This window comes from Leiobunum rupestre, chromosome 8 (assembly GCF_980474605.1).
Source record: "Leiobunum rupestre chromosome 8, qqLeiRupe1.1.hap1, whole genome shotgun sequence".
Classification (NCBI taxonomy): domain Eukaryota; kingdom Metazoa; phylum Arthropoda; class Arachnida; order Opiliones; family Sclerosomatidae; genus Leiobunum; species Leiobunum rupestre.
Window position 1 is genome coordinate 14,221,219 of NC_143391.1, and position 72,089 is coordinate 14,293,307.

Genomic DNA, 72,089 nt, shown 5'->3' on the forward strand with positions numbered 1-72,089 from the left:
GTGTTGTCGAAAACAATTGTTACTTCGGGTGCCCGAGTGTACCGAAAATGTATCTCTTTGTATACTCGTACTTTTTTAGCCAAATTCGTCCTAATTGTACAAGACCTAAGCGTATTTCAATATAAACAAATATTTACGCTTTTAAACAATTATGCCGCTAGTTAAATAATAAGTTGTGATAACACTGTCTCAATTTGTTGAGTTGGAAAATTATAATTATCAATATTTTTATTTAAACACTATGAATATATTACGACGTGTCACGTAAGCTCAACAGAAATATCTTGAAGTTGTTAAATATTCAAATCCGAAGTACAAACGAGAAAGTAAAACGTGTAAAATGTTCACGTGACTCCCGACGTAGTTCTTCAAACTTCTAGAGTGCTCTGCTTAACCAGCTCTAGTGTCATTATTTGTCTATTGTATAAAATATTTACTTAGCTTCAGCAAAAAAATGTTTTCGACTAAAAATTAACATTTCAACAAAAAACGTAAAAATTGGAAATTTGAACGAGAACGTAATACTAGATAAAAACAGAAATTCCAGAAATTTTAAAAAGAATTTCGGAGACTTTGTTCTCGAGACCTTTTACGTTTTATATTAAAAAAAAAATGACTTAATTATGTTAGAGAAAAAAAAAACAAGTGAAAAAGCGCGATAATAAAATTTTCAAACGCAGCAAACACTTAAAGCATTTATCATCCTTAGGAGGATGCCGCTACGCAGAGCGTTGGTGCGAGGTGGTTGGAACACTTCTACAGGCGTTTTGGTCTATTTAGGCGAAATAAAACGACCGGAGGCTTAATATACGGCTTTAAAATATAAAAATCTGAAAGGTAGTAAATTCGGCGATAACTAGCGAACATTGGCGCCGGACTAAAAGAAAGATCCAGTGGAGGGGAAGGCAGCGAAACAACCATTATTTTAACTCTCATTAGACATTTCCCACGTATGAAAGCTATCAAATGAGTAACATTTGTTTCCAGTTATATTCCCGAGTCATTGTTTAAACACAACGAACGTATATAAAAAAGGTATACTATTAAAAGCGCATTACCGGCGTTATTTAAGGAACGCGACTCGAATAAATACCCCTCGTGGAAATAAGCTCCCGTTTTATTATTTGGAGTGGCGACCATTTTTGGGGGGAGAAAAATTCCCAGCAACACGCGAACCAGGAGAAGGCTAATTGTAAAACTTTAACAATATTAATAGTAGCATTTATATTCCGACGCTGAAGCGGAGGCTTAGAGCCTAAAGCGCGTTTTGCCAAACCGCTGAACGCGTCTAGAAAGCGAAGATTTACATGTTGAGAACCAACAGCTTTCTCCGCAGCCTCGACCCGAGGCTTATTTTCCGCTATTGGCCGCCTTCGAGCGAGAGGCTTAACCACACACGTATTAAGTATATAAAACGAAAGCGCGTTACAATTTCGGTAGAGGAAAAAGAATGCCAATGGGGACGTCGGTGGTAATGGAAATGAGGCACGTACGGCATAATGGCTATCGATTAATTTCGCGCGAACCAAGCGGGCCATCGAGCTAATATCTCGAGCGAAGTGTGTCGTTCGTGGCCTTCGATTGATACTACCGCGAGCCGTACGTCATTTCGTTAAAATTTCGAAGAAATTGTAAAACTATAATGGCGGATTCGAAATGGAGATCGCTACGTAAAGTCTTCCTTTCGGAAACGTACGCGACATTGCGTCAGTTAAATAACTAATTAGGTTGGCCAGCTCGTTCTATCGCGCGCTCGGAATTTCACTCTCGGGTCGGATAAGGGGCTGGCCGCCGAGAAGAAGACTTTCAAAGTCGGGTATAATTTAACGGCGCCTTTAATTAAGTATATATGGCCCGGATCCTACGAGTGCCAATTAAATTTGCCAGCCTGCTTCAAACGAATTAATGGAAGGCGGTGAAAGAGGGGGAAACAAAGTATGAATTTTACAATCGGATTTATCTGGCCCGCCGGCTTTCGCTTTAGTTTCGATTCGCCGGGGAGACGCTGTTGGCTTTATCAGATGAAATTATATCATTCCAGTATCCCGCGGACTTGAAATTGCTTCAAAGTAGACTTTGTATCTGAAAATCTCTTTATGGTTTGGCCAATGAAATTTCAAATATGTACATTTTTAATTTAAACCCCGTCAAGTTTCGATTGCGCCTAACAAAGAGGGGCTTAGTAATATCAAGTTTCAAATGATCTTGTACGTCAAAATAATACATTAACGGTTAATTAAAAGCGAACGAATTACCAAATATAATATTTTGAAAGCGAATCTGGGACTTTAAAACAAAATTGAAAATAAATAGTTTTTAAAAGATTCTATCATTTAGTCGCTAAAAATTATCTCGTTTCTTTAGCTTTAGCTTAATAGTAAAGCAGTTTGGCCAAATGAATGTAAAACGGAAGACAAATGGATGTCCATTGAAGCGCGACGTTGGACAGCCGCGGATGCCAGTTGGCAATTAGGTTCGTCCGAGGTAGGGGTTTAGGCGGCGAAGGAGGCTTAAGAATAGGAGAAATCCGTTTCCGCAATGAAGCGCGAGCTCTCTTTTTCACCTCCTGAGGTTTGCCTTACTTTGCCGCAAATTCGTCTGCCATATAAGGACGGTATATACGACTATAACCTAAATGCCTTCTAAGTAGGCGAGCTTCGGTTAGGTAAAGGAGAGAAGGAAGACCAAGAGCGAAAAAGGGGGGAAGTAGGAGGAGTAAGGTGAGAGCGAAGAAAAAAAGGTCATCTTCGACGCTCTGTGGATACCTTTGGCCCGTGGAGCCGCGGCTTCTTCGCGTTTCTCCGTCCAGAACGGTGGAGAGGGGAGACGGGCAAGGCCGAGAGAAAGAGTGGGGAGCGAAGAGCTATAGCTTTCGAGGCGCTGTCGGAAATACAACCGTTGTAGAGAAAAGGCGGGGGATGATATACGGGTAAGCCTCGGCCTTCGGAGCTGGCAGCCCTTTACCCCGAGAGCGAGAGTGGAACGAGCCATCAGACGCCGACCAATCGAGCATTGCCCTGCGAAGGAGAAGGCACTCGCGACGCGCGGATGCGGAGCTCTCCCGATCCGAGCAGGCAAGCAGCGACAACCTCTCTTTTCTTAACTCGATCCTTTCCTAAAGTTGAGCCGAGAGAGAAGCCCGCTTCTTTCGCGAACGAATTATCCTAAGAAGACGGAAGCGCGACGCGGAACGCTTCGGCGATTACGATTCTTCTACCCTTAATCTTTTCCCTTTTCAAGTGGAAGAATATAATGGAAATAAATACGCGCAACGTACCGATTTGAAACAGCCGGAAGAAAAGTCCGAGAAACTCGCCGGCATTGAGGCCCGTCGCCTGTACCAGGCTTAGTGCGCGGCTACTGTGTTTTCCTCGTCCTCTAAAATATAAAGCATTCACGCCTGCGAAATACGTTGTTCTGTGCGCGAGGAACCGGGCAGGGATGAAGTATAACTAGGATAATTATTATAAACGCGGAGTATAACTAGGAAAAGTATTATAAACGATTTACCCAGTCCGGGTTGTTTCGCGACAATGAGGCTGTGCGAAACGAAACTCCGAAGCTAGTACTTTCTCTTCTTCAATATAACTGGCCCGCGAAAATTTCTATATTTAGATTTAAAATGAGTGTTATGGTGCTTTCAACCATTAAACTTTTCTGGGTATGGATACAGTTCGAAATCGCGCTGCTTGTGTATCAAAGGAATATATTAGGTGAGTTCAATTTAATCACATTTTATCATTGGAAATTGGCCGTTAACCGAGTTAAGCTATACTCCAAGAAGAATATTTGACGAGGGTAATATTTTAGGCATAAATACCAGAGGACGTTGGTAAATAAGAAATGATCGTAGGACGGCGTACGAATATGAATTAACGATTTAACGAAATTGACTACTTATTTCACCCTTTAAACGAGGCGCAATTACGAAAATTATTTTTAAAAAGACTCGTTGATTCCGAAAATCCCGTTTTAGCCCCGAAAGCGATATAGAATTATAGTAATATTAATCAGTAAAGCCTCGCGAAAATTATTTATGGATATTCTGTCAGTACGTTAACAAATGATACTCATAGGCGGAATTACGAACCTAACACGTATACCCCCTATTGTCCGAGGGTCTGGGAATACGACGCTAATATTGAAACTATTATTCATCACGAAAATAGCGATGGTAACTTATTAAGTGGCGCGGTTGTTTGTTCGATGGATATTTCAATATTTTGGGTTCGCGCGAAGGAATGGGTTTATATAGATTTGCAGCCAGGGATCGAGATATCCATTTTTAATGGAATCTTGAATAGGAGTCGCGGGGAAAAGAGGTTTAAAGGGCAATAAGAGTCGTTTTAAATTCCAATTAATGACGTATGTTATACTGCTAAAAGCAATTAAGTAAAGGCGAGCGCCACTCTATAATTTAAATCAGATGCCGTTAAATAACATTAATTAGTCATTGCGAATTTCCAAAATTAAGCCTTCCGATTAACGCGCCCGAAATCATTTGCAAACTTCTGGGACCCGAGAGATAGTGTAAAATGAGCGGTTCCGTTTTCGGTAATTATCTTACGAGGCCTATACGATAGACGTCCGCGACGTTGTAAGGCTAATGGTATTTCTTTTCTTGGTCTGGTTTTATCGCCGTTGTTGTCCATTGGTGGCGTAGGTGTTCCGGTGAGCTACTCGGGCTCGGCAGTGAAGACCGCCGTGGTGGGTCACCTCGTCCATCTTCCGTGTGACATGGGTAAACCCGATACGGATATCTCGCTGGTGTTGTGGTACAAGGAGCTGTCGCCCTTCGCCATCTACACGGTGGACGCTCGGTCGACGACTCTGCAGAACGCCCCGCACAAAGTACACCCGGAATATTCGAAACGGGCTTTTTACAACGTCTCATCTTCGGCCGCCTCGTCGACTGAAAGTTTCCTCTCCATCAACCCCGTGTTAGAATCCGACGCGGGAGACTACAAGTGCGTGATCGAGTATCGACGCTCTCGAACGAAGGAGCAAGAAATCACCTTGAAAGTCATAGGTAAGAAGACCATCTTTGATCGACCATTACTTCTTTCTCGCAGACGGCGCGAGGAATCGTTAATCGACTTTCTACGAGGCGAGACCCGTTCCCTTCCTAATCCGATTTTGACGTTTCAATAAGCGAAATTGATAACCCGTTGCCGATAAATGTTACGCTTTGATCAAAACGCGTTTTATTTCGTTACCTAATAAGGATTAATCGGCGGGCTTTCTCTCGATTGAAGACGTTCATTGATATAAATTACCTCCTTATCGATTACGCAAAAGGGGATAAACTAATAAATAATAAGAGGGAGTTGACGGAGGGTACCTCAACACCCCCAAAACTCGTATCGATCGTCAGCCGGCTTTTAGGCGTTAGAAGAGAAGTCGTTTACACTTTACCAAATCCGAACGGGGATTTCCCTAGAAGCGGCCGACTTCGAAACGAAACAAATTTTTCCGCGGGGAGTGCTAGCACCCCCATCCGCCAACGCAACCGTTTTGACGGTCGTTATCATCAGGCGAATTTCTATAGGAAAGCGAGCCGCGGATCCGTAACACCCTAACTAGGTTTACTGGCAACAACTTCTAAAAGTTTGGCCATTTAAGGGAACAAAACTCGACGGCTAGAGAGAAATGTTTGGACAGTTGTAAAATATGATTTAATCGGCGCGCCTCCTAGTGGGCTCTTCGCGCGGGGCTGGCCACCGTTATTTATGGAAAAGTAAGGGGCAACTGCAACCCGCTTTAGAACATCTCGTCACACGAAATTAAAAACTAATATTTAATTCCATGAAAATGCGTCCAAGTAGGCTGCCTTGACAAATGCGCGCGAAGAGAGAAAGTGAGAGCGAAACGACGGAAAGGCGGCTTGTTGACTTAGCACCGGAACGATAGCCGTGGCGCCACGAATATATTTAATAACTTTAAAAAACAAGAAAAGGGCTAACCGGGTCGCGTACCGCTCAAAAGTTGAAGGAGTCAACAGATTGTCGCGCGGCTGGATATAACTCACGTTGAAATGAAAACAGATTGCTATCCGGGAAAAACCGTTTGGCGGGAAAATTTATTTTTAGCAATTGAGCCGGGACTCGGAATAGCCGCTACTATATTTAGTAAAATTGAGCGCGCATTCATTTGCGAATTAAAACGACAACGCCACTTAAAGGGTGTGACCCGAGTCTCTCAATTAATCATCGGTCGAAACGTCAAAACCACACCCCGAACAAACGAGCCATTTTGGCCACCGTTCTTACCCCGCGGCCAGCCTCCCGAATGCACTATTTCATAGAATTGCGCCGAGTGAGAGTATAGACCCGCAAACTGCGGATCCGAGTCACGGGACAATTAACGAATTGCGGCGCCGACTTTGATTATCGGGGGCTCGAACGGATTGATTCCCCATTTTGGGCCCTTTCCGGCTGCGGCAAAAAAATAAGGAAAGTCGAGCTGGGACTGGCGGCGAACGGTTACCAGCCATTACTCGGGATTAAACGAGTCACTTCGACTCGAAATGAACTCCCATTTTTCACGAGCGTTTAAATCAATTTGAGAAGTATTAGACGTACAATTGATTTTTTCCGGTACGGGTCAATTGGCGACGAGGTAAATAATTTCGTTCTCTAAGATATAAAATGGTCGCTGGCCACTGCCTCTTTAGACACGGACGCGGTCCGGTCAAAACGAAAGTCCGATTCGCTGAGCAAAAAACCCATTAGAAGCCTAATTTTGCTGATTAGGATTTTGAGTCTCGTAATGGCGCGCGATTTAGTGGAGAGTTCCAGAGTCGAATGGCGTTATTAACAACGAGGATTTACGTTTAAAATGGCTCGTAAGTGAGTGGCTTTTAGGAATCTTAAATTGGACCGCTCTCTGTTCCCGTATAAGAGGTGGGACGAACGCGTCAAGCGTTTAAAATGAAATTAATAAACAGAGTGAAGGCGTATTACGAGGAAAATATCATCAAGCGGGAGGAGGCGCGGATAAAGGAAAATGAGAAAATCTTGGTTGCGCCATTAACAAATTACAATCCTAAACTGAGGAATAAATCCGAGTGAGGTGGGACAACTGGCAACCTCTAACACCGCGGAACGAACGGGAGAAGGGCGAAAAGCTATTACGTGCAAGCGCGGGTAATACGTATTCGGGGAGCAAATTTTAAAGCGCGGGTGAAATGAAGTTACACCGGAATGACTAGGTTCTAACACTACGAGGTATTTCGCCGCGAATGTTCGTAGCATTGTGGAGCGAAGAAGGGGTGGAGGGTGACGAAAGAGGATGCCTCGACGCGGATACGCCACGAGTGAGATACCGAAAGAGAGGAACGCCAACAATATTGATCTTTTCCCGGCCCACCGGGCTATACGCGGGAGAGTGTAAACGCGTCAAAACCTAGAGGATAATATTCTAAAACGATGAAACCCCGAGCGGTTATCATCCAGCGGGAAAGCGCCGATGGAGAGAAAAGGAGGCGACGCTCTCTTTTCGCCAAACGATTGAGAATTCTATCGGAATCTCTCGGTTTATATGGCTCTTTACCAACGTACGCGCGCTCAATTTTTTCGATTTCTTATTCCTTTTACTAACCCTTTTCCGGGGCCACATTTCAATAGTTTTTGCGTGAGCACGCGAAAAGAGGCCGGGCCAGGGCGACTGCGAAGGTCCCTTTTCGCGGGCAGCCACTCTGTTCGCGCCGAGAGAGGAACCGTGGCAGCCCGTTCTCTGCCATGAATAAAACATCAGCCTCCTTCCCTTCGCGCCTATATGGGTCGACCGTTACCTTTTATAAAGGCAAATTCGTTCCGCGGAATAATTTCTCGTTTATTCTTCACGCACCCCTTCACTTCTTCGGCTCATCCGAAGCCGAATACAGTCACTCTTCTCCCTCAGGGCCACACCAATTTTTTTCTACTCAATATTTTTCCTACAAACTTTTCCCGCCTCAGTTTTTTCGCCCGCTATATCCGTTTCTAGGGATAATTCCAAATTCAAACTAGCCCTTTCATCTGATTCCGCGACTTAAATTTCGGAACGGGAAAAAATAGATGCCTAGCAAATAGGAGGTCCGCGGAATTTCTGGGGAGTAACGAGACGCGCCGTATATAAGATTTAAAGATTTTTCCCAGAAACATCGGAAAGACGAGGCTTAAGGCGACCCAGACAAAAGTGTGCTCCGAGGGCCTCACTTGAATTGCGGGATAAGTATCCCGCTTGTATAATAGGATGGTTAGCCTCTTCGAATTATTATCTTGGCATTTCTGCTCATTGTACTCTCGAGTACAACTACTTTTTACCTTTATTTCAAAGGGCGTTAAAATTTCAAAAATGAGATTTTGTTATAACTTTGGTTGAGGGATGTTTATTTTCTTAGAGCAAAAGTTAAGCGAGTGGAGTTACGTGACTTTTTAAAGAAATTTTATGTAAGAGTCGAGTATTTTTACATTTCGCTGCACTGAAAGTATGGTGTGCTAATTACTAGCCTCTAGCGAGGGGCTAACCACTCTTAGAAAGTCTGTACACCGGATTACGCTTAGATTACCACTGCCAAAGGCCGGGACTTCAAAGATTACGCGTAATCCCATTAGTACAGTCAAAGGTACCGCTCTGTACACCGATTACGCGGAGTGATCAAGTACCCTCTTAGCAGTTCCACCGTAAAATAATGTATAAATTTAAAAATTATTTAAGGAAACAATGTTTTCGAATATAACCTATTTCGTATTTTACGTTTCTTTTGGTAGAAAGATTCGAGTTAAAAGAAACTCTTTTCGAATCCTAAATTAAAAAAACTATCAGAAAATAGTGGTTCTAAATTTTAAATCGACTTTAAAAAATATGTGAAATATATCAAAAATAGAAAGCTTTGAGCCTTAAATTTTAGGAGTATTTACTAAACGATGCTGTTTATTTTTTACTTTTTTATATTCGTCGAAATTCTTAACCAATTTCGCACTTTTCTATAACAAATACGACACACGGAAGGCAACTAAAGTTTAATTCTAATCGAACTAAAATCGTTTTATCTTAGCGCTACGATTTATAAACTAAACACTTTAAAACAAATGGCAGCTCTTCAAAGAAAACCATTTGAATACTTTCACTTATTACACCAAAAAGAACCTATAAAGAATTGCCCCCCACGTACGCGATTTCTCTGTTTATCCGGCGAAGAAAATTACTCGTTACATTTAAATAAATAATCTACTATTATCTACAATAATCTGTTGTAAAAAATAATTTAGGTGTTAATTTTTCGTATTTTATTTTATTTTTGTTCAATCTAAAATATATTAATTATAATTTACGAAATGAAATTCAATGCTTAGCCTCGGTCATAAGATGGTGAACGTTTTAAAATGAGATACGACTTTGAAGCGACGCCGCAGGCTCCGTTGCAAATATACGACAATTATTTAGTCCCCTATCGTGAGCTTTTGAAATCTCAAACAATCGGACCTAATACACTAGTTTATAAGCATTACCGAAAATACCATCAATCGTACCATCTAGGCATTACAATAGAGTCGCTTTTATCTAAAACAAACGTAACAATTCAAAATTTTCGTAAAATAAAACTCGAAGCCCGAAAAGCCAAACACTTGTTTGATAAAAGGCCAAAAACGGAGAACAAAGGTACGTTTCGCAATTGCGTAGTGGAGAAGAGAGTATTTTTGGTAGAGATATTTACATAAAAGAAACGAATGATAATGACTTGGATGAAGGAAAAACAAGAAGTCAATTAAATGTGGCTTTTTAACTAAGCTAAAGATCAACAAAGAATATTCATAGGGAAATTCCTCGTATCAGAAAAACGTGTTAATTACAAAAGAAGGGGGGGTTGACGGAAATTAGGTGGGGATGTCGAGCTGCCCGCCGTTTCTCATAATTAAACGCGCTCTTTTCGACAAAACGCCGCATTCCCACTGTTATATACATAAAGTCTTTGGATACGCGTAGGAAGCGAGTGGTGGAGTAAGCGAGAGAGGCAAAACAAAACCTTCCGGTGCAGATTCTTAACTTTCACGGCGTATAGAACCCGAATAAATAATGTCACCGCGCGGGGTTTCAAAAGTTTAGCAATTACCAGTACATTCTTTCCATTTCGGAGAAGAGAGCTACTGTTGGCGATACACGTCGGCAAGTCGCGGAAACAAGGGCAAACGAAAACGGCTCTCTTTCTTGAAATTTAGTGGATGAGTGTCCTCAAAGGTAGATTATCCTATAAACACGATGCTTTCGGGTGGTGAAGGCGACGACTCGGTCTGCGGGCTCCGGGGGCGTCAAACCGAATAAGTAGAAAGAGAAGAATCGCTCTCCTTGTCAGAGCTAATTATGAAATCCTTCCCAGCGGTCTCCGGCGCTCCGAAAATTTGCATTGCAAATCGGCGAGCGCGGTTACAATATCTCGTCAGGAAAAGAACAGGCGGAGAGAAAGAGATAGCTTTGTCTTCGGGCCGGGGATAGAAATCATCGAATGAGTCCTGGAAGCTGCGGGCGGATCAGTCTGTCGTTGGCAACACTCCCCCAGCGGCGGCGGCTTCACCCGGAAAGAGTAGGAAAAGTTACGCCGCAAAAGGCATTCGTCACAATTACTGAAAAAAAAACCCGCAAGAAAATCTCCACCACCAAAAATAAGGTTATCGACAGATAGTAATAGCCAAAAAAGAAATCCGAGAAAAAAAGAGTGGAAAAGGATGAACCGAAAAAGCTAAATCCTTCGATATGTTACTGCAGGGGCGGACTCAAATCATTATTCCGATCTTAGTCGCGCTTGAGAAACTCGGGCCTGCACTTTCGGGCGAAAAGAAAGTTGTTTTTTTTTCTACGCGTCTCTCTCTCTCTAGCTCCATCTCTAGGCTGCTCCCTCAACGCGCAATGGATATAAAAGAGGATCTAAATTGGAATAAGAAAATATTAGAAAGGATTTTAGTTTCGAAAAGATCCCTGTTTTCATCTCCGGGGCTACAACGGGGTTATATTCATTGTTTTTTTAAGAGAAATTGAAAGTGAAAATTTTCCACTTTTCACGAGTTTTTTCTTTCTCGGGTTGGAAAAGCTATTTTTTCTCTTGAATTAAAGTTTTTCCTATTATTTTTCTGGTCGAAATAGATATCCGTTCTAGGGTAAAATATATATGAAGTTTCCTATCTAGCGAAAAAAGGGAATAGCATCCCCTCGCATTAAAGAAACAGTGATAAAAAAACAAGCAAATCACCATCGAGACACGTCAGATAGAGAAATACTACAAGGCCTCAGGGACCTTGGTTGCAACGAGAGAAAAAAATCGGGTTTCTTTCTCGGTTTTCAACGTTGCTATTTTGGCGCGAAGAGATCTCGGAATACGCCGCCAGTAAGAAATCCTCAGGATGGAATATATATACACTCTTGGGTTTAAGGTATATGGCATCGCCATATAAGCGATGACACGCCGCTGCCGCAAAATGCCTCCAAATAGGACCAGGGGCAATATCGGTCTCCGAGAAAGATGTGACGGGAAGAAACTTCTCCCCATGTCTCACTTCTCCCCATGTCTCACTTCCACCCCCGCCCCGAGAGGAGTTACGACGGGCACCATCCTATAATCTAGGAAGACATTCTCCCGCGAGACTCATCATCATCAAAAGTTCTTTTCTTCGGGGAAAACACTCCCGCGTAAGCGCAGCCTGACTTAGAGTAACATCCCATCCTCCATTCCTATCGTAGGCCCGCTAGCAAATTGCCTAGATCTATTATAGGCGTTTGTACAAGCTTGTCTACTTCTTTATTTCTTCCAAGAAAGGACCGATGGAAGCGAGAGAGACGCCACGCGCATACGTAAAAAATATCTCTTCCCAGCGTGAATATTACTTTTGAGGCTCGTCGTTCTTTGAATTTTCGCCCTTCTCGTTCTTTTCACTTCATATAGTGGTTTTTTCCCGCTTATTGAAGCTCACCCCCTCCCCCCCCGCTTCAGTCATTTTCACCCGGAAGGAATGTAGCAATTTTTGTATAAAGACATTTCAACGCGTGATCTAAGGAATAGACCGCGCTTTTTATTTATTGTAAAAAAAATCTTCTTCTCGGAAAAGGCCATATTCAATAATAAGCTGGGGTGGGTAATTCAACAGGGGCGTAGTTTTTACGCTTTTGCAACGTTTTTAAAGTTATCTAACTGGTTTTTCAATTTGTAAATAAATAAATTATCTTCCAAAACCTAACAATTGGAATATCGGAATAGTTTTAGTAGGATATTTAAAGGAATACTCTAAATATGGTAACGTGGAAAACCGCCTTGACCACCGGGATTTAAAAGGATCACGCTTTGTAAACTTTGATTTCGATTTTCCAACCTTGATTAGCGATCCGTGTTTGAGGTTGGCAAGATTTCCATCGCGTTAAGGGACTCTTCCTAAACTGAATGCCACGTTATATAAGGGTTTCAAAGGACCTACGAGCCGTTTCCATTTAGCTCGACTGATTTTGGTACAATTGACTAACTATAAAGCGTCTACTCCCAGCCAGAGTAGGCGGCATCGCCGAGACAAGGTTGCCAGTGAAATCCATTATATCGCGCGTAACGGCAAAGTCATTCGTAAAGGGATTCGCGAACCGGCTTTTGGGAGTTGGGTCCATAATGGCTTGTATTTGGGACGGGATCTTGTCACTCAATTCGGTGGAACGCAAATCCCCATCTATCTTTCAGGGCTTCATTCGGCGACTATTTAGTGCAAAGATAAAGTTAGAGACTCGGAACCCAAACAGATTGAGTTATTACGCGTAAGCCATTAAGAAATTCGATAAAGCCAAGCTCGAATCGAGCGAATATCCAAAGTGCTCCAAGACTAGAAACTAACCTCTTTAAGCGGATTACACCGTTATAGAGAGCGGAACAATTACACCTGAAAATTTATAATCCGCAAAATGATATGATCTGCTTAAAGATAACAGCGTTAGTCTATCAAAACCGTATCTAGCAGGGTTTGCCGCTACCTTTCAATGGGAACAAAAGCGGTAATTTTTATTGTTTAAAACATTAATTGTCTCAAACTAAAAAACATGAAAGGAAAACGTTACATTTTTTTATTTATTGGCTTCCCCTACGTCATCTGTACCCCAAAAAGACACAATGTTCCTATGAGCGAACAGCTGAAAAAACAGTCAAAATTTTATGGCAAAAGAAAACACTTAAGGTACATATTCCCCATACGCATTTTCTAGCGTGGGTTTGACGTGTCTAAAAGCTTTCATATTTTATTTTGGATCCAGCTAATTAAACGTCTTTAATATAATACTAAATAGGTTTAATTAAGTGGATCCAAAATTAAATTTAATACGAAAGCTCCTATTGTACGCTTTACAAAAGCTTGTCAAAGACAGGAAGAAAATATTTTAATGTGCCAGCTTTCTTGTCTACCCGACATAAAATGAATTTGTGCTTATCGGTAAAGCGCTTGGAACCTTTTTCGGGTATTAGCCTAGCTGATAAATCCTAGTCGCAATGGCCACTGAGTGGAACTTGCTTTAATTTAATTCATTTAAAGAGTAAGTTTCACCACCTTAATTTTGTTATAAAACGAAGTGCTTGCGTTTAAAGTACCGAAACATAAAGTTTCGTTGCTTTCCTCTTCAAAACAATTTGAATTTTAGCGTGATGATTGACGTCATTGACTACACGTTATTACTTATTGACCGCTATCCCCAACATGGAGTTTAGGCTTGGATGCAAAATGTAGATGCTACTAATTCCATGGTCAAATCTGAAAAATCTCCTATAGAATTATGGAATTCTACTACAAAATTTTGTACGTGGGTGCTTACATGGTTTTACAAACACGTGCTCACGCTTATCCTTTAGAGCGCGCACTAAATTGGCATCGCCATATTATCTAGCATGGATATTACAAAAATCATCTGGTAGGATAGTGCGGACTGTAGAAGCTACCAAAAACAGTGGGAAAAATTCTGAAAAAACCATAGACCATGACGTGCAAATCTAGGCGCCATAAAATTATCGTTCAGATTAAAAGCCGCCGTTGGGAGCTGCACGTAAATTTCATTTTTATATTAAATAAACGGTATTTCATAAAGTGAGTTACATTTTCGGAAAACCCATTATCAAATGAACGAGAAACATGTTAAGTAGTTTAATTTATATTCCGAAAATCAATTTGTAACTTACTCTTAAGGATTTATATTTCATTTATGTGTCTTATTGGAGGTAATGGAAAGCTATGGACAAAGTACAATCATGTTTTAGGCCGGGACACTACCAGTAACAATAAATACAATTATTTTGAGAAATTAGTCAGTAAAATATTGGAAACGAGCAATCCCGAGAAATGTAAGCAGTTTTATTGAAGGACAGTGAGGTGATGGTCAAATTAGTCAATACAACGTAGACTTTTTGAATGATAGTGACACAGACCAGGTAAACATATTAATTTTTTTCTTCGACTTCAAGCTGAGACATAAAAAAAAATATAATGACAGTATTCAACTTCTCCTACAATATGCATTCACCCCTTTCCTAACCGGTCCTAGTGACCGCAACCTGAACTCGATCCCGACCGGTGGGCAGGCTAACAATTAGCCGAGCCCATACTGACATACGTGTATTGATATAATAATCAGCTAGGCTAATACCCAAGGCACCAACTTAGACCTAAGTCATCAAGCGACTCTTAAAGCCATTAATCCATGTGGCCGGGTTACAATGCTCGCTATTACCGTTAACCCCAACAAGTTTTTAAGCAAGTGGCGGGTTCAAAGAAAAACCTTAGGATGATTTTCCGTATTATATCAAAACTACGCCGTAAAGTATCTCCCCTTATCGTAGGCGCAGCGCAAACTATTTTAATTTTATCACCCGACGAAAAGTTCCGGATATTTCTCAGTTTAACCTTGGAGCAACAAACACAAGGAGAACGCAGCTAGCCTTTAAACACGCTAATGCAGTGATGTGTACAAATTTCATTGGACAAGCCTTAACGCAGAGCGTTTTACGGAAAGGGGGAAGACAATTTCCGATTTTCCCCCTTCCGACTGCAGCAGGCGCTAAAGCGTCTAACCAATGAAAAATGTACACAAGAAAATGCACGACTTTTGACGGGTTGCGTTCTCCTTGTGTTTTGTTGCTCCTAGGTTGAACCGACGAAGAAAATGATTCGAAACGACTTTATAAATTACTTAATCTACTAAAATATATGTTGATAAACATATTTTAGGTGCTAGACTTTCCATATTTTAACTTATTTATGTTCAATTGAAAGATATAAATTACGATTAAAATTGGACGCTAAAACTCGGTCATAAGACGCGTTAAATTTGAGAGACTAGAACTTGAATAGCGACGCCGCGCACGCTTCATTGCAAATATACGGTTGCTTTGGCAATCTCAGCCAATCGGACCTAATACACTAGGTAAGAGGAGCTGCCTAAAGTGATATCCATTGTACCATCCATGATACTACAACAGAACAGCTATTTAATTTAAAGGGGAACGGTCAAGCTTAAACCAGTTAGATAGCCCTATAGCTCATTAAAAACTAAAATTTATGGCGGAAACCACTGCATCAAAAAATATTGAGTGGTTAATTTTAAATAAAATAAAGAAATTTCGGGAAATCGAAAAGCCGCGACACCTGGTGAGAAGTCAGTGAGACAGAAAAACAACGTAAAAGCGCGCGCTGCTGAAGGCGCAAAAAATTTGTTTTGCACGCGCGGCGCGTTCCAGTTATAAGAGACCTAAGCCTAAATTGCGCGTTTTTTAAAGTTAGGATAGTTCGCAAATCGCTCATACGGGGTTAGTAGCGCTGGCGGCAGCGCCTAAGATGGCGGCGAAAATTCAATCCCAAACACTTGGCATTATTTTTCGTTTCAACTTTTTGGGCCAAAAGCTATTTTTTCAAGACAAAAAAAGGTACGTGTTAGTATATTGAACGTCTTGTTAATCTTTAGATAATGAAATAAGGCCATATTTGGAAAAGCTTGGCACCTTTAACGTAGATGGAATAACAGATCTACGGAGCTTAAAAAGTTGTTACACAAATCAAAGGTTTTTCGACACCGATCTTTTTATGGAGAGGCCAGCGCATTTTCGTTTTATTTCCGAAACTCATTCGTCAGTTTGAGGCAGACAAAAAATTTTACTGCGCTGTTTTACGGCATCTATAATGGTAACCAAGGAAATTATTATTTCAAACAGAAATCATATAATGTGTATTAATAATTTTAACGATAAAATTGTAGTGCGTCCCAATAAAGATGATGTAGACCTCATACCCTGGATTCGAATTCGCTGTTAAAACTGTTTACCATAAACATATGTTGCTGTCTACAATATTTAACTAATTATATTTCGCACGCTCGAACTTTTCGGTTAGTTCAAATCTTTAAATTGCTTAATAAAGCAAAAATTTACTCTAAACGAGGAAAGTAAACACTTCCTGATTTTAATAAATATTATTTTGTATCGAATGATTCCAAAACGGCTTTCAAGTAACGTTTTCAAAGCGTTATAAGTTTTAACCCGGGGGACGTTAGGGTTTCAATTGCTTTGCCTCCTCCAATTTCTCAATCCTTCCTACGCCTTTATATGGCGCAATAAAATTTCAATACAAGATGCACTGACTTTAATATCATCCATAAGTGGATTAACTTTTAAAATTATTTTTATTTATTTATTTATTTATTTATTATTTTATTATTTTCAAAATAAGCCAAATTAAAACCACAATAAAAGCGGAATTTAAATATAGTGGGAGCTACCACCGATTTAATCTAAAACTTGGAAGCAGAAGCTTTAGATAATTTTTGTAGTTTATGGTCTTTAATTTCCTGATCAAAATATCTGAAATCTAATTTATTTTCAATTTTAAAACGAGCACGAGGAAGGTTAAAATAACACTTGATCTTTTGTTTTGCTTCTAAGGAAGAGAACAGAAAAATTATGGTAATTAAATTAATAAACATTGTTTGAACACTAAGATCGTTTTACTCGCATCTACGTATTACTAAAACTAATTACAACCCAGCTCTTTACAGGATGGAAACTTTAGTCGTGGTACTGCTCCCATCTCCATACTTATACTTGTATAGAGGTGTTAAGCAAGACGGCCTTTAATGTAGCTACTAATTAAGGGATTGGCTGTATCAACACTAATGTTTTGGAAGATGCATTGAAACTAGGTCAAAGTGACGCTTCGTTTCATGTAAGGTCTGTAGTTTTCTGACTCCATTTCGCAACTTTCCATATAGCTTCATTAGTTTCCATCATAATACATGATGATAATTAGTCACATAATCCATATAATATAGCGTCAGATAGATATGAAAATAATTTATTATATCAGAGTTGCCCAATATTTTCCAAAGAAAATTCTAAGTCACTCGATTTTTTGCACTAAAGACATATTTCTTTTAAAAAACCAAGAAAGAAGTGTCTAGTCCCAATCTGATGGTACATTTGGAGGATGGAAGATTACACAGGGTACGGGCCAAATGTAAGCCGCGTTCACAATTTGCATTGATATTGCTTCAAATAGATTTCAATCGTTTCGAATTAGTTGTGTGAACTAGGGTAAATCTTTCTAAGTAAGCTTACGTCATGTAAACGTAGAAGAGTTGTTAGTCAAGACTTTTTTTTCGGAAACTTTTCCGTACTTTTCCGAAAAAAGAGAAAGAAAAAGGTTTTCATTTCATGATTAGCCTAATATTGTTCTCAAATTTAAATTTCGGGGAATTTTCGCCTCATTTTGTCTACTCTAAAAGTAAAATAAAACCTCTAGACTAGTCTAGAATAAAAACCCTTAAAAAAATATATATATTTCAATTTATTTATTTTTCCGGAAAATTACCACTCTAGAACGTAGCTATAGTTTCATCAGTCATAATTTGCCCTATATCTAATCCTTAAAAATGTAAATAGGATTTATCCGACACTCGAAGGCTTCCAATATTTACCTAATTAGGTTATATGGATAAAAACAATGGAATATATTTAACAGCAATCCGATCAAAGACGTGAGGAGATTCGTCGATGAAGCCTGGAAGTTTAAGAGCAAAAGGTCAAAGACATAAACAATGATTTTATGAAGGAAAGGGGGGGGGGGGAACCTGACATGAAAAATCATCGTTATTTTTCACCACGATCTTATTGATGTTGTCCCACTTGCACCCAACGGAAAAGATGCCGACGAAAACTATAAAAAGCCGTAGGAACCCCCGAGGGCTTCTACTGTTTAGTTTTTAACTTCACCCTGGAAAACCCGTTTTCAGGCTCGCCCTTCAAGCTATCAGTAATGTCTGACGCAAGCTGTCGACGGCCAAAAGAAGAAAAAAGACCGGGTTGCCTCCCCCCCCCTTTTCAGCGAGCCTCGATATAGATGATTTTTTTTTATATCGGTGATCAGTCTATGAGTCCCCATTTTATTTGGCGACTCCGTGACACGTTCCTTTAACAAAGAGGGCCAGCAAAAAGAGTGACTTTGGCCGTTACGAGGGCAGGTAGTGTTGGGAGTACTAGGCGCGTACTAGTGGGTGGAAGGAAAGTCCTCGCGGATTTATTTCGCCCTCCGTTTGTTCCAGCTCATTAAGCGCCCTTGGACAGATTGACTGATCCGCGTAAAAGTCTGAAAGGAAAGGACACAAAGAGAGCTGGCCTGAAGCTTTTATCCAATAAGAAATTCGCTTTCGCTCAAATAATCGTCGCCAGAAAATCGAAAGGACAAACGTTGGGAATCGCGCGTAGAATTGAAGGCGATTCGACACGGCCCCGGCGGCCCGCGTTCGAGAGCTTCTTAAATTGAAAACGAATCCTCTCTTAAGCCCTCGTCAACTTTGATGAAAAGCTCGCTTAAAAATTGATTTCACTCTATAAATCACGTTCAGGCTCCCGTGCACGGTTCGATACTTGGGGATTTAGAGTTAAATAATTGATTAGCTAATGCGATCGAAGAAACCCGCGTGAGAGAAATTAAAACTTTCGAAATCAAGTTTAAACTCCGGAAGCATTTGAATTAATAACGAGTGCCGGGTATTGATAATATATCAACGAAGGAACTACAGCTTAGAAACTGCATTTTTTGTAACTTCAAAACAAGTAATAAACTTTAATGAGTTTAGTCACCACCCTTGGTAGGTACGTAGGGAAATATTTTGAAACTAAACGCGTCAATAAGTAAATTTTCTGGTCTTAAGTTAAGATATATAATGAATATCTCTTCAAAGGGGACAAAATTCGTATAACGTAAAAAATCAATTAAATTAAATTATTCGATAAACAAAGATCGGGAGCGGAAGTCGAGAAAATAGTCGATTCAACGTCGCTTATACACGGCCATAAGCGTTTAAGTCGTAAAATTTCCATTTTGTCAGGGTTTTATACGCGAGGCTCATTAAAGTATAAGCTAAAAATGCAAATTTTTATAACGTTTTCTATATTCCGTGGGAATGTAACTCGATTAAGTAAATCTAGCGAAATAAGGAACCAAATGATACTTCCGAAGCCATTCGACCGCTAAAAACCTAAAGAGGGGGGGGGGGGGGCAGGGGGGGGCTTTAAAGTATAATCTCGGACGCCAAAAAAGGAAAAAAGGCGAAATAGGAAAGTGCTCTTTTATTTCCGGAATTAATAAAAAAATGATTGGCTTAACGATACTAGACAGAAATAAACTCAAACAGAAGGGAAAAAAATGTATATACATGTTCATGTACGGTCATAAAGAGGGGAATGTCTATTTCGAATTCGCGTGCCAACCCGATTCTTTTATCATACTTGTTAACGAGCGTTGCCCAAATGTCGTTCTCAGGGGAAATTTCCAAAGAATTAGGCTAAATAGAAACTCGCGACTTTATGTAGGGGTTCCTAGCCTAGACGTTCGATAAAACTACGAAACGTACGACTCGAGGTTTCTAAAAAACCGTAAAAGAACGCGGCGTAGATATAATATAAAATTGCATTAATAGTCTAGGACAGACTGTACTTGGTGGACGATTTAAAAAATAGCGCGGTTAAGTCCTAACAATGGTATCTCAGTTTGTCCGCCCGACGTTAACATCCCCCTCTAAACGACCCATTTAAATCGATTAGACTCGCCTAGTTAATTTTAGATCTTTGAAACACTACGACCCTTCTTAGTCTAGACCGAAATGTCCTCAGTGTGGGATCTCGCTTTTACTTTGAACCGGAACGCGCGACTTCTTTGAAAGATGAAAGGCGTGGCGTTCGAAATTACTTCGGTTCCTTAAAAAAGCGTTTCTCCAACGCGAGTTTTCTTAACAGACCAAACACTCAAATCGCAAACTTTTTTGAGGGTATTCGAAAAAAGAAAATGCGAGCGAAGGCCCTAACATTTGAAAAAGACGTCTGAAAATATTCTTTTTAATACTTCGACATTTAGACCGTCTTACTATTAAGTTAGATTTTTTTGTAGGTAGAGGCGGCGGTCTAGCCTACGAAGAACGCGATGGAACCTTTTTAAACGCGGAGCGGTTTTTCTCAATACGCACCGCGGTCACGCTAGGGTTAGTTTTTTCCCCGTTCCTAGCCCTCTCTTGGTTTTTTTTGCGGCGAAGTCTGTTTTCCGAAGCACTCTGTTGGGGAGGTTGGGGATCCGAAAGAGAAAGAGAGAGATGGAGGGATTGTAGAGCCGCGCGGTTGTCTCTCCCGCGGAGCTCTCCATTGGAACCTGAACAGAAAGCGCGGGTTCCTCGATGTCCGTGGCGCCGATGGAAAACTCTTAGTTTTCCTCTTTTATTTTTTGCCTCCGCAAAAGGAGCAGAAGAGAGAAAAGAGGCGTCCAAAGAAGCGAAACAAGTCGATCTTCTCTCTTCGGAGGAGGCCGAGGCCCGCAGTCAGTAGCACCCTTCCACGCTCGAGCCCTGATATGTACATTACGCGGAAGAGTATAATGTGTTTGACAGAAGATCTTTGGCGGAATGATGGAGTAGGCGAAGTAATAGGAACTTCGCGCCAAACTTACTGCCGCTCCACAGCGAGAACGGCTCTCACGCGACCCCGCTCGCCAGCCCTACCGCCCAACCGGCCGCCCGCCATGGAAGCGCCCCAATAGCTATATTCCGAAGAGAAGAATCTCGTCAAGAAAGAGAAAGAATTCAAAGGGGGTGACTCGAACACCAAAAAATATCCCCTCTTTGCGCCTCCTTTATAGTCGGGTTTGGACCGGTTTATTCCTTCAATGGTTTTTTACGTGTGAGGCCTGCCTAGTATCCACCCACGCCCCCCCCCCCCCCTCCGCAAAAAATGGTTTCCTTTATCTCGGTGATCTAAAAATAAAGAAAGACCTTAACCCTTTGGGTTTCGACTTCATCGGGGGAAACCCGCCGTTACACCCTTTAGCCTCCAACGTTCTCCAGAAATATTATAAAGTTTAATTTTTTCTCTATCGATCAATAGCGAGAACACACCGGAGTTCCGGATTTTCGAGATAAAAAGATATTAGAACGATAGCAGTGGCTGATAGGCTAATAGAAAGCTTTTATAGCTTCGACTCGCCGCTTTTTCTCGCTCTCCCATAAACTCTCGATATTTTCGAATTCCCGGTGGACGCTAGTTTAAAGGACGTCGCCAAAGTAAATGGACTCGCGGCTCCCTAAATCCAAAGAAATGTCCATTCCCTTTTTAGTTCCACATCGAAATATTTTCGAGTGGAGCTTTTGCTAGGACCGAAATGTAGTAGTATAAGAAAAAGTAAGTATGACACTAAATGAGACTGAGAACGCTGTGTTTAACGTACAATCATAAGTAACCATAATTAAGTTTGTCAACTTGAAGGCCTATCGGCCGAAGTACCGCATATTTCCCCCAATAAAGCTTAGTTTTCTCCCCCACTTCTTGGTCTCTTTACTTGTTCGCGTTTTTACTCCTCACTCTCTAGACCATTGGTGGTTCTCGTGTTTTTGCTCTACAAGTAACCATATTTATTAAGTATGACACTAAATGAGACTGAGAACGGTGTGTTTAACGTACAATCATAAGTAACCATATTTTTAAGTATAACACTAAATGAAACTGAGAACGCTGTGATTAACGTACAATCATAAGTTTCCATTTTTATTAAGTATGACACTAAATGAAACTGAGAACGCTGTGTTTAACGTACAATCATAAGTAACCATATTTATTAAGTATGACACTAAATGAGACTGAGAACGCTGTGTTTAACGTACAATCAGAAGTAAACATATTGATTAAGTATGACACTAAATGAGACTGAGAACGCTGTGTTTAACGTACAATATCATAAGTAACCATATTTTTAAGTATAACACTAAATGAAACTGAGAACGCTGTGATTAACGTACAATCATAAGTTTCCATATTTATTAAGTATGACACTAAATGAAACTGAGAACGCTGTGTTTAACGTACAATATCATAAGTAACCATATTTTTAAGTATAACACTAATGAAACTGAGAACGCTGTGATTAGCGTACAATCATAAGTAACCATATTTATTAAGTATGACACTAAATGAAACTGAGAACGCTGTGTTTAACGTACAATCATAAGTAACCATATTTCTAAGTATGACACTAAATTAAATTGAGAACGCTGTGTTTAACGTACAATATCATAAGTAACCATATTTTTAAGTATAACACTAATGAAACTGAGAACGCTGTGATTAACGTACAATCATAAGTTTCCATATTTATTAAGTATGACACTAAATGAGACTGAGAACGCTGTGTTTAACGTACAATATCATAAGTAACCATATTTTTGAGTATAACACTAAATGAAACTGAGAACGCTGTGTTTAACGTACAATCATAAGTAACCATATTTATTAAGTATGACACTAAATGAGACTGAGAACGCTGTGTTTAACGTACAATCAGAAGTAAACATATTGATTAAGTATGACACTAAATGAGACTGAGAACGCTGTGTTTAACGTACAATATCATAAGTAACCATATTTTTAAGTATGACACTAAATGAGACTGAGAACGCTGTGTTTAACGTACAATATCATAAGTAACCATATTTTTAAGTATAACACTAAATGAAACTGAGAACGCTGTGATTAACGTACAATCATAAGTTTCCATATTTATTAAGTATGACACTAAATGAAACTGAGAACGCTGTGTTTAACGTACAATATCATAAGTAACCATATTTTTAAGTATAACACTAATGAAACTGAGAACGCTGTGATTAGCGTACAATCATAAGTAACCATATTTATTAAGTATGACACTAAATGAAACTGAGAACGCTGTGTTTAACGTACAATCATAAGTAACCATATTTCTAAGTATGACACTAAATTAAATTGAGAACGCTGTGTTTAACGTACAATATCATAAGTAACCATATTTTTAAGTATAACACTAATGAAACTGAGAACGCTGTGATTAACGTACAATCATAAGTTTCCATATTTATTAAGTATGACACTAAATGAGACTGAGAACGCTGTGTTTAACGTACAATATCATAAGTAACCATATTTTTGAGTATAACACTAAATGAGACTGAGAACGCTGTGTTTAACGTACAATCATAAGTAACCATATTTATTAAGTATGACACTAAATGAAACTGAGAACGCTGTGTTTAACGTACAATCATAAGTAACCATATTTCTAAGTATGACACTAAATTAAATTGAGAACGCTGTGATTAACGTACAATCATAAGTAACAATATCCATAAGGACGACACCAAGTGAAGCTGTGAACCATGTGATTAAAGTACAATCATAAGTAACAATATCCAAAAGTATGATACTAGTGAAGCTGTGCAATGTACAATCATAAATAACATAAAATATATTAGTATGATACGATTATTGGTTCCCCTTGGAGATATAAAACTTTGAGTATAGTATTTTGGGCATGTCTGAGGAAGTAGCTTAACACATACGATGTGGAACTTATATCATGGCTGGGCTGCCTTGTTTAGGTTCCTTTCAACGACTTTTTCTTCGTTCCACCGCTCATCCAGTATCCGTTACTATTTTTGGAAAATAAGCTCTTTGGTCGATTCAAAATCTCCCCAAATACGTCAAAGATATTTTGTGACGGTGGACTATTTTAACTCTACGATGTGGCCTTTGTAAAGTACCATTCGATTATGGAACCGTTATAAAATATTGTTCTTAAGATGTAGTTTGTTAGCCTGCAATCGTATTAGGGTAAGCGGATCGGTCTCTGGGTAACAGTAAAAGAAATAGCACGGATGAAAAAGCTAATTCTTAAGGGGAATGAATACTGTAGAAATGACTTTTTAAGTTGAAGTAGATTTGATTTAATATTTACAAAGCCAAACCTTTTTCCCGCTTCGAACATTATTTATCTAGCGCTTATAATAAATTTTGGTGATTTCAGTTGATTATTTTATGATATGAGGTTTGCTTTAATACTTTATTACTAATTATTTTTCAATTTAAAATTGTCAAATATATTTTAAGCATTAGAGGAAAGCGTACTATATTCGTTAACATTAGAATCACGAGTGTAAAAAAAGAAAAGCTTCATTAAATTTATACAGGTAATTTTAGAACAACTCATAGCGGGGTATCTACCTGTAGCTTCGATTATTCTAAAGTGATTGCGTAAAGCAGAGTTCCTACTTGACGAATTTTCGAGACTTTCGCAACGAATTTAATTTTCATCGTAGCTTTGAGCTTCACTAAATTTCACTCGCATGTAGAGCTCGGCGAAACGGATAAATTAACCGCTAAAATTTCGATTAACCATAAAAATTACGATTAACTGTTTATTCATGGATATTATCCAGACTAAAATGCAATTTAACATGTAAAAATAATAGATTTTTTCGGATAATTTGTGGATAATTGTGTGTTTTGGATAAAAATAAATAAAGTGATTAATTCTTATCCAAACGCCGAGCTCTACTCGCATGCGTCAATTCGCTTCGCCAAAACTGCTTTTTTTGCTAGCCTTTACTGGTTACAAAATTAGCGGGAGAGACAACCGCGCGGCTCTACAATCCCTCCATCTCTCTCTTTCTCTTTCGGATCCCCAACCTCCCCAACAGAGTGCTTCGGAAATTAGCATTAGGATTATACAGGACTCGAAATGTGAATTTATAAGATAATATAGCACTTAAATTTCTTAGTTAAATAGGTGAATATGGTAAATTTCCGGTTAAGATACGGAATATTTTTAAGTTAAATACTGGACAGTGAATTTTTTGTTTCTTTGTGAATTCTCACTAAAACCTAACCTAAAAATTATATACATTTCACATTACCTCAAAATTTTATTTTCCAAATTAGCTATAGAAAAATAGTTCTTGCATACCTTGCTCTATGGAAGCAGCCAAGAAAATACTTAGCGATAGTTTTCGTTAGAGAATTATGCAACTTAAAAATTATTTTCATTGAAAACACATACTACCTCAAATATATAGGACTTTATAAGACATATCAAGAAATTACAGGATAATATAGGAAAGGTTGAAAAATAATGGATTTATAGGAATTATAGGACCGCTGGGCTGACTGGCATTGGCAACGCAGTTTCAATAACTTGTAATCGGTGTACAGAAATTTATGACTCATTCCACAGGTATATTAAATTAAGTCATAGTACGATTATTATTATTATTAGTAATGTTGGGTGGTTGGGTCAAGCCCAACTAAGCACTTCGACCAGATGTCCATTGTGCAGCCCCAGCCTTTTAGACGTGGAAAAGCCCAGTCTCCGAAACGAAGCGCAAGATTTGCTTCACTGAGGTATTGGAAAGATCGCTCGTTTCCAGCTTGTGCATACCAAGATGCTCAAACCTTTGAGCCGCATAAAAATCACAGACACAAAGGACATGACAGGAAGTTTCCTCCTCTGCAAGGCATGCTTTGCACATAGGATTATCACTGATGCTAATCAGATGCAGATGTCTACTTAGCTGGCAGTGACCTAAAAGTAGTCCCGTTACCACCCTGATACTACTCTTAGAGATATAGCAACTCAATTGCTCTTTTATTAGAAGGCCCAGGGATAAACTCCTTGACCTGCCTTTGACCATCCGTCTCAAGCCAAAGCTGGATATGACAGGACATTGTATATCTGAATGGCAGGTTTAGCACCTGAGAACCTAGCCTCACACACTCCTTGGCCAGAGTGGAATCCTATTATGGGTGCCCAGTTCTGAAAGGAGATCCAAACAGTTAAGAACGAGCTTAGAAGTGATACTAAACTGATTAAGAGCCTTAAGGGCAGGCTGGCTGAACACTCTTGCCCCGATACTTCTTCTTAAGACAGAAGTCTACACAGAAGCAGATGGCCGAAATCTCTGCCTGAAAAAACCGTAGCAAAAACGCCGAGGCTCTCAAAAAAGCCAAACTTCTTAGTCTGACAATAAACTCCAGCTCCCATCCCTGAGTTAGTCTTGAAGCCATAGCACGATAGAGTCTAAAATTTGTTATACACTTAAACTTTTATCGTCTATTAAGCTAGGCGTGCCAGGGTCAAAAGCACTTTGCCTTGAATGTTTCTGATGCGATAACTGTCAATTTCATGTCTAAATACTGCAACATAGGTGTTGTACCAGACACAGTCGAAATGTTGGGGTCAAATACATTGCGCATTTGCCAGAATGTATTTATTTATATTTGGGGAGATTGACTTTGTGGGGACGATATTCAGCGTTGTTCAAATAACCCTTACACTCCGGGTTATTGGAGCCCTGTACCTCATTGATTCCCTAAAACTGACGTCTTCCACCAACGATATATTTCATCCCCCCCATCTCGTCACGAGGTTAAACGCTAGATATTTGGCCAGTACAAAACTTTATAAAATGTAGACGTATTAAAATCTTTCCTCGAACCCTCATTGTGTGAGCTTGCTTTAATTTATTTAAATTTTTAAAGAGAAGCGTATTTTATCTTTCTAAAAAAATGATGATTTCTTTTTTTAATGTAACGTTTACATCACTGTCTCTTACTTTTTCTACTCTATGAGTGAGATTTTTAAACAACTTTAATATTTATCAGTAAAAAAAATTAAAAATCATTCCTTTAAAACATGTTAAAGTATAAAATTAGAAAAATTTTCAATTAAAATTACAATTTGGATTTATGCTATTCACGAAATAACCATAAAAAGACCAATTTAATCATGGAAAAATACCTGTTACGCCAAAAACACGTAAATACGTTCGCGATACACTTTAACGCGGCTTATCACAATACACATCAAATTATTGAAGGTTTACAATGTTGGAATTGTATAAAAATTTTAACATACCTGGGGAAGTAGTTTAAGATATACGACGTGGAACTTATATTACAGCTTGTTTTATATTTCTACTTAATCATTTTTATTTATAGAAACACCTATTGAAATTCATTTATAAATTCCTTTTTCGCATGCTAGTGTTTAAAAATGAACCTATTAGAGGTAGTGCCGTGAAACACGTAATTTTAAGAGAGCTTGTTATTTGGGTGAAGCACCGTTTGATTATTTTATAATACATATCTTCAGTGCAGTAGTTTTGAAGCCATGCTTCGTATAGTAGCGTCGAAAAATACTAAATATGCACTTGCGCTGCAAGAATTTTCATTTACCTCGTCGATTTATTTCAAACAGATATTTTCCTCTCCCATTTTTCAAACCCGCAAAATGTAAGACATAATAATAATCAGCTAGGCTAGCACCCAAGGCACTACCTTAGGCTTAAGTCATCGAGTGACTTTTAAAATCATTAATTCAGGTGGCGGGGTTACAATGCGAAGGAGGGTTGTGGTAAGCCTTTCATGGCACGCGAGCCAACTACTTCCTAGCCTAACTATTACCGTTAACCTTGACAAGCCCCTTTAACCAGGGGAGAAAACTTTTCAGCTCAACGCGGAAGGATATTTTCCCTGATTTTCACCCAGTGCCACATGCTGAGATCGAACCCGGCTTCTCTTGCGGCGAGGCGAAAGTGCTAACCACTCCGCTACCCCACTCAGTGCCGTTATAAGACCATCGTATACCCTGGGCACTAAGACCTTTGTAGGCCCTATTTTTAAGAAGAAAATGTTTTACTTGAATTTTTTCATACTCATTAACTGTCGTAGGCCCCTTCGAACCATCGTAAGCCCTTTGCACATGCCCATTGGATAAAACGGCCCTGACCGCACTAGCGTTACGGTGGCAAGGCCATAGAAGAGATGGCTGAGTCAGTACACAATAGGGTAAGAAAGTGATGGTTTGGTCATTCCCACCTCCTCCTCCATTTCTCGTCGTAGCTCTCCCGAGGAACGATTTTTAGCGACCCATCGCGGTATAAACGGTGTAACTTTTGAAAATAATAATATTCTACAATAAGTTTTTCAAGTTTACTGATTTTAATTCGATAACAATTATAAAAACAGATTGATAAAAAAATTTAAAATTAAAGGTTTTTTTAATTTTTTTCTAGATTAGATAGAACTATTTTTCATCTATATTTAGCTCTAAGCGTTTAGCAATCCGGTAGTAATAGAACTTTCCGATGAAAACAGAAACCATGTCGTTTCTCGTTGGAAGAAGGTCGTTACATAAAGAAACCGCCGCTAGTAGCGTACATTCAGTTTTCTTATTCCAATTCCTGCCACTCTATGGCGCTAAATACAACAGCTTGCGAGTGCCAGAAGCCGAGGTGTGGGTAGGGAAATGAATCTTACGAAGGAAATGTGACTAAACCATAGGCCTTGACGGTGGTAATTAACTGAAGCTGATTTTGAAGAGCACGACAATGTGGCTTTATAGTTGCATTGTGAATACAACTAAACTCTATGGTAATAAACAGGAACTATATGACAAATTGATTTCGAAAAATTCTAAATGCGTCTTTGATTTAATTCAAGGATATAAAGCTGAAAAGTCTAGGGAAAAGTAAACATTTGTTAGACCCTTCTGAAATTTCCCCCACGCACTGCGCAGAATCAATAAAACGTTGATAATATCAACATCGTGTTTAAGTAGCTAATAACGTAGTTAACGTCTCCCTTCAAAATCGGAAATATTGTGTGATAAACATTTACAAGTCTAACTTAAACTGAACGGTTCTACAATACATAATATAAAAAACAGAGAATTTCTGATTTGGGTTCGTTAGTTATAAGACAATCTATGTAAATACGCATAGAATATCGCGTAATCGCGTATTTCCATATTTTTCATATGGAACTCAACCTCAAAGCGGTTAAAATTCCTAACTTTTAAGGCGGAGTGTATTCAACATATTTATGTGTTGGCGAATCCCTCACCCGTATATATATCAGCTATTCTAAATGCGCAACCCTGTAAAATTTTGCTAAATTATTCGAGCGAACAGATCTCGGATATCGCCGCATTAGAGGACTGAGCGAGTTAAAAAGAAAATACAAAAAGAAAAAATGTTAGCGCGTGATTCGTCCATTATTCATGGGCATGTCAATGCAACCGCGTAACGGCCAATGACTTATACGATAGCGAAAAATATATAAAAAAGATTCAACTTCAGCGTGAAAAAAAAGCGGGGAGTCTTAGATTAAGTTTTTTCGAACTATTTCTTTCTTTAAAAGGAACTAGCTGCGCCCTTCGTTTGTCGCGATAGAGAGTGGCGCACCCTAGCGTGAATAGATTTAGCCAGAAAGGAAATCTTCGCCTAAGCGTAATAGAAAATGAACGGTCGACCATGCAAAGAAAAAGGCGATCTCCCCCCCCCCCCTCTTCTCGTCATCTCTGAACCGTCGAATTGCTTTTTGACCGACGAGATGGTCCAACATTCTAACTCAAAAAAATAATACCCTTACCCCATTCTATACCGAGTTTTTTTTCTGGTACAAACGCAAAAAGAAGAGTTAGAAAGACCAAAAGAAAGAGAGGAGATGAAAAAAAGAGCCAGGCTATCCGTGACCCATAATCCTAAAAGGAAAAGATATTCTATTTCTTCTATATAAATTGTATCCGCTACACAGGTATACGAGAGCGCGCGCGCGAGCGGCTGGTATGACGTCTTTCCATCCGCGAAAGCAGCGATGTAAAGAGAAATGTCAAATTCCGATAAAAAATCGAAGCAAAAAAAAATGATAAATGTCAGAAATATACCGAAGGAATCGGTTTTAATATTTGAGAATCGTAGCCCGATAAAGTGTCAAAGCGGCCGCCAGAAAATAGTCCAAAAGAAAGGAATTCTTATCTAAGGAACGAAATTCTAAAGAATATCACGCGCCTGGAAAATATGCCAAAACAGTGGGCTCTCTCATTTCAATCTATCAAGAGGGGCGTGTATCCAAGGTAGCCGTCCTTTCTAATAGTCAACACGCTTTCGCGTCGTAAAATTAACTCAATAGGGACGGGATAAATTTAAATTCAGGCTCGTAACGGCGCTAAATACGCGGTGTACGGGATAAAACGGCGATATTTCTTCGCGGGAAGATGGCGCTATGAACGTATCATTTTGCGAGAGGACTACGAAATACGAGGAGATGGGGTAGAGTAACCGCTGATCCGAGAAATGGCGCATCCGTGTTAGTGGCAGCGGCGGTGCGGCTCACGGAAAATCCCCCTTTAATGAAAATTTAATTGCCACTTTCCAGAGTCTTACTTACGAAGCTACGGCCGACAAGAAATTCTCCTAAACGAATTTTCTTTCGAAATGCGAGGCTGAATATTAAGAGCTTATCAAAAAGATAGAAGAGTGTATTAAATTTTTTTATTCAGCATCGGCGTTTGACGATTTGAGGGAAAGCATTCGCCTGACCCCCCCCCCCCCGGCGAATTCAGTAGGGGTTACGCTAATCCAGTCCTCTTAAATTGTTAAGAGGCTTATTTGGATTTGGGATTATTCCCCATTCGCTCGATAAAGATTAATATTAAAATGATTTCCGCATATACGGCGAAGCGAGAGTCAGTAAAAAATGTAATCTTCTTTCGTTCTAAGAAACGAGCGCGCTCTTTGAAATACGAGCAATATCGGAGAGCTCAAATAGACACGCGCGGTATCGAAGGTAACGGAACCTCTCGCGATACAACTTTTATTTGAAAAGACGATTTGAACGATAAAACGGGGATCCTGTTTTGGCAGCGGAAAAACTAGACAATATAACGGTGATTCGCCTCTATCAATCGTACGTTTAGTGGGTGCATCGGAGCCATGGCTCCTCAATAGCTAGAGCACGCGGTACCCCGTAACTAGGAAGCGTACGAGCAGAACTTATATATGGGAAAGGGCCGCGCTTGAGCCGCGGACGGTAGTTCGATACGACTGACACTAAGTGCTCCCTTTTTCCAAAAGATTCCGGAATCAGCGGCTCCGCTTTTTCTTCTTGTCTGTCTTTCGGGCTGCAGTCTTTTTCTTATTCCGAAGGTTCTTTCCGTGTTTTTCTCAGCGCTCACTCTCTCCTTCTTTTTATTTTTCTTCTCTTTCGCCGGACAGTTCCACCAAAAGAAACGATAATAATGGACGAGCACGGGCAACATCTACAAGGCTTGATAGGACCTTACAGCGAGGGTCAGTCCCTCTCCCTGGTCTGCGAATCGGATGGAGGTAAGACACTCTCGAGGCTCGCAATGGCTGGCACGCGCTTGGCAAGGGCCGCGCAAAACACGTTAAGGAATTAAGAGGAACCCCTCACCGCGGTTAAGTATTTAACAAGGTTAAAGAGGATGTCGTCGAGAGCTCTCCGAGTGCCAGAGACGACGGTTTCTTGTCAAAAGGGCAGTATAGATGTCTCAATGAGATATATAAGACTACGGATGGGTTTTATAGGATATAAAATTATTTTTGAAAGCGAAAACAGGCGGGATGGGAAAACGTTGGAAAACTGGGTTAATGCTTTTAGCGTCGGATTGTGAAAAATCGTTACTGGGCGCAGCTGATTTCACGGGGATTTTCGAAAGAACAAACAGGCCATTAATATCGGGGCTTTTCTTTTGTTTTCTCCGTATTGGGCTATAAGCTATATATCTACTTAAAAAAGCGCTCTATCGGACTAAGTAGACGTTAGTATTCGGCGAACGATGGAAGGTATAGATCTCTAGCGTTTTCCTTTCCGGCAATTTTCTCTTCTTCAAAACTTTTTAAAGTGGGGTTACCAGGGTGGACTCGAAGCGAAGTGGAGGACCTGGATGGCTGAAAAACGGTCCGTAGGGCATCAATGTCCACCTTAAAACGGCAGAAATGGAGGCGTATTTTTAAGGAATAAAGAAATCCAGTGCCCTTTCTAGTATTCGGCGTTAGAAAACGCTCTTCAGCCTCCGGGCCAGGATAAATAGATTTTAGGGGCAGTCTAGAATGGGGGAAAAGATTGAAGAAAGAAGGATGACGAAAGGGGGCGGTAGAAGGTCTACGGCCTTCACGAAGGCTGGAAGTCCAATCTTCCACCACTGGTTCGAGATTTTTTTGGCCTTTACGTACGGTCTTTGTTTGAAGCGGAAATCCCTTTTCCGCGAATTCTTCGTGTTTGGTGAACGAAATTCCCGATCGAATTTCAGTCGCTCTCTTCTCCGCCTTCGTCTCGAAGCGTCCTTTTTTTCTTCGGCAGTCGCGGCTAAGTAGGGATCGACTTCGTTAGAATGCGACTCACGCGTTAGACTGTAAGCGGAAAACCGCAACGGCAGCTGCTAAAAATCATTTTATTTTTTCCTCCGCTTCTCTCTTTTTCTCTATTTCTTAACATTTTCCTCCTACCGGCTCCATCCGCGGTGGATCTCACGCGGCCGAACGTGTTTCAGGTTACCCGCTTCCCGCGCTGACCTGGTGGAAGGACTCGACTCTATTAGACGATAGCTACATCGAAACTCCCCAGGGCTTCTCCAGAAACGAACTTCAACTGCCGGCGCTACAACGCCAAGATCTCTTGGTCAAACTCTCTTGCCAAGCGAGAAACACTTTCATCGAGGCACCAGTGTCCAGCACCATCCAGCTAGACATGAACCGTGAGTGCGCTAGCGTTCTTTCTCCGTACCCGCCACTTCTTCAATAGCTACTCGGGGAAATACCCCCTGGAAACGTTCCTCTTCCGCCGCTTCTTTCTCTACCCCTCGAAGCAGCCCTCATCGACATTCGGCCGCCCACTACAGCGGCCTCTTCTTTCGCTCCATCTCTCTCATCCCCGCGGAACGCGCAACATTTGATCCATTCGTTTTGCTTTTTTCTAGATTCTATATAGCTACATTCTTTATAGAAGCTTTCTTCCAATTTTGTTCTATAGTTATCGGAACTCCTTTTAAGGGCTCAACGGCGAGAAAGTAGCCTAAACTTTCCTTTTTATAGTTTTAAGATAAGAGACTTTACTCGAACGAAACAAATTGGATAGACCTCGAGTCTGGTTCCCACCAGCGACACGTTGGATTACTCCACTTTTTTTTTGTCTTTCAACTAGTTTTTTTACAACGTGAAGTGATTTACAAAACAAACTAACAAAAAAAAAACCGTAAGCTAGCGAACTTTGAATTGGCTTTTAGGTTTTTCCTCCCAAAACGTATTCCCGGAGCCGGAAGAAAATCTCGTTAATGAACATGGGTACTTCGGGAATTAAAGGATGTTTCCACGAGCTTCGGTAGGATTACTCCAAAAATACGCTATTAATTGTTCGTTGGATCTTTAACTAAAAATGTGTCTGGCATAAAATCTTTGTTTGGCTAAGTGTCAAACACGGTTCTATCCGTATACATTTCTAAACTGTCTCGTGTGCAAAAAAACAAAACAAAAAAACCAACGTGTTCCAGAGATAAGGAGAGTTAAAGAAACCGGCTGAATAAAACGGCAGACAACCTTTCTACTCGAAAAAAAAACGTGGTGGAAATATATACCACCACTGCCTAAAGAGAATAGCCGTCTTTTCTTACGGTGATGGAAATTCTATATTTTAAGTGGGTAATTTAGCCAAGGAAGAAAGAAAAAAGGTATTTTAGCTTAAGCGAGCATAAACTAGCAGCGTCATCCTATTTAAACGAGCGCAGGCCGAGAGCTGTCCACGTTTTGCATATTCATAAAACAAATCTCCTCCCACCCGAGCCCCTAAAGCTCGCTTCTCCGGCGGTCTCGTAGAGAGATGAAGAAGAAAGAATACCCAAGAGCGCGGTAGGTGCGGGGGAAGAGAAAGAGAGCATCTTTCCCGGTTTTTCTAATGTTCGTCACGTTAAACTGTTTTAAGAGACGCCTTTTAGGGCAGCTGACCCGTAAAGAGATTCGGGGGTAGATTATTAAGGGAGCAAAAGTTGCTGTTGAATTCGGGTCATGAATTCCGAGCGGAAGCGATATATTTTTCCTCCTTCCCGTTTCCTCTTTTTATTGCATCTAGCCCAGGCTTCTTCAATTTTCAAGCGAAAACGTTTTTTCCTCTCTACCCTCGCTTTCTTTCTTTTCTCGCGTCCAGTGAAACCCCTGGAAGTGAAGATCGTTTCCGAAGACCGACCTTTCTCGGCGGCTCAAGAAACGGCGGTGAAATGCCAGGCTTTCGGGGCGCGCCCGCCAGCCCAGGTCACTTGGTGGATGTCCGGTAGACAGCTGCAGAACGCCAACGAGGCCTACAACGAACGAGATAACGTGACCATAAGTATTCTTCGCTTTGAACCCAGGCAGGAAGATAATGAGAAAGAGCTCAGCTGTCGGGCGGAAAATCCGCAGATTTTTAGGAGCGACATCGAACACACCAGGATCATCAGAGTGCACTGTAAGTCGCTCTTCGGAGCAAACGATTTTACTTCTTCTTTTCGGGCGGTATGTCTGGATACTTTGGCCAAATATATAAAAGAAAACCGCGGGGAACGACCTTACGATATAGCCCGGGGAATATATATCCATAGTGATACGATAGAAAAAGTTATCAGCCAATAACAGAATGGCGACTTCGTGCTCCGAGTTTAGAAGTTTGAAAATGTAGTTTACGTATAGAAAGTCTTTAGAAATTGGAATAAAAGGCTCGCTTGGCCCGGCTGACGTTTGGACAAAGAAAGTGCCTACCGAAAAGGCGTCAAATTTCGGCCAAAATAGGATATCCAGATCTTTATCTAACGTAATTAAATCGCGTAATAAGACTCTCCGGAGTGGAATGAATTAAATGGAAAATATTAGCGAGAAGTGAAAGGAGATAAGAGCAGTCGGCTGTCTCCGCGTTTATAGCCATGGCGCGAGTTGAGATTTAAAAAGGGAAGCTCGTTATTAGCAAAAATAATATCGTCGGCTGTCCATTTACGGCAGACGCATTCATCTCCGAAGCGCGCGCCTGGTTTTTCCAAGATACGGATTAGGGAAAACAGTCTGTTAATATTATCTCACCCAACGCAACGGCTTAAGCACCCCCGAAAAAAGAAAAAAAATTACGAAGAATAACTTTTAGCGTCGGCGATAAGAGCTCTTTTTGCGTCCGGTCTCTCGTCATTTTGCTTCTTGGTGTCTCGTTCTTCTCGTTGCAGATAAGCCGTTGGTTTCAATTTCCATGGACAGTTTTATAGAGGGTAAGCCGACGGACGAGGGCAAGGACGTCGTTCTGCGCTGCGCGGTCAGAGCTAATCCTCCCGCGTCGACGATTCGCTGGAAGTTTAGGGACAAGCTAATTACGTCGCAAAGCGGCAACCTCATCAAGAAAGAGGACATATTGCGGATAAAGAACGTCCAGAAACAAAACCATGGCTTCTATAAATGTACGGCGGCCAATTCCGAAGGCGAAAGCGAGAGTAAAGGACTTTTGGTCGAAGTACAGTGTACGTATATCGCCTCGCTAATGGCCAATTATTTCCTTCGCTATAACGTAATTTATGGATAAGAGCGCGAACATATTCCTCAGAGAAAGGATTCTTAGATCCGCTAATAGACAGTCAACGCCACGTAAAATAGAAGCTGGAGAAAGTGTCTGGTCGAAATTAAAGGCCTATTCGCTGAGCGAATCGCCACGCGTTACGTCTAGACATTGGAAACGACAAGAAATCTAGTTTCTACATTAAGATTTCCTTTGGCGCATAGCTAAATCGCGTAATATATTTAACTCAGAAAGTGTTAGGAAATATACGATTAAGATTTACCCTTTACTGGAGAGAATCAAGCGTATTTGTACGCGAACTCGAGAGATCGCCAGGGCTTTTTATTTTCAAAATATAAAAAAAGTTTTATTTGGTGTACGTGGCAGCGTGGCCTTCACTCGATCGTACATGTATAGTGACCGCGGTAAATGAATGACAATTAGGGCTGGTCCGCTTAAGCGGTCGAGTATAGATTGCGCGCCAAAAAGCACGCTCTAATTGTTTGCCGAGTTGAACTCCTTTCTTTAATTCCGACTCTTCTCGATTCGTTATTTTCGGGTCAATAGATATCCCGGAATGCGTGGAGAAACGCAGAAAGAGCTACGTGGTCTCGAAGCAGGAGACAATAAGAGTGACTTGCGATATCGACGCCTTCCCGTCCGACGTGACGTTCCACTGGACCATGGTGAAAGCTCAAGAGGCCGTGGTCGTCAAGCCCTTGACCGTCAACGGCACCACCAGCGTCGTTTCCATCACTCCGATCAACGACGAAGATTACGGCACGCTGCATTGCGTCACTAGAAACAGCGTCGGCGAGCAGCTCAAGCCTTGCGTCTTCGAAATACTCCCAGCAGGTAACCCCCTCTTCGCCTCCACCCCTTCCCTTTCGCCGTGGCCAGCCATCGAGTTTGATGGCTGTAGCTCTCGCGACAGCTCCCCGTCTCGACCATCCCCGCCAGATAGTCTCGATTATACCGCCCAGTGGATAAAATTAATTGAGAGGCGGCTCGTTTCCTCTCACTCTATGAATTTCAATCAGATTATAATGAGTTTCCAAACAAACTCGATATAATTAAACTCTTCAAACATACGGGACACCGCGCCAAACTTCAGCGTAAATAAATACTCCTCGGAGAAAAACTAGTTTCGCGAGTAGGAAAAACTTCAATGTGGGTCAACTCTATTACCCGGGCGGATGTAGCGACGACGTTTTCGTATTAGAGGGAAGAGATTTTCCCAGAAGGTAACTCGAAACAAAAAACTTATCGATAATAGACGGGTTAAATGAGTACGGTAAACACTCTGCGAGGGATAAAGCTACGTTTGCACTTCTACACGTTCCCACTTTTTTCTAGCTCAGGCTAAATCTATTTAATAATTACGCACTTTGAAAACTTAATTAACAATTTAACCGTATTAACTTTCAAGCTGAATAGGATCGTTACTTAACGCGGACTTAAAGTTTTGGTCATTAACTTTGGCGAATACTAAAGGCGGGATTACTTTCGTTTTTTTTTATCTTCGAACGACGAAGGACCACCGGAATCAGTTCGAAACTGCACCGTATCGAATAGAACCAGCGACTCCTTGATCGTTCAGTGCGAATCGGGGAGCGACGGAGGCTACCAGCAACATTTCTACTTGGAAGCCGTCAACACTCGGCAGGAGAAAGTGCAGGCAAATCTGACATCGACCAAATCTCCCTTTTTCGTGGTTCGAGGCCTCTCTCCAGCTTCTTCTTTCATCCTTTTCATCTACGCACTCAACGCCAACGGGAAAAGCAAATCCGTTACCATTCGAGTAGAGACTCTCGAAGAAGTCGACGAAACCAACGGTAAGCTTTCGCGGCGTTGAAAGACGAGAAGGCGGATTTCTCGAAAAACCTATACTTTGTAGAAAATGTAGATACGCGCGAAGGGTAATCGTATATGTAGTTTTCTCTTTGCTTTTTTCTTCTTCTTTACTTATACGCGGCGGTGACGATGATGGTGGTCGTATATATAGCGGACTATCACGGTATGGCCATGCTGACGCCGGCTCTGATGGGCCTCGTTTCGACGGTGGCGGTGCTGGTGCTATGCGCCGTTCTGATCGTGGCCGTCATGAAGCTCCGTCCGCGCTACGCAGTCAGAGGTGTGTCAGCTAGGGATTGCCCAGTGGATAGATCAGGCTTAGAATTGGATCCAATCCCTATAATCAATGACCACCCCATTTCTTTCGTTTGCAGAAGAATTCCAGATGGAAAAGAAAAAGTGAGTATATAGCGGACTATTTCTTCTTTCACTTCCATTTACGAATTTGGAGAGAGAGAGAGCTTTCGAAAACGACCCTTCGATTCCTCCTCTTTACGAACCAAAAAAATACGAGCGCCATAAATCCTAGTTAAGTTTTACCTTCTTTTTCTTTCGCGTAAAATAAAATAAACGGGGTAGGCAGGGACGCAATTTAGAAATTGAAAGGAAAGGAAAAATCTCTAAAATACACTCTCTTTTTAAGAATTTCTCCTTTAAATATTAGTACTTACGGATTTTAAGCGACGCTCGTTCGACCAAAACAGAGACAAAGATCGAGATTGTAGGACAGTGAGAACGGGCAAAAAATGGATTCGCTGAGCCTTTATTTGTTCCGTAGCAATACGAGACAAACTAAATATTCGTGGAAGGACAGCGTGGTTCCCGTTTCGCCAGGGCCGGGCCCGGACGTCGTTCCCGAAGAGAACTTCTGCAAAGGTATTCCCCTTATCAAACCAAAAACTCTCTCCCCGAAAATAAAAACTAAACCCTTTAGACTTTTCCCGGCTCGACTGGAAATGGGAACATTCTCTCGAGTTTTTGGTTTTTTAATTTTTGGCTATTTTCTCTATCGCTCCGATTTCCCCCGAAACGTCGAGAGTAGGGGCGAAAAGGAGCTTTTTTTCGATCTTAATTTATTTCCCGCGTTTAACGATCGATTTTCAGTCGATAAGAACCGTATTAATTCGTTCCTATTTCCCGCAACCAAAAGGGAGCTCGGCCAAATCCATCGCAAAGTCCGTGTCCTTCGTTCCGGACGGACCCTTTGGCGAATGCCTTTTTCAAGATATTTCATTAGATGCCTTAACTACGAGTCACTTGGTAGTGAAGGGAATGGTGCCAACGGACAGGAGGAAAGTAAGTCGCTCTCTTTCAGCCCTTTTTTATTTTTTAAATCCCCAGTTCCTTAGATTAAAAAACTCCTAATATCCCGTAGACATCGCTTTTGATTAATCTTAAGAATCGCGGGGCTACCTAATACACTTCGCAATGAGGCGGTTAAATTTATTGTCACTTCGATCCAACTACTAGGCTATAAGATATTTATACGTTCAATAAGGGTCGGCTCAAGAACTAAAGAGGTATTTTTTGCGTTATTTCTAAACAAAAGCTATTCTTCCAAATTAATCGCGTATCGGTGCGTGTGAACCAAATAAATTACTTTTAAGAGATTTTGCGAAGATACAAAATAAACACGGACAAGTGGAAAGATGAAAGAGACAGTGAGGCAGAAAAAAGCACAACTGGGGAACAAAATACATTATGTTAGCGCGCGAAATGGTATGATAAAAGGGGAATACTTGTTTCCTAATAAGTGGAGGGAGCATTCCGGTTTCGGGGGGGGGGGGGTGGCAGAGTGGATGGCTTTTTATTCGTAAGCTCTTTACGGCCAGTCGCGATATAATTAGTTCTAGTCGACGAAAGCCGAGAAATCTCCGCTTCGTTTTATTCCCTTTCCGTAGAAATCTACTATGATCGAGGCGGGGAGGAAATACACCCCAAAAAAAAGGGGCTCAATCGAAATGATAGTTAGGCGCAGTGCCTTTTGAGTACAAGATTGCCGTCACAAAAAGGAAAAAAAGTAAAATTAGCCGCACCAAGGAGAGATTACGTTTGGGAATGTATTGGCTAAACCAGAATTCCGTTCAATGAATTCGATTCTTAATAAAAGCGCCCAGTGTTGGGTAAGAGTGTAAGTAACGCAATAAACATAAATATGGCACTTGCTATTCTCCTGACGCTATTTTTAATGGTACTGTTTCGCTAAAGACCATAAAAATCATTACATGTCTCAAGAGTGAGAAGAATTAGCCAAATCTTATTGAAACGCTGTCATTAATAAAGTAACGTGTATTCTAGCAGAATAATAATAATTATTTATTGAATCGGAAGGTAAATATAAAAATTGACGATCTTAAATTAGAGTAAGACGGGTTTTGGAAGCTTCACGCGGAGAGGAATATTGGTTTCCCATAGTGTTGATGCCTTTTGTGGAACTTATGGTAATTAAATAATTTTAATAAATTCAAATTAAAAGCCCTACGGTTTCAAAAATGTTTGCGAAATAAGATATTATTATATTGGACCACGTAAACCACCAATATGTTTCGGAAGAGTCATAGTTTTCAGGTGATTTTCTCCATAAATTAGTAGTTTACGTTGCCCAAAGGGATAATATCTTATTTTCCAAACCTGATTGAAGCCGTAAGGCTATTAAATTGAGTTAACCATATTTAATTATCTTAAGTTATTAACGCTATGGGAAACCAATAACGTCTATGATAAATTCCTCTCTCCTCAAAGTTTTCAAAACCCGCCACAAGAGGTCTCAATCTTAGGTTAGATCGTATATTATAAATACCCCCTTTATTTCTGTAGGAAGGAGAGCTAAGCGCTTTTTCGCTAGTATTTATCACCATTCAACTAACCCTACCGTAATTTTGCCAACGAACTATCATTAGCCGATATAGTTCAATGTAATATATATGTTATTACGTTACTTTTAGTAAGAGTAATGACGCAATAAATGTCCAGGTATAAGAGTGATATTAAGTCTGCTGGTATGGCTTAAGTGTAAACTATACATATGTGTACGTTTCTATTTTTCCCGATTCGTAAAGGAGCACGATGAAACGGAGGATACAGTGACCAATGTTGTTAACGTAGATTCACCACTGATGGAAAAATTACCCGGTCCTTTTTCCATATACGTAAGTTTCCCGGAATTTTCACTTACTAGTACGGTTGTTAAAAAAAACATTTAATGAAAGACACGGAAAGGGTTGAGTTTATTTCTCTTAGCCCTGGCGTAAAATATCTGATACTTTGAGAGCGCGGAATACAAAATAGAATAGTACAAGGGATCGCGATGGCGAGCAACGGAATTTCGAGCAATTTTCCGGCTACTGAATTACAACGATTCAGTTTGGTAGACTTAATTTTTTTTGGTTGATATAACGTTTTCGGGTTGTTTTGGTAGATATTTAGTTACGACACGAACCAGTTCTCTACAATTGTTTCTATAAAACAGTCTAAGTGAATATTTCATTATTTGCCATATACGGGTACACGATAGTAAATTAAGTTAAAAAGTAGCGTTTCATTTATATTTTTCTCTATACTAGCTTTTTTTCCCAATTATTATCCTCGCAGCAAGAGGAGCCGGGTTCGATTCCAACTTGTGGCACTGGGTGAAAACTCGGAATTACTCCTTCTGCGTTGAGTTTGCAAGTTCTCTCCCCACTGGTTTAAGGGGTTTTATCTGGAGTTCTTCGGTTTCCCCTTCCATAAAAACTTGTCGAGGTTAACGGTAATAGTTAGTTTAGGGAGCTGTTGGCTCACGTGGCATGAAGGGCTTGCCACCACCCTCCTACGCATTGTAGCCCGGCCACCTGGATTAATGGCTTTAAAAGTCACATGATGACTTAGGCCTAAGGTGGTACCTTGAGTATTAGCCTAGCTGATTATTATAATAACATCAACCTTTTTTTTCGTTTTGGGATAAACTACATATTTTTTCACACATACTATACACTTTAACTTCCCCGTCTTTACTGTGGGTTCATATTATCATATTTTTAGTTCAAAAATTGAGGTCCCTATTTGGCAATTTTAAGTTGGCTATTTCTAGTGGCGTAGAGAAGGGGGATGTTTCCGTGTCCAATTCCCTTTTTGTCACATATAGTTGTTTCACCTTCTGAACCTTTACATGGTTTACCTCCCCACTGTTGACGAATTTCAAGCTATGCCCCAGATTCTGTAGCAGCTTGGAGTTTTATGTTTTAATTTGTTTTGCCGCGTTTCTTGTTGCCACACGATATTTATTAAATAAATATATTCAGACACAAGACATTAATATTAATAATGCATTTCTGTATATATTGGAATGTTTTATTAAAATATATGTCAGCTGTATTTGGAGAATTTTCAAATACACGACTTAACTTTGAGAATCAGGCATAACATACTAAGATATGTTATTTATTGATGTCAGTACAATTTTAATGGTCAGAATCGAAAATATCTTAAGAAATAATCTTGGCTTTGATGTGATGCGCTTGTTTCTCGGAACTGAACTTTTTTTTACCAAACTTTAAGGAAAAGACCCGTTCAAGCATTTATTTATTTTGAACATTATCCTACTTCGGGTTGTATTCTAAGCGAAAAGATTTAGTTCCCTCGGCCATTTTTGGTTTTAAATAAATTGAAATATACTCATTTTTAATATGCAAATTTTAAAATATTTACTGTGCTCAACTTTTTTCATGTGAAGGCAAAAAACGCTAATGTTATTTATGGGTATAAACATCAGTTTAATAGATAGATTTAAAATTCCGAAAAAATATAGTGGGCTTAAATAAAAAATCTGTCTTCGGTTACCCGATAGAACACGCTGCTCCTTGGAATATAATTCTTTACCAAAGCTAAAGGATAAATATCTTTTGAGACTGTTTTGACCAACGAGTTTTATCATGGAATAATGACGTTGTTGAGACGAATTTTGATCCCAATCCCCTAAAGCTCAAACAGCAAGCTCCTTCCACCTAAGAAATTTATCATTGGTTTATTAAATCTGATGTTTCCACGCGATTGAAGCACACGCTAGAGACGTTTCCCCTTCCTTCTCTGGTGGCGGGGAATGTGTGGCCAATGTTTGAAAGTAGAAATTCCGATTACTGGATAGTAAATTTCCCACGAATTCCCACACTTATATTTAGCCCCGCCCCCAACGAAAAGTCAACGGAAAACATGCCCTTATTTTAAAAAAGTTTGGAAAAGGAACTTTTTAAAATTAAATTTTATTCATTTAACTATTTTTAAACATTTAGGTTGCTAGGACTATGCATTGATTGATTGTAGTATAACGCGCCTCCTTTATTTCCCAAGATTCACGAAAATACACTGCTCTAGATAAGTAACCTACGTTTGAGCTATCTATTGATAGTCAAATTAAAAAAAAACATAAGATAGATACACGCTAAAGTGAAAATTCCCACAAAATCAACGTTTTTGAAAATAAATTACCTTTTTCCGACAGAGCCAAAATGGACCCCAAAAATTCCCATAATATGGGAAATTACCCTCAGTCTGGCAACACTGGCAGAGATTAAATGAGACCATGATGCTCGTGAATCGTCTAAGCACAGTCATTCTCCTTAAGTATAAATTCACACATGGTGCGGTGGCAGAGTGGTCAGCACTTTCGACTCGTAGCGGGTTCAATGCATTCCAAATCACCCTAGGTCCCCACGCCACCCTCTCCGATTTTAGTGAAACTTTCACCAAATTTAATTCCCGCCTATTGCAAGAAATCCGTTTTTTTATATAGCTCTAGAGATACGGGCTTTGAAATTTGACCTCAAATGCCAGGATGGCTGGGCTACAACTGTTATATCAAATTTAAAAATTCATCCTGGAGAGTGAAACCGTTCCATAAATATACTTCGTTAAAAACGGGATTTTTTGGTGGTTTGAAAATATGACCGCGTCCAGGGGAAAATTTCAAAGCTCGTATATCTAGAGCTAAAATTAGGAAGCTAAAAATTTGGATTTCTTACAACATAGGCGGGAATTAGATTTGGTGAAAGTTTCACTAAATTCCGAGAGGGTGGCGTGGGGACCTTGGGTGATTTGGCATGGATTGACCCTGAAGGGCTCGATCCTAGCATGTGACAAAGGGTTGAGACTCGGAACAACCCCTTCCGCGTTTAGTTTGCAAGTTCTCTCTCTATACTGGTTGAAGCAGTTCTCCCCTCTCCACAAAAACTTGATGAGGACCAATAATAGTAAGTGGCATGAAGGGCTTTCCTCCTACGCGTTAATGGCAATAAAAGTCGCTAGCTGACTTCGACCTAAGGTGGTGCCCAGCTGATTACTACATTCGTGAATATAAATAGTATTTTATTTTTAAATGCACATTTTTAAACGATTTTATTCATTTTTATAAGTAGATTGCGTTTATTTAAAATTGTTGGAAACGTTGTTCTAATAACGTTTTATTCTATTTTAATACGAAACTTTACTATATGGTAGTCATTTAGAAAAAAATATCGATTTATCAGTGGACGTTGTCAACGATTCATTCAACGTTTTTCTCTGAATTTTTTAATCAACGGGTTGGAAACGGTTTATCGAAACAATTTTGCTATTTGGGTAACAACTGGTCGGTTGGCCTTAGCCAATTCAGTCACCCTCTTTGAACGCATTCCACGCGCGCACCAATATAGTGGGATTTTGAATTTACTTTTCTTAAAGCACTTTTCCCTCAGAAAAGCGTTTTTCGCGGCAAGCCGAGTGTAAATACACTTCTACCGTAAACAAAATATTACCGAGGGGCCTGTTTAGTCTCGGCTCGAGTTTGTTTTCTCCACTTTTTGTCTCCATTTCTTTCGTCCACTTTAGTTTTGGATATTTTTCGAAAACGCAAAAAAAAGGGAAATAGGAGCGCCAGATAAAGTTGAAAACTTTGATAAAAGGCTTTTCGGCTTTGGGTTCCTATTTGGTATATTTTTGTTTACGCCCTCCCTTTTTCCCTTCCGCTTTACGCTTTATTTCTAGGATACACCGTATACCCCGGAAAAAATATATTCATCCCCTTTCGTATATTCTGTCGAGAAAGTAACGTAAAAAAATATTGCGGGGCCCATAAATAGTTTTCGGCCTCTCAAACATTTGTATTCGTAATAGGTAATCGTTCTTTTACGCGTATATCGGATTATAAAAATTCGGCTACGAAACGGCCGAGGAGAGAAGCGAACGTTTTCCATTTCGTATTAAAACGGAGGAAAGATAAAACGGCCTCTTTTCGTCCAGAGTAATTCTAATGGAATAGACAACGAGGACATACGACTATTGCCTGAGCGACGTATCGTTACCGCGTCTCTAAAACGAATTGGTCTTTCCGTAAACCAATCTGGCCTGAGCTTCGGAAATAAATAGAAAAATAACCCGCTCAAAAACTTCGCGCCGGGACGGTTTAGCCTTTCATTCGTTTCGGGTTACGAGGAGCCCTAAGATCCGGAGTTGCGAAAAACGTTTAGCGTAGAAGCCATCGGGCGGGCATATAGATTCTAAAAGGCTTTTTGGACAGAATCGGCGGTTTTTTAGGGGAAGAGGGGAAATGGGTAAACAAATTTTTCGTTCTTTTCTTTCGATATTTACGATCCGTAAGCAATTTGTTTGGAAGGAACAGCGGTGACACCGCCAAATATCAAACGAAGCGTGTCACGTCTTTAGCGTAAGCGTCCTCTTCGATGTCAGGAATAAAACAAATGTCGTCGTTTGAGGCTCATTAGAATATACGCGCGACGGTTTACTAAACATATAAAAAGTTAAAAATATGAACGCGGAATACGAAATTAAGAGGAACGTAAATGATATTACAAACGATGAATTTTAAAAAGGCCTTTTCTAAATTAAATAAAATAGTATCATCATTTTCAATGGTAGTAAAAAATTCGCCCGATTAGAAGCGATTTAGTACAGTCCCCAGAAATACGAAATTGCGACATTCCCCAACCGTTTGCGGCTTATAAAAATGACTTAAGTCCCTCCCTTATTTTCAGTTCCCTGTTTTCGAAATCTCCCGAAGTGTAACGCGATAGAGATATCTAAAAGTCTAAATCTTGTCACGCTGTAATGGCGCGTTCGATAATATTTCACGAATGTTGGCGATAGTTTTATCATCGGGGGAATAGGCCCCTTATTTTAAGTCCGGATTAAATTGCGACATATTAGACGTTATCGAACGAAATTGAGCGATAGGCTTCTTGTTTTGGAATTCATTATCGACTGGCTTTTGGAATAATTCCAAACAGAAGAGAGGGAAGGACGTGGAAAATCGATTAGGCCTACACACACGCGCCTCAATAAACATGTTATCGCTTTCCTTCCGCAATGTAAGTGATTTACACAACAAAGGAGAGGTTTTCCCTCTCTGGCCAGAAGGAACCGAGTGGAGCCTCCTCCATTAGCAGCGGCCCGAGAGCGGAATGTTTCGGACCAACAACCCCGCGCTCAATCCGATCGATTTTCTCCCGGGAACCCAATTGTTTTTGGATTCTCTTTCTCCCGGAGAACTGGGCCGCGTACCCCGCTCTCTGGACCAAGACGACCGCTACGAACCGCCGAGGCGTAGGCGTTCTTCTATTTCCGACAAATCCAGAACGAAAAGCCGGCCGTACATCACTCAAAACTAGTAAATATAACCGCCCATTTGCCGGCTATATTTACAAACATAAATAGGAATAAACATTAACTGGCGCGGTTATTAGCCACTGGAATGTATAGCGCGTTTGTTTCAGCTACACGCGAGAAAGTCTCATTCGCGATTAAACATTGTTTCTCAATTAACTTTGAAACTTAATTAATTCCAACATATAACGAAGCGTTCTCGCCGCGGTAGCTATCAAATATTAACGTGCGTTCGTAGCTTCCTTGGGCGACCCGAGTTATAGCTAACCGAATACAAACCGCATCTATTTCCAAAACGGCGGTAAGAGGCAATTCCAATTACGAAGGGCCCCGAGGTTCCGTCAGAACTACTTAATCACATACTCCTTGGTAATAGCGTTACGTGCTCAGCCATATTGTTTGAATAATGTAGTAAATGGTAGTAGGTAACGTTCGCTTTTCGCGTGGAGCCGAGGAAATTTTAAAATGTGTGGTTTCCTTAACATTACGGAGAAATTGACGACCCATTTTCTAACCCGTTTTACAGAAAGGACCATCGAAGGAAATTAAGGAAAGCCCGGAAGACTGGAGTGCCCTCTACAGTCAGTGCGAAGAAACCAAGGAACAATATTGACCGGTGACGCAAATTATACAATTCCGGCGCGAGGTCGACTGGCGACTCTATTAATGTACAATACGATAAACTTTTCATAGCGTTAACCAAAATTTTGTACATACGAACTCGATAAACAAAAAAAAAACAAAAATAAACGTGTAAATTTTAAAATAAAAGTTAAATTTATAGAAACTCTTTGTTAAAAACTTTGTTTAAATGGAAAAGCAAATCTTACGTGTAGTTTTATAATCGCGTCAAAAAGAACTAAATTTCAGAACGAGATAGAATTTCAATCCAATTATAGAAAGTAAGTAATTGAGTATACGAACAGAAAATAATCCAAAGATAAATATAAATATTCTGAAATATTGAACAGACATTTGGAATACTTTTTTTTGCCACCCTATTTTTCTCGAAAACAAAAGAGCCTTTTAATCGCGTCCCGGGATTGGTAAAATAAAAAAAGGTAAGACGCATGCGCCCATATTACCCCCCAAAAATGGAAAGAGCCGTATGAAAAAAATGAGTTAAAGACTATGGAGCAACGGCCAGACATTATCTTGTTCAACGCCCCAACATCCTATTAGTCCTCCCCCTCCTTGAAATAGGCTTCCCCATTTGGTCCACAATGGTGTTGGATAAAAGTACGTCGATTATTCTACCCGTACGAGACCACCGAGAACAATGGACATTCTTTCCGCCTGTTTAAAAAAATCGCTTCTTTGGAACAAGGTACGGCGGCACGAAGAGGACCGTCTTTTCGACCATATTCGAGACGTAAGTGCGAGTGGGAGCTTAATAGTTAGTGGCGTCTTCTTCTCCTCCTAGCGCGGGGGGGGGGGGGGTGTTCGCCGGATGAGTTGTCATTATAAAATAGCCCCATTCCATAACCCTCGCTTCTCTGGAAAGGGGAACGAATGAAGAGAACTTTTGGAAACGCTCGCAACGATCCTGGCGGCCAAACGAGCAATCAAGATGCGCCCTCGCTTTTCCAAGTATCGACCCAACGAGGCATCCCGAGAGCGGCGCGCCTACATGCCCCTCAAATTGGTTAAGAGAATATGGCTAACAAAATGAGCCCCAGATCGATTTGGCACCGGCTGTCGACTAGCCCACTGATCTCTTCGACCGCGCCGCGCTGGGTCCGTACCAACGGCCATTCCGCACTCGACTTCGCGACGTATCCCGACACTTCGGATTAGGTCTACTACGAAAGGTGAAGTCTGCGACCAAAGATTCTGGGCCGAACCGTTAGACGATCAACAAATTCTCAATAGCGCGGGATGGCGAGTAAACGCCACTCTGTCGACCGCCGGATCCCGACCCAACACGGACAGCGAACATTCCGACGCCTTTATATTCGGCTCGAGTGCGTAACTAGATTAACGACATTCGTTTCGCGAGCCGTTTTCGAGCGCCTCTCGACCGCTCCTCGTTGCGGTTGATAGTAATAGGTGGCCGCCAGGTCTATCTATACCTACACCACCACTTTGGCGCGCCCCCCCGAAACGACCAACGCGTGCCCCGCTATACGCGCCCTCGCCAACCAAAAATGAGGGTTAAAGTCTCGCTATTATACCTTTAAAACGTGTTCTATTAAAAGCGTAGACGAAGCTTATAGTGGCGGATCCATCTCTGTAGTTTCGGGGAAGGGACCCGCTCCGGCGCGGCTTCATTAAGAAAGGTAAAACGTTATTACTGAGACCGTAAATATCTCTGGCGACGACTATACGCCAGACCCGGGACGCGGTGGCGAAATCAAAAACCCCTCTTCGGGACAGTCTCTCTTATCTATACTCGAATATAAAAGGACTCATTTGAAAGCGAAATGTTTACGGGGGTGGGTCGCCGAGATATATGGAGGCGCCGTCACCTAGAAGAAATAATTACGGATTTTCTCGGGCCAGACTCAATTAAAACTTTCCCAATGGACAGTGGAGAAGCGTAGAAAAGAGATAGGCGAAAGAGAGAGAAAAATTGAGAGAGCACTCGCCGCTCAAAAGGATTTGCGCCTCTCGTGGAATGATTATTCAGCTTTATTTCTGTTAACGAGATACACGGATAATTTCGGGATAAAGCTCCGGGAAAGGCAGGCGGCGCCACCGCCGAGACCATTCCACCTCGCTCCCTTATTTGATTAATCAAAGCCAGAAATATTTCGCTGAGTTGACTTAAGCTATTTAATTAGTTTTCATCATACACCGCGTGATATATTCCCGATAATTAAATACGCCTACCCCGAGGTAAATTTTAAAATATAGACCTACGATAATATCATTTAAAATTTTGTAACTTTGAATCTGCGGAATAACATCTTGGAGAAAATTAAATTCGCTTTTTACAGATTGAAAATTATTCCTACTTCTTTTTCAAAATCTAATTACCCCTATACGAGAAAAATTCCCTTTTCTTTGTATTTCGGATAAAAAGACTTAGAATTAGTTATCCTTTTACTTTTGGCCTAGGAGTCGAGATGGCGGACGCGGCACGAGGCTAGAGCGAAAAGCCGAAGAGGGGGGTGGAAAGGGGCTAAAACGTCATCTTTTCTATGTAAGGAAACACTCGAAACCGCGAAGCACTTCAAACGATTTTGAATGGCGGTCGTAAAAAATCTTAGCTTTGAAGATCCAACTCCGCCGGCCTTCTTCGGTAGATCTCCATACGCAACCTCCCAACGGCTCCAAAGTTTCAGTGGGAAAATATTCCTCGATAGTCGGTCCCTGACGATTCCGCTCCCCCAAACTCCCCAATTATTGAGAGAAGATGAAAAAAATCTTTCAAATTACTACCCAGAGGGTGTATTATATCTTCTTTTCACTACTGTACGATTCTCGGAGGATCTCGGAATAAAAATTTGTTAGAAAAATAAGAATTTTTTTATACCTAGGATATATACGGGATACAATTTCTTAAATCCTTTTACCAGAGTAGACCCGCCTCTTTATACGTTCTAATGTAACTTTATTCGGGTGCCTTTTTTATTTTAAAGTTCGTAAGAACTCGATTTGGGATTTCAGAAGCAAAAAAGCCGTAGAAGGAGTTCATTTCGAAAATAATTGTTCTAGGGAGGGGGGGGGGCGTAAAATAGGGAGAGATTTTAAAAAGAAAGAAAAAGAAACGGATGAGGAAAGTAACTGTAATCGTTAGTTAATGACTAATTGCTCCGTATGGAGGCGCTCTCGTTAAGAAAAGCTCATTAAATAGAAGGAAAAAGATGGTAAAGGGACAAAAAAATCAGAAGCGGGCTTCAATCAACAAACGAGTCCCCGCTGCTGCAGTCCTTATTTGGAGACTAGGCTTGGTTGGGCCTTCCGCCGCCTCCAGAAGACAAACAAGACTCTCCCAGTACGCAAATCGAATAAATTCGACGAATCGAATCTACATTTTCAGCCGCAAGAGTCATTAGCAAGCTGAGCGAAGAATCGGGGTTTGTTGGCTAAGGCGCCTTTTTTTCCACGAACCCAGAAATTAGAGACCGGGGATAACGAATGCGGGCCAAAAAAAAAAGACACGGGCAATGTGGGTCTAGCTCAGCTCCAAATTTATTCCGAACGAGTCATCCTTCGCTTTTAATTAGCGTTTTATAGCTTCGTTATCAATCGATTGGTCAAAATTCAAAGGTTTTGTTGCTAATGAATTTAAAAATTGCGTTAATGAATTCGAGCGGACGTTTTTCTAGGATTCTGCAAAATATAAAATTGTCGACCACTATCGTTCGTTATCTCGTAGTTAATAATTTAGAGTGAAGGCATAGATATCTTAAAATAATTGTCCTCAACTCTTTTAAAATATAAAGCAATGCCAAAAACCGCTTCATTAGTACCAATTTGCTATAAAACACGACAGTTAAAGTGGTTTGCCACGAAGAAAAATTCGGAACCTCTTCATCATAAAATAAGTTCGCGTAACCACCTATTTCGAATAGTATATTTCAAGGAACGAAAGAGTCAATTACTGAAAAGGGGCAGAGCCTCCTTATAATGAGCGTGTATAAAGGGGGCGAAGATGAAACGAGGAACGAGATTCTTAAATACCCGTATAAGAGTAAAATAGGCGAGGCGGTGGGGCGCTTAACTTTCGATGGAAGGTACCAATTTATTACAAAACCATTTAAGCTTTTAAAATTTAATGCATTCCGCGAGTAAGGTAACGATTCTTGGAGGAGGCGGTGACGGTGGCGGAGTGGGGCCACCCTCCAAAGAAGCCTCTAGGATTCCTTTGATCTTTCACCCGGAAACTCTTACGAATAACTCGGGTCCCTCCATCATCAGATGCTCATTTCCAAAGACGACCAAGTTCGTTCTTCCACCAAAGGTGTGACTATAAATAGGTACATATATATTTATACACGCAACAGATACGAAAAAGGGTGGTTGTAAGCGGCGATATTCTTTAAAATATCTATAGCGTGCCTGTCTACTCAATCCAATCCAGCGTATATCCCGACTATCGTTTTCAAGTTGGGGAAAACGAGTCTTCGCGTACCTCTATAGCGTACCGGCAGGGACCAGTCATCGCCGAGAGAACAAAATGCTCTATTGATTAGCTGTCAACGTTTAGTGATTGATGTCAATCGAGGGGAAACCTTGGAGCCAAAATAAGAACTATGGCCGCCGCCGGCGCTGAGTTTTAGGTTGGGGACGTCGCTTATAGGCTTGGCCAAACTTCTCAGTCATCCTTTCGGTCCCATCCTCCGTTTTCGCGCCTTATCTGACACCCGTAGCTATAAACCCCGCGCATTCTGGGTCGTTCCTCACCGACTCGGCGTGACTGCGGTTCTCTTCAAGGCGCCAACTGACACTCAACCTAATCCGACGAAACCCGAGATCCAGGCGCTGCTCGGCTTACGTCTATAACGCGACTGGCATTGCCGCACTGCGCAAGCTCGCTCGGTTTGATTCTATATCATCCCCGCATCCTTTCCTTCAAACATTCTCCGAAAAAAAGACATGGTCAAAAACGTTGAGGAGAAAATTCTTCACTGGAAATAGCGGGCATCTTTCCGCGTATAGACCAACTTTGAGACGAGGGAGAGAGAAAAAAGTTGCGGATGACGAGCTAGAAGGATGAATGAGACAGATATATAGAAGAGAGAGAGAGGATGACGACGTATTAGTATACGTGGATAGCTCTCGAACGCTTCTAGCTTATTACCGGAGAGGAAGTTCAATTTAAGCCGCGCTTTCGAATAGGTTTTAGGTCGAACAGATAAAAAACAAGAAAAGAGAGAAGGGGCATCGACAAGAAAGACCCCGACAATGTTCAATTTAAAAACGACGAGATTTATTCGAGGGGGGAGGAGCAGCCTCAGTCATTCTTACCCCTATACTTAGGGCCACGGATTGGGCCGGAGAGTGAAGACAGAGAAAGCCGGCTCCTTCGTCCGCCGTATTGACTAGAATCTTTCATGTTAACAAGATCGCTTGTACCGAGAGAAAAAAGGTTTTATGCCCTCGCCTTTAGCCTTCTTTTATATCGCGATCGAAAGGCAAAAGGAAGCCCACGGAACGTCGGAGTGGATTCGGCCAATCCCATAGACTTCAATTTCGATTCTTGTAAAGACGATATAAAAGATACGATTTCCGGAATAAACCTAATAACGGGAACCAGATAACTATAATTCCATCTCGTCGTAGCGTACATCTGGGTATTGTAACGGAGCCGCTCCCGAATGTGTGCCTTCCTTAAGACAATAACCGCGGAAAAAGAAAACCTTTTTCCTCATATTGCCCCGAGTCTATCCGCGCCAGTTTCTATTCCAAAAATATATACCGAAGCGGTAAAAATACTCGTAAAAGTATTCGCGTCTTTTATAAGAAATGTAGGGCCCACTTAAGATTTGTTTCCATCCAAACGGATATAAAGCATTTTTAATAACGAATAAAAATCGAAGTATCTGTAACTGAGCAGTTATATAGGCGAGAGCGTAGCACGCGGCGCAGCGAGGCGAGGATAAGTTATAAGGTAAAGAGATAATAGTCCCATAAAGACAGGATACGTATTGATAGAACTTTTCCCTTTCTTTAGGCCCGACATGGATGGGTCATCTAGCCAGCTAGCGAGGGCATCTCTTCCCGGCGAAAGAGAAAGGCGACGCGCGGAATAAACAAAAATATAGAGAGCTATATATGGAAGGAAGCGAGTTAAGGGACGAGTGGGTGGCCCTGCCAGGGGCCCAATGCGCCAAAAAGGGGGAAGAAAAGATTGACGCGAAAAGCTTCCAGATAAGGACGGCCAGAGGGATGCCTATGCCCGGACGGTTCGGGCTTGACGCTCTTCATAGAGACGAGGCGAGGGGGGGGGGCTAAGATAGAGAAGGTTCCGGTGTCGGCGTGAGTCCCGACGAAAAACGGGAAGAAATCTCCCGCGGTCCGAAATGAGTCCTCTGCCAAATAACCGTAACATCAACTTTCTTTTTAGGCGGGTCAACGCGACTTACGTGCCGTCTACACGCGACGTAATATCGATACATATATGAAACACGTTACGGCTGGTGAGAGAGAGAGAAAAAGTCGCGCACGCGGCGTGGATCAATAAACGTCCGCCACATCCACGCCACGACCGGCGTCCGTGAGCTCCCTTTTCTCAAAGAGGATTTTAATTAAAACTTATCGTCTTTGTTAGAGCGAGAGCAAATTACGAGCCGTCTCCGAGTGAGTCTGAGATAGGTTCTAGAAAAATAATTGCTTTCTTCCAAACTTGTTAAGTTTAAATAAAATAGAAAGACTTCCGTTTCTGGGGCGTGATTCTACTCTTATCGTTAGCTACTTAACGAAAATAATTTTTCGTTAGCTAATATAATTTCAATAACTTCTAACGATAAGAGTAGAATCACGCCCCTGATCTTCTTTATATATTTTCTTTATAGCCTAGTTTGCTGGTGCGGTCGGTGCGAGGGAGGGCTTGTCATTCAATCTCTTCTTTCGCGGTCTGTCGTTCAATTCCCCATATTCGGATGTCAAGTCATATCCCGCTTAGTGATTGATTTCGATATCATTCTGGCGGGAGATCGACTCCGCTCTCCAGATTTCCCTCGTTCTCTCGAGCCACTTAGGTCTTAGTTCTCATACATACGGCTAGTCTCGAGGAATTACCTTACTAAGTGGTTTCATAGAGAAATCGTCGGTTTGCCCAAAAACCGGGGGGAAAACTCCGAAAAATATACGCTAGCGTTTCTTATATCTCTCTCAGCTGGAACATTTTCTTTATAAAGGTCTAAAAGGGTAATCACGATCAAGGGTTTTTCAATCGATACTTCGCGAAACATTGTTACACGTACATAAATCGCCACAAAATGGATTTTTATACAGCGAACCTTAGTTTTCTTTCATCATTAATACGTCTGGCCTTGTTTAATGCTCAACCTGAAAAAGGAACGATGTAATGGAAAATCTATGAAAAGAGAAAGCTTGGTATTTTTCATATCAAGAAAACTAACGATAGAATATATAATTAATCACATTTAGTGAGACGTTTTGAAAAAACAATATTTGCATTTGCACTCCATTAGAACAGAATCGTATTTACCGGCTTATATCTTCAGTTTTCTTTCGATTTAAGCCTTTCAAGCAGTTGTCTCTTTACTTGGTAATTTAAATAAATTTCATTTTTAAATCGACTTAATGATAGTTTAAACAGTCTCTGGCGAAAATCAATTACAAATAATCCTTATGTTTGATTCTTAGACAGACGACGAGGAACTGCCTAAATATTGACTTCATCCTGAGGAGTATATGAACACGTTTACAGGCGCTAGTAGGTCAAAAATAGACAATCATTTCGCTTTACGCTATGACGTAGACGATTTAGAACCAATTTTACCGAGTCTGATAAAAATACGTTAGATCTAAGTTACAAAGAACAAATAGTTCTAAATAACTTTACAATCACACTTTATAAATACTAACAATGTTTTAATGTGATAAAATCCTCCAAACGCCCCATAAAGCCCGAAAGAAAGTTGTATAATAAGTAAGGCGTACTAAAACAGCTACATAGTCATTTTCTCGTAATAGTTAAACGGGATGGGGCAAAGGTCATTCACTGTATACGCAGGAGGTGGGTGTCCTTCCTTCGGAGGTCCAAGAATAAGAAGGCGAAGAAGTATAAAGCCATTCGAGGACGAGGTCTTCGCAACCATTTTCATTATTCAAGTGGGAAAAAGTCCATTAAGTTCGGGAGACGTTATACGGGCCTCGGAATTCATGAATACATTTCAATGTTAAATGAACTTTTCGACTCTCGGCAGCAGGCCGCGCGCCCCCTAGGTCCCCTTTTAAAATAAAAAGAACTGGGCTATGGGCCATCGCCTATCCTCAAAACGGAAAGAAAGAAAACAGTCCCAAGAACTCTCGCGTCGTTACCGCCGCCGACTCTAAATTGCAGACAGATCTTCCCTAAAAATCTTACTATCGAAGGGGGTGGAAGAAAAGCTGCTGAGAAAGGGACTCAATTTCGCTTTCTCAACCCCCCTTACCGTTCTTTTTCTCGTCTTTATACGAAGAAAGAAGAGGCTATAGCTACGAAACGCAAAAAGGTTTGTACTTCGGCTCCCTTATTTCCCTTTTTTTATTTTTCTAGTTAAGCCTCGGTTTCTTCTCGCGAAAAAGAGCGAAATTTCAGCCATCCAAAAGAGCTGGCGAATTATAAATTCCGACAAAAGGAGAGAATGAGGGCAAACTGCGAGAACATACCATAAAACGACTGCGTGCCTTCGATTCAACAAGCAAACGACGGAAGTCGTAAAAGCCCCCCTCAGTCGTTACTTTTTGCGATTTATTCGGCGATACTACGCGAAATAGCCGCGAAATACAAAGAGGAGATTCGCTCTTGGACTGGCCTCGTCGCCGCCAAGCGTGTTTTCGGCGAAATGAAATCAATTTGAAGTCCGAAGGGGGATGGACGCCCGCTTCTCTTTCTAATTCCGCGTATAAATATATATTCCTCTCAGGCGCTCCCGCCGTCGTGTCACACCATCGCGTCCATTAATAGAGATTCCCCCCAAGTTTCCAAATAGAAATTAATTAAGGCTCTTAACGAGTTACGGGCAAATTTTAGTAAAGATAAAGCGGGGGGTAAACAACGCCGTGGAGGGGGGGGGGAGAGAGAAAATGCCCGCGTGTGTGTGTGCCCGAGTAAAGAGGATAACAGTGTCTGCAAAACGAGCGAAAGGGCACGAAGAGCCGGGCTAATATTTAAAATTGTCTTTTCGCGGGTCACGCTTTGTTGGTCATTCCGGGAGGGGAGAGAATTCGCGGGATATCCTAACACCCGAAATTCATCTTCCATTCCGCACCTCTCCCTCGCCTCTCCGCGGCCTTAACCCCGGCGCTCATTTTATTTGTGGAAGATTCGCAGAGCGCGTAGTTCGCCTATATGTTTTATTAATGCCGGCGAGAGTGTGGTTGTTTGTTCGAGAACGGGGCAGGAAGAAGCCATTAGCGCGGAGGAGGCGAGCTATACGACGTCATCGCGGAACCCGTCAGAAGAATTGGACACGTTGTTTTGGCAACCATCCGGAAAATCGGACTATACCTAAAGGCTCGCTTGATATGGTACGCTAGCTGCAACGTCGGCTTTTATTCCGGCGCGTCTTAAGAGGGAAATATTTAGAGACATTTCGGGAGAGTCGCTCTACGCGATTCTTCGAATCCGAGCTCCCCAATCGCTGGAGGGTTTGTTTTACGGTCAACGAACAAGAACGCGAAGATCCCTCCGGTGTTTCGACGCGCTTACGTATATTCCGCCTCGGGTTTCCCGCCTACGCCAATCTTTCATAACGACATCGACCGGCCGTGGAAAAATTCAATTTGCTTTCTTCTTTACGCATTGGCCATTATTTAAAACATTAGATTGGCAAAAGCGAGGACGCAATAACGTCGGCTATCGGAAGCGAGGGACGTTATTGAAGAGGGGCTTAGGAAAAGACGAGCCCTCCTCCGCGGCTGGCCTTCTCCCTGACCAATTCTCCTTGTCTTTAAGTCCGCGATAAAAGAGAGTTCTCTCGGACGCGAGGAAACCGGCACACGCCAAATTCCCAGATATTATACGGAAACGCAATAGCGGTTTCCTCCGACGACAATACAATACAGGAGCTCGTCGTCTTCGGATGAAGCGCTGGCCCATAATACGATCCTGGCGAAGGGAGGACGCCGTGCTAAAGAGGTTGCGGGGAGGGGAAAACGGCTGAGGGATAAGAAGGGTTGGCTAGCATTTATTTGATAGAGGCTCTTGGGAGCCAGGGAGTGGTTTCCTTTTACCCAGAACCGGGGTCACTTTCTGTCGCGGATAGACGACGTTAAGAGTTTTGGAAGAAGATCCAGCCTAGAGTCGTAGACGCGCGTTTATGGACCGCGCCGTTCTCAAGAATAGCAAAACGACCTTATCTGGCGTCACCAGCAGATATCCCGACCAACTTACACTTCCTTTCGTAATGGAGCCGGATACGAACGGTAAGGGTGACATTAAAAAGGACCAAATTTACTAAAGGAGACTTTGAAGACTGCGTTTGAATTATTCCGCCTAATAAAACGGAATGAAAGTTATCCGTTAATTCCGCTCCCGTATAGGCTTTTATTAATATCTTTACAAATACTATAAATTTACTTTCATTTAAAGAATCCAAAACGGGCTTATAGAAAGAATTCCAAAATATATACGGATCGAAGAGGCGGTATATACTAACCCCGAGCAATTTGAAATTCACTCCTACTTTCTTGAATAATCCATACAAACCACTCGCGTCCACCTGGGAGTACTATCGAAAGTCCGAACAGATAATAATATAGGACATTGATTTAACACCATTCGCGCCTTTAACCGCACTGTCAAGCTAGTCGTATCGAATAAAATTTGAAGCAAATGGATAGCGAAAAAAATAAACGAGAGGGGGTTAAAAAGGCAGGTTTATATAAACCTAATTTCGTATTACGAAACTGATTTAGAATACAAACAGCTTCGGCGCGACACGTTGGATGCTGATTTTCCGGGATAAGCCAGCTTTTTTTTTTCATTTTCCCGACCCGAGTAAAGACTAACGTTTTAGCGTATTGACGTTTTTCGAGGGGTGAGCGTGATGTTGACAAAACGAATTATTATTCGGGGGGTGCGAAAAGCAAGACGTAAGAGGGGGTGACGACTCTCCCCGCGCCAATGTCATTCCCGCCTACATTCACCGCACGAAATTAGGCTTGCCAAAAAAGTTGCCAGTAAAGAGAAATAACTTAAAAAAACATATCCAATGGGAAAAAACTTTTTGACAAACGCCAGACGAGCTTTCTGTGTCGTTGCATTTCCCCCGCGAGACCATCCCATCCTCCCATTTAAATTCGATGCTGGCGTGGCACTACAACGCATTTTTCCGTTAAAAGAAAAAATAGGGAAAAGAGTCGAAAAGCAACCATCGATTTCTCATTATAAAAGATGCATTCAAAGAAAAGGCGACTTCTTACAGTGAGCTGCAGCGCTGAAGGAAAACCGCTCGACATAAAAATGATGAATTTTTGTTATAAGACTTTGAAAGGATAAGAAAAAAGGCTCCTCTTTTCTTTCCATCTAAGGTTCGCGAAAAAGGACAGTAGAAAAGGGGACTCTACACGCGCGCAAGTTAAATATCTCAGAGGCTATATTTGAAACCGAGCGCATAGAGAAAATATAAAGGGCCTTTATATTTTTCTTGGTACATACATGCATTCTTTTATGTAACGGGAAAAAAGGAAAAGGATTATTCTTCTTTATGAGGGACAATAAATACGAGGAAAAAATCTAGGAAATGCGAATTTGCAAATTATCCGGTTCGACGATAACAACTACTTTTAGGTTCGTACAAGGGTCGAATGCAAAAAGCCAATTCTCCGAAATTACCTCGGCCATCGGGGTTCCTATACACAGTTAGACGCTCGCAGCTTTAAACGTATTTAGTAATATCTTCTTTCTACCGTTAGCGGGCGTATACCGACACTTTTATTGAGCGGTTATCGACTTAAAACAATAGGAGAGCCAAGCGACTTCGCGGCATCAACGCCGGGTCGTCTACGGAATTTTTCCAATAAGGATCAATTTATTTATCGAATGCTATAGCGACCCCTATTATTGAGGAAAATGTTCGCGGCGTCCTTGGCCGGGCGACGGCTGCAATAAGAATCCTGTTTATCACCAAACTTGTCAAAATTGTGCCGGCTGTTCTTATCTCGGAGTTAAAAATATAGTTACGAGGCTCGGGCTCGGCTCCTCTCCGAAACGCGTCAATTTCTCCCTCAGATTTGAGAGGACAGCCACAGACCTTATCGTCCTTCTTGTCACAGACGCGGCCGATTCCATCCCCCTCCACCATCGGCGCAGCCCATGATGGGCGAATACGGACCGGGATCAAAGAGAGTATATTTGGATTACCCCTTCTCCTCTCTATCTCCGTATATTTCTATATCTTTTGTCGAAATGAAAGTTCGCCTCCTCACCAAATGTTTCAAACAAAGACGTTGGAAGGGTGAAGACTGCTCGACTAAGCGTCTACCGCGTCATCGAGTCGATCGTTGGGTGGTAAAATATACGTACGTTGCGGCCTATAGCCAGCGGACGACAGTTCACGTATGTTTCCGTGGTCCTATTTCGCATGGAGGAGCGCAATGTCATTTCATTTATTCCGACTCACCCGAAACTCGAGTCTAGCTTCTGATTTTGGCCTTTCTCTCTCCCCATTCCCTCTCTCTCTCTCGTTCTCTTCGCTAAATGTACACAAAGCCCAGAACCCATCTCTACGTAGCCCACGTATTGATTTTCGGAGATACTCTGTCGGCTTCTAACATTCCATTCCAGCCTTTATATCTCACCAAACCCCTAAGGTTGCCGACAGAACAAAGAGAAACGAATACTCCAATAACATTTCATAAATATGACGCTCTGTCAATAACCTTTAAAATTCGAGATTTTTATTTAACAATTTAATTTTGATTTTTAATAATGAAAATAACACGACCGCGTGCACAACGGTTTTAGAAGACACTTTAATATAAAAGACCATCAACAAAGATATACCTTTGAAAGTTATGTTATTATTTCACTGGGTTGAATTACTAGCGACTTGTTATATCATTACAAATAATTTGTTTTATAATTTAATCGCAAGAAAACTTTCTCATTAAAATTGAAATCAAAAAAGTATTTATTGATAACTGTCGCTATTCGTAAAATATAAAACCAGAAACATTTATGCAAATCTTATAAATAGGAAATTAATCTACTGGTAGTTAATTCGACATTTAGAATTACGCCATTAATTATTTAAATTTATAATACATTTTTTTGACTAGGTTCTTAATAAAAAATATATTTATTTAAAAAAAACCAAGTCAAATCTGACGAGAATCGAGGAAACGTTGTTCCATAATTAAAAAAGAAAAAATATAATTACATATTTACGTTAATTACTAGAACGAGATCTAAGGAAAACAAAATTTCCAAGAAGCTTAATTTTAATATTAAAAGCCTATATATTTATGATAGGGGAAAAAAGGGAAAATATTATTTTCTACTACTATGACTTTTGCTCCGTATGTAAATAAAACGCGTATTGAAGTAAAAATACACAAAACCAAAAATGAATATTTTCCGCATCATCAACTTTTAAGAATGTTTACCGCATCAGATTGAAAAAACAAAGATGAAAATGTTTCGCATTTACGGAAAACGCAACCATATTTAGAATAACCAAATTAGAATAATTCTAAATAGAGGTTCAGCCGATTTCTTAAATTGAAGTTCTTGGGATTCTCCGTTCTCGAGACGGAATTAAGAGAGCGATGGGAAAACGAATTTGATGGTAAATGATAAAGCATTTCTTTAATACCAGCCGTCTTTGATGCATTTTTTTTTAACAAAATCAAAAACAAAGAGAAGCACCGGCTTCTATTATTTAAGTATGATCGATGGGACGCCGACAATTTCTTGTTCTATAAAGCGCGCGTCCGTATTCGTACGAAGGCGCTGCTTGGGGCCGCGATTTTAAAAACCTGGCCCCCGTAAATGATTGATACGATTCGCACTGACGGCCTTTGCATCCGTTCCGGCGGTGGTGGCGCCCTCTCAAATCCTCCTTTTATATATCTTTTTGGCGAAACACTTTCGAGCGTGGCCACCCTGATTTTTATTCCGAAAGAAGCGAAATTTTTCCCACTAGTATTAAAAAAGGGCTATATACCGTTACATCAGCGCGTAGACGGCCTATGCATTTTATAGCGGCTGTACTAAGCTCGCCTTTACGAAATCGTTGAGTCGAGAAATAATTTAACGTTGCGAAACTCGAACCTTTCTCATACGTTGTCTCTCCAGCAAGGCGTTCACGGTTTACCCGTGTTTATTTACTTTGAAGTAAACTCAAATGTAGAGTTTCGAAATTAAGGCTTCCCGAAATCGTTATATCGAAAACTAAACTCAAACGTTTGCTTATAAATTAAACAGTATAATAGATCAAACAAATGCCAACTGCTAAAAGCTAAACGAAATTAAATTTTTAACAAATGAGTATTTAAGTGGATAACCGTTTTAGTACCAATTAAACATTTTTACGACTGAAAAACAATAAGAAACAGATCAAAACAATATATCACGCTTCCACGGGTAAAATCCGTATAGGAAATAACAGAGTGATCGATAAAAAATTCAGTCCCAATAGTAGCGCAACTTATGGGTAATCTTTTCGATTGTAATATTTTCAGACACAGTCAACAGTTAAGACGTCTCAAGCTAAAATCAAATCTCGTTTTGACGCGCAAAGAAACAAATGGTCGATTCTGGCACGAAAAAACCGTCATTTTATCGGCGTTCACATTTATCGAAAAAAAAGTATATGGTAAACCGCGGAGAGCGTCCCTCCAAGCTGCGCGGAATGACACGTCCGCGGAGGGCCAACGGCAAAAAGCGCAAGAGCAGAGCCGTGGAACAAAAACAAGAAATGGAACGTGAGAGAGAAGGGGTTTTCCAGCGAAGAGCGAGAGGGAAGTATATTCCAGGACATAGCCAATAGATTAGGGACCTGCCCCGAAGAATTGATTAGTAAAGACCGTCTCCGCCATAAACTAGGTTTTGCTTTGTGTTGAATGGGTTTTCGGCGGATTGGGAAAACCAAATATCAGCGACTTTTCCTCTTTGTTCCTATCTCGGGCCAGTCTTTTTGCCAAAAAAAATCCTTTGGATCCACGCGGCAATTCCTTAAAGGCAGAGCGCGCTTCAACATTTTCTTCTCTCGTTTAAACTGGAACTCCAGAAGTAAAACAAATTAAGGAAGACGTATAAAAAAGAGAAATGCTCCGGCGAAGGGCGAGAGCTCGGCAACGGCCAAAGACCCTCCGAAAGAGCGAGACTTCGTAAACGATATTATTTTTCGATTTTCAACTAGAGGAACTGAATTTAAAGAGAATATTGGATTTTCCGCTCGAAAGCGAAAAGGGGGAACTGATAAAAAAGAAAAAAACCGAAGAAAACGAAAAAGCGATGGACGAATTGCGTTTTAGCAACTTCCTAATTGCAATCGAAACTATTAGCGGAATTGCACGGTATAGTGAAATATTACTTTTTCGACCCACCATTTAAATTAAAACAAAATCCGAATACGTGTTTGCGAAAACCCTAGCGATAGTTTCAATATTCTGTCGAAATGATTTTGATCTATTTTTGACCTACTAACGCCTGTACAAGTGTTCCACACGCAGTACAACATTGTAAAAAGGGTGAGAAAATGTTTAGGAAACTGTTTGGCCATTTTTCTTAGTCCTTGTTAAGGACATGAAACGTGCGAAGAAGATTTTGTAATCTCCTAAACAAGGAGGAACACTAAATCCGAAACTTTGGATTTCAAATATATAATTTAAACTGTTTTACGTCTCAATATTAATGGTTAACTAAAATGTTTTGAAGAATAAAGTTGTACATAATTTAGAGATAGATGCCCAAAAATAGGCCATTTAAAACTATTCGAATATTTTTAAATTTGAATTTTATATTATCAATATAATTCTTTAATCACTATTCAAAAGACTAGGGTTAAAACCAATTACCTTTTGTACATTTTACATTTTAATTTTTTCATCAATAGGGTAAATCACAAAACCCTTACTTTAGTAATACATAATATGAAAAAACTTACATAATAATCGTAAACAAACACTGAATGAGAAAAGTCCCCAAGGTTGTATATTTACGCAAACTTTAGTTTCATGAAATGCCACCAAGATTTATGATAAGTCTAACCTAGCGGGTGGCATTAAGTTTCGTTGTTGGCTTTGTATAGATCTAGATAGTATATCGATAACACAAACTCTTTCCTTATTCTCCAAGTCTTAACGTAACGTGTGATGTTTACCATCCATTTAAAAGTCGGCGGCCAGTCTTCGACAATATATAAAAAAAGGCCGAGAAGAAGAAAATAGTTCGAGCATCGATATAAATTCAGAGACAGTATTCCCGCGAAAACTATCTCCATCCCCTACAGAGAAAACAGACATCACGCTCCACTTTCGAGTCCTTTCTACGTCTCAGTCTTCTTAGTCGCGAATAAGAGGTCACTTGACAGCTTAGGCAAATGGGCGGAGCGGGTCTGCTTTAATAAAGACCTAGACTATTGCCGAACCGTCTTTGACTCCAACGTCAAGTTATACGGGTCTGGATTCCCGGTATACCCAAGCGGAAGCGTAATGCGTGGCAAAGGAGTAATCTACTTTTCATTGTTCGCGCACATGGAATACTCGCGGCGGTCTAATACGCTGCTGGAGGCTGCGGGAGGATAAGAAATTTATAGGCGAGCCTTCGTTTTATAAGTGTTGTCCGCTCATATCAAAGGAAAATACACCGCCGTTTTCCCCGAGCAACTACGTAAGACTACAGTGCCGTTAAGAAGAAAGGGAACTTCTCCCTCTAAAATATTCTCTCGGGAGAGCTCTTTTAAAACGACCATTCTATTTTGCTCGTCCGATTTTTATACGACTCCATTTTTTGAAGGAAAAATAAGCGACCAACTTTGGATCGCTTCGTTTAACTTAACTCGCGTATTGGTCCTTAAGGATGTATAAGAAAATCGTAGTCCGGATCAACTGGATTCCTTTTCGAATATGCCTAGAAAGAAAGATGGCGCGAATATTTTTTCCCAAGTATGTTTTGAATTTCCAAATATTTTCCCCATACCGAGAAGCGAAAAGTCTAAGCCCGGGCCTACCAGGAGTAATATATTTATAACGGAGATAATCCGACGACTAGATCTCGCTTTTTTTATTTCGTTGTAACCGTAGACGTAGTAGTGGAGGTGAAAATATTCGACCATATATAGGCCTATATATATCGATAGATGGCACCGATATATATAGGAATATATATATCGATAGATGGCACCGCTATGATGTATATAAAGTTGCAAAACGCGCGCCCTGGCGACGGGATTTCGAAATGATCATCACTCACGCCATTTTAAATCGAAGAAAACTTCCGATAAGTCGGCCCATTTTTCAGATAAAATAGAAAGAGTCTCGCCGCCTCTTATTCTTCTTCGCGGGACTGCCTTCGGCGCGTATACAGCCCCCACCCCCGAACGGCCAAGGCCTATACGGCATTCGCGATACTCGACACTTTTAGAGCCTTATTCGGGGATGGCTAACTTTCGGGTTTAATACTAACTCCTTACATATTTCACGGGCGATAAATTACAACGGGCACGTCGAATGGGCCAATTTCTGTTCGGAAGACGCGGCGTGGGGCCCAAGCGACAACAACTATAGCCCCGCTTTTAACAAAAAATCGACGGAATAAAATGTAATACCGGGAATTGCTCATTTTGGACAGCGGCCAAATCGAGTCTAAAAAGCGTATTATAAGACGTCATATTTCTTTGCTCAAGTTGAGTCCATTTCGAGACATACGACCCGGATTATATTCGGGAGGCGGGGGGGGGGGGGGGGGGGGGTGGGGGGGGGGTGCCAAAGCGGTGGCTTTTCGTTTTAATTAAATATTTTGTCCGTTAATTACAAGAGAGCCCTACATCTCACTTCCCCCGGAAATGCTAAATTTTGCCATTTAATATTACGAAATTATAATAAATCAACATTTACGGGGTTTGACGCTAGAAGTCGCTACATCTAATACATTTGGAACCGCTATGTTTAGCGGGTATTTTCGTATATATAAACACCACGACGAAGTACAAATTTAACCAGCTTCCGTCGTTGCCGATTCCGACATAAAAGACGTGAGAATATTATTATCTAGAAAATGTAGTAAATTTGGAAAATTGTAATATAATATTACGCGTTTAAGGAAGTGAAAGTCAAAAGGGCACGAAAAGTAGGTCAACCGTTCAAAATCTCTTAGAGCGCCGTTATCTTACACCAGACGTAACGATTATTTGGCGCTCGCCGGTCGGGGACACGTCCAAGAGCCAGACGACTAAATCGAAATCGAAAATCTGCTAAATCGATAAACTAAACACAAAACGTGTAAAAGACCGTTCTCTTTGCCATCCTTTCAATTTAAACTAAACGTTAACTCTTGATATAGATTTCAAAGACTTCCGTGCGATAAGGACATCCGTAAACCGGAGCCTACACCCAGCGTTATTAAGTACTATAGTGTGACAAATGTCAGATAACATGGAAACAAAGCTCAACGGGTTCCTAAATGACGTGATTGCCAAATAGTGAATCTTGTCGAAAATGTTTTCTAGTAAGGTTCTTCGTGCCATAACGTTATTAAAATATGAAAAATTAAACATCAAAATTTTACAAAGCGTTAAATTCTTTTCTTTTCAAAAGAAGAATGGTTAATGGAAATCTAGGGCTTTGGTTTTCTACTTCGTTTGGCGTTTAGACGCTGAATTCTCGAGAAATGCTAATCCATTTCCCCTTTTCCCTGATCTATGAAATTTTAACAAGGTAATAAAATAGTGAAGGTAGTTGTTATTTTACTTCGGAACATTTTAAACTATCAGGGTTTCGTTACAATTACCGAAATGGGATTCGCCCTTTCATACAGATTAGCTCTTATATCTAAATAAAATGGGGATAACTTACAAAGTAAGTGACTCGAAGGAGAAACTTTCTTGAATTTTTTATGGTAACCCAAACTTTATTATATATTCCAGTCTAGACGTTGTGAGGCAGGATATTATCTGCCGTACTTTCTACGCTTTCTGTATATACGCAATTGGAAATGAGACTGACTTTACCAACAACTAAGAATCAAGGTTTCCCATTGCTCCGTCGCGTATAAGAGACCTTCCATTTTTTGCCTTTTTTCGGAAAGTACTTAAACTCGAGCTTGATAAATGTTGATGACTCCCGAGTCGACGATTTTAGCCATTCTATTCCAACGCTAGCGAGTCCGGTATACTAGTCGATTCTTTAAATGAAGCCGATCCGATTTCGTGCTCAGAGCGGCGACTCAATTCCCTGAACTACATACCTTTACAACGGAGACTACTTAATAGTGGAATACGGAAAATAGGCCAATGTTGGTTCTCGTAAGAGAAATATATTCCCCGCCTTATCCTCGACCAGAAAGATTTGCCAATAATATTTCATCGCAAAACTCGGATCTGACCGAAAGGCCACGTCGTAATAAAACGGTCTAGTGAGGGGGTTACTGGGCTATAAGGATGGCTCGACGTACAGCCCAAGATGGAATCGACGTCTTTTAAAGTCCCTGGTGACAACGTCGCCGATCAAAGAGTCTCACGCGGAGGTTTCTTAGCAAAAACGTTCCTTTTTTTCGATACATGTACGAATATAGGATGCAGCGCGAAGATCAAATAATATACGGCTAACCAAACGTCAGAGTCCCAGTGGTCCCATTTTGAATGTTTCCTCTTCGCTTTTCATTAATCAATCTCCCGCAGCAACCCTAGCAGCTAAGGCCTGCAGCGTACCAACAGTGGCGCTTCGTTCTCTCTGGGCTCTCCAGCGCGCGTATCATTAGCAAACCCCCCATTCGTCTTCCAGTGTCAACCAAAACCAGCCTTGTCCTTTCCCTTTCGCTAAAGAGCTTATATTTCGCCAAGTTTTCTTATTGAAGGCGCGCGATGGCTGAATTGAAATCGCTTTTCTAAGGTATCGCTCTTGTAGCGAGACCCGCGTACTCGACACTCTCGCGGGACAGATTGAACCACGCTTCACGATTTGCTGTTCATTATTTGAAAAGTAACAGGGTAAATAACCAAACGGACGATTGATTCTCAAAAGGAAAGACATCTTTCCGGAACCAAACGAAGCAATGCCAGTGCCTCGAACCCGCGTCGTTTTAAAACCACAACCCCATTCATTCATTGAAAGTCTCGCAAGTCTCTAAAGGATAGGCAAAGGCGCGGATTCAACCGAACCAGGGAAACCAATCCCTTAAGCTAGGGAGAAATACAAATAAAAAAGATCACGTGCTAGTATATTAGGATTCCCGGGCTGACAGTTTCCAATAGGCAAAAGGAAGTGGATCAACCGATTTTGTTTTTCCCACGACTATCGCCCACTGCTTTTATTTTGCAAACGGCCGTCGGAGTTTCATCGATCGGTATTCGGTAAAATATTGGGTGCCCGAGAGAAGATAGCATCACGTTGACGATACCCAGAAGAAAATCTAAGTTGGTCATAGAGAAAAGAGATTTTTTCCTCTAGCGGAAGGAGCCCGAATCTAAGAGTAATATCATAAGTTGTATCTTAGCCAAGGACACCTTACCGAGGAAGAAAAAAATGTGCGAGGAGAGAGCTCGGCTTAAGCGGCGTAAATAGCGATCTGACGTGGTTTTCCCACCTTGCAAGAATTGAAGCATATAGAAACCCCGCGAAGATTTCCGAATACGTTGACCCATCGTCGTTTTAACCCGTGGCGAAAATATTGTACCGCGAGGCGTATTTTGGGGGATGTTCTGGGTGGACTGTCGAGTGTCCGGCCTCGACCATCTGTCAGCGAGTCGCCGTTTCGGGAAAACCCAATAGAGGGTGAAGAAGGCATACTTTTATAATCCATCAACGTGTCAAACACTGTGGTAATCGCATTCTTCTTGGCCTATAACCGGTACTATTCCGTCCACTGTCCGAGGGTTTTTTTTTACTCGGTTCCACTTTTGTATAACCGGTCAATAGAACTTCGAAGCGGAAAACTATTTCCCTCTTTCTATAGCGCATAGCTCAATCGCTGTCTCGAATCCACGTCTTCTTTCGCTTTAAGTTTTCCGAGTTCGACATTAGAAGCGGATGCGAGAGTCTTCAGGGGTACCCGAGCGCGTAGGACGCTTAAAGAGAGAGAGACATACATGGGTAGAAGATCGTGAATAGGATACTCAATGGGCTAAAGCGATGCCTGAAGCAACGCGGGCCTAAGAAAGGGTCACGAGTCTTCAACCAACTGACAAAAATATATCGAACAAGTTGCTTCAGCCAACGAATAAAAAATGAAAAGAGAACCACCAAGTTTTGATATTTGTTTGGCGCAAATCCGATTTCATCGCGGAAAACATCGATACCGAAATAAGATCTATACGTGAGCACCCGAACAAGATTATACATGTATTCGCAAAAAAAATACAGGGTGCTGCGTATTTTACCCTAAAAATACTCTAATAGAGATCGTTTCTCTATATCCTTGAAAAACTTAAGATAAACACGAACTCTATTTCGTATTTGTTGATGTTAAAATACAAACCATACGCGCGTTTGAAGGTTTTCAAAATCGCTATTTGATTTTGTTCATCGTATTGGTTTGTTGCAGAAAATCGCACTTTGTGTGTATCGAAATACGACATTCTCTATTTTATTTGTGACGTTAACATATCCTGGATCTGGGAAAAATAGGACGTATTTGGTCAGAGAGGACAACTCGCGTGTATATACCACTGTTTGTGTTGGTATGGGACTAGAATATCCAGGCCGTCGCGGGAGCTGGTGTACTTTACTGGCGAAAGCGACGTTGGTCATAAACCGAAAGATTTCTCTCGGGACTTTGAGTGTAAACTTTACGGATGATAAACATATCGGAAATGCCGGTGATATACAAGACTTCCGTTACTACGCCTGGCCTCGGATTAACGGAAACGACCGACCTACATCGATAGGTATCATCATTCTAATATGACCTATATATATTAACTGCTCCGGTATAACAAGCTGCCAATGTAGCAAACGAACAAGTTGAAGGAAGACTCAAAATAGACACGGGGGAACCTATATTGCGGGGGGGGGAGGGAAGTAGGCTTAGTTACGTTAAAGCTAAGCAATTGGCTTTCTAAGCTCGCAGCTATGACTGGGCTATCGGATTTCGTCACTGATCCTATTTAGGTCGCGCATCCTCGACAGGACGAAAGGGGAGGGTCGATATCTTCTCTAAACGCCTGGCCCGGAAAGATTCAAGGATCCGTAGCTAGGGGAATGAACGTGATTGGGCTTATAAACTTCTCGCCCAAAAGCCTCGCTGTGAAAGGAGACGACTGGAGAGAGAGAGAGAGACTCTAATCCTTTTTTGTTCCTTAATTAGCTCGGGGATTACCGCCATACAGAGATCAACGCGTCCCGTGCTTAGCTTCCGGAAATTCTTTCGGGCATCGGAGACGACGCTGAAAATGAATCGAGCCTGACACAATAAATCCATAGGCGATACGGGATGAACCACCACTTTCCAAAACGCGTAACAAATAAACGTGCCTTAACTAAAGGAGAAAACATTATTGGAAAAAGAGCTCGCTTTTTTTATATAAAATGGTATTATCCGAAGCTTCTTACATTTTCCAAAGAAAAAATGTTGTTCTTTCGGTTCTAGTGGTATTAAATAACTGCTTAAAATGAATTAATCAATACGCCTATCACCAAAATAAATATAATTAACCTAGTTTCCCTATTGTTGACTATGATTACGTAAATAAACGTCATTGTTGAACATAAATTGAAAATTCCGAGCCCATAAGCTTTTATCGGCGGATGTCTACGGATGAAAAATGTATTCGGAAGAGACAGGCTTTCCTCGTCGACGGGGTATCTTTTTAATTGGCAATTTGATCCCAAATTTTCCCCCATTTTGGTCGTTATCGATCGAGATGGGAACAACGTCTTTTAAGGGTCTCCTTCTGGCTCTAAAAACTTAAGATTTCTTCAGTTTCTAAGGCGGGAAGTTTAAAGCATTTTTGATGCACCGCCAACGCCTTCTGGAAATAAAGCCTTCTCTTATCCAATTAAATGTCTCCGCTTCCGCGATTCTAGACTCGAAGCGAACGATAAGTGTTACCGGATAATCTAGTCGAAGGCCACGAAAGGCCGAAGCGAGTGGAGGGACGCTAAGCCCCCCTTCTCGCCTTTGATTGAAGTGTCCGCTAGTCAGCTAGTGGGAGATGGAAGAGGAGGGTCGGATGAGACGAAGGCGACCATTAGAGCCGCGCAAGATCCTAGTTGACAGATAGTGCCGAGGCTTCATTACTCAAATAATCCTTAGTGAGACTTTGATCCCTTTCGGAAAGGCTCCAAACCGAAGAAAATGAACGATAGTGACCGAGATCCGTCCTCTCAGAACGGCTTCTGCCGCGAGTCCTCACCTAAGTTTTCTTACGCTGCAAACTTCCATATATCACCTTAACGGCGCTTTGATGAATGTAATTTAGAAGGTCTAGCCGATTTAGCTCTGGCATAAAAACCAACTAAATCCCGACTGGTATTAAAATGATATCCGATAAAGAACCGCTCGTTCTAAGGTGTCATTCAAATTTTTACCGAAAACGACCGCGTCTTAAAATCATAAACTACATCAGCTAGAGCGAACGAACTTAATTGACATACACCAGATGACGAATAATTTGATCTATAACGGAACCTAAATTTCACTAAGTATCGTTTTAACGTTCTTTTGTTTACAAATTAGCCATCTCATAGTTGAGAATATTTTAATGTCTAAATTACTACGCGCTAGAAAATGGTCTTATTTCGAAAATACACCACGGGCCGAATCTGGGTCGGAACACCACGCGTCAGCCTATTAAATTTTAGACGCGTTAAAACCAGGCGACGGCGTCACTTTCAATATAAAGGGCGTGTGTCTACATGGGTTATGGAAATCGCGATATCCGAATTTATTTAATAGGTTTGCAGGGAGGCCATAAATAAAAGAGCAGCCAAGATATTTTCACCCGTTGCTTTAGAGAAATCGCGCCTTTACTCTACGCGGAGTATACGAGCGGGCTCGCCTCTAACCCTAACCCTCCTTTTCGATGAGAGAGAGAGAGAGTACGTGGATAAATCGGGCCGCCAATTCAGGGGTGGAATGAGGTGTACTTAGTTTTATTACGCCGTAACTTAACCGTATAAGGTTATTAAAACGTAGATGATCTTAGAATTACCCATCCGAGCGTAAATGGAAAGTCATTATCAGCCTACATTAAATCGCGCTACGAAATCTTCGCTCGGCGAGGATGATGAATATAATTATATTACGCCAGTGGTTACCCGTGCATTCATTTAAGAACAGTTCATCAGTTAAAGATTACTCGCGAGTCAAAATTAGGGCGAGATAGACGCGAATAGGTCGCTCTATCCGAGTAGATTAGCGTTTATAAAACGGGACGAGAATACAAGCGGTAGGGTCTAATTTCACGTTGCGAGGCTGAATTAAGTATTTTTTTATGAACAGGTAGCAGCCTCTTGGAAAATGTCTTGGCTATAAGAAGGTAATTGATTAACTCGTGATGTCCTGGAAGAAAACGAGAAAAGGAGCGGCTTAGAAGAAGATCTCTCACTCAGTCTCCGGAGTCGATGAAATGGCAAGTTCTACGACCGTGCCTCATTCGTCGTAGCGTGTTGACAGGTTAATCGGAGCGAGGGCTAGTCGCCGTCATCGTCGTCGAGAGATGGCGCTGCAGGCTGCCACGAAAATAAATGGCTCCCACCCTAAAATCTTTCGATGACCCGGCTGACCTGATTTAGGAGAGGATCAAAGGTGCTAAAATCGACGCTGCATTCTTCGCGAATGGATTGGAAGATAGACGCGACAACAACGGAAATGAATAGTATTGACACCACGATCTAAGCTGTTGGACTTCGGGAAACGTTTTGACGAAAAATATTACCCCATTGTGTATATCGAAACACTACGCTTAAATAAGATTGTTCCTTTTGGAAAGTAAGAGCGCTATAATATAAAACTTTAGAAAGGAACTGAGACTGTGATGAATGAATTAACATTTATTGACTTTTACATTACATTGTAATCCCATTTATATCACGAACGAACCCAGTTACTGGGTTCGCGAGTCTCTATTAACATTTTTCCATAGATGGAATGCGATAGTTATTATTATTTCTGTTTTTTTTTACATGAACGTAA

At 41.0% G+C, this 72,089-nt stretch overlaps 1 protein-coding gene across 2 annotated transcripts; it reads left to right on the top strand.

Annotated features, from left to right (window-relative positions):
- The first annotated feature begins 3,039 nt into the window (after positions 1-3,039).
- Positions 3,040-46,892, top strand: LOC149932467 (neural cell adhesion molecule 1-B-like). 2 transcript variants are annotated; one of them, XM_090155358.1, is made up of 14 exons: positions 3,040-3,713; positions 4,664-5,029; positions 31,381-31,491; positions 32,679-32,882; positions 34,325-34,621; positions 35,364-35,651; positions 36,254-36,541; positions 37,222-37,521; positions 37,692-37,820; positions 37,915-37,939; positions 38,319-38,416; positions 38,691-38,836; positions 40,600-40,689; positions 46,698-46,892. In XM_090155358.1, the coding sequence occupies exons 1-14, from the start codon at positions 3,623-3,625 to the stop codon at positions 46,782-46,784; spliced, it is 2,520 nt and encodes an 839-aa protein (XP_090011484.1). In that variant the 5' UTR covers positions 3,040-3,622; the 3' UTR covers positions 46,785-46,892. The 2 variants fall into 2 exon arrangements, with proteins under 2 accessions (XP_090011484.1, XP_090011485.1); XM_090155359.1 differs by lacking the exon at positions 40,600-40,689.
- The last annotated feature ends 25,197 nt before the right edge of the window (positions 46,893-72,089 follow it).

Bases quoted from the DNA above. Each gene is read 5' to 3' on its own strand.
- LOC149932467 (XM_090155358.1), top strand. From the start codon at position 3,623: ATGAGTGTTATGGTGCTTTCAACCATTAAACTTTTCTGGGTATGGATA. The intron at 34,622-35,363 runs GTAAGTCGCTCT...TTCTCGTTGCAG, and splicing joins CAGGATCATCAGAGTGCACT to ATAAGCCGTTGGTTTCAATT. The intron at 38,417-38,690 runs GTATTCCCCTTA...CGCAACCAAAAG, and splicing joins CGAAGAGAACTTCTGCAAAG to GGAGCTCGGCCAAATCCATC.